Below are 72,089 nucleotides of genomic sequence, written 5' to 3'. Positions count from 1 at the left end.
TGAAAAGTGGACCACTCGTTGCTAGTGCAAAAAGTTATGCTCAGGCTTTATTAATCTAAAGATGGCGGTAATACCTTACATGGGCCACCATATTATATCCAGGTTAATATTGAGAAACCATTTGATTGCAATGTTAAACGAATACGAGGTGTTTTGATGAGCAAGCGATTGCTATGTCATTGCTTGTAATAAAAAACGCTGATGCTAGATGATTTTACGTTGTCCAAATTCATGCTGATTCGGTACCTATATGGTCATTAATCACTATAAATAAAACACATAGTTGTACATGTATTGTACAGTAGCTCATATAAAAGTAAATACCTGTTTTGGCTTACACTTCGAATACGAGCAACTTGGTTGAGGATCTTCATAATTGATTGGGGGCGATGTATCTTCAGAAAACTCTTTCTTGGTGTCAACTTGTTGAGAATCGGTCTCCAATTTTATATAATATGACTTGTTTATTGTTTGAAGATTCTAAAAAAACAATGTATCAATAAATTATGTTATAATGTCAAGCATATTTTAAGGAACATTTTGAAAAATAGAGTTCTCTTTTGGTATATCGATCGCGAATCAATCATCATCATCAGCCGGGGTCAATCCACTGCTGGATGAAAGCCTCTCCAAGTTTCCTCCTGCTCTCTCGGTCCTGTGTCGTTCGCTGCCACGTATTTCTGCCGAACTTTATCAGTTTGTCAATCCAGCGGCTTTTAGGGCGACCCTGTGACCGCTTGAGTACCATTGGATGACGGCATTTGTCCAACGGCAATGTGCCCCGCCCATCTCTATTTCAGCTGTTTGGCAACGTCTATTACATCGCGTACTCCTGTCTCTTTCCTAACCCATTCGTTTCTCTTACGGCCCTTTCGCGTGATGCCCAACATACACCTCTCCGGGCATCGCTGTGCGACTCTTAGCCGTTGGACATCTCTCGTGTTGAGGGTCTACGTCTCGCAGCCATGACGATTACCAAATAGTTGGAAACTGTGAAATATATATTCTTGACTACTGCCTTATTGGTATAGAGCAGGGGTATCGATAAGGGATCGATCGCGAAGTCGATCGCGAAAAGACTTTTGGGCGATCGTCAAAAATACCTTATATTCTAAAATTGACCAATTGTTAAAATTTGTCGCAATTAGTATGTCACCTCGTAGCATAGTGGTAATGCACGGTTCAGGGCGTAAGCCTGGGAGATACGGAGTTCGATTCCCCGTCGGGTTGGCTAACTTTTTTTCAAAAAAGATTTTTTCTATTGGTTACAATATATTCTCTCAGAAAGTGTTTTTCTAAATTATATATGTTCAATAATCAGAATGAAATATTCTTAAATCTTGTGAATTATTCGTTGAATAAAAGAAATAGTTAATTACGAAAGAATATTGTTTTGATAGTATAAATAGCGAATAATAATTCATCGGAAATGTCACTCGAATATACGTTTCCCGTTACTATCGCAATCTCCGTATCGTCTCGCGCAATATCTTATTGTAACGAGATGCGGACCTCGGATCCGTACCTACCACAAGTTTAGTAACGTAACATAACTACTGTAACATAATATTGTACCGACCGTTACGCGGAAAATAGAACTTGCTCCTGCATCCAGCTTCGACTTCTTCATCATCCTCAACAACATGACCTACGACACCTCGACGACTCCCACAATGGTAACTCACGTCGACTACCACACCCACATATTTATATTATCCAATTCTAACACCATAAAACGATGGCAGTGTTGCTATCAAAAATAATATATTTGGTAGCACTACTACCATCTATTTTAGTAGTTTAATATTATTTTTATAATGAGGGCAGTCACTCATTTCATATGAGTGGTTTCTAAGAGTACATAACTACAATCTGTCAAACAAAATTGACATGTTTGTTATGTCGTTAGCCATTATTTGTCTGAATAATTGTAAAAAATAAAATAACTACTGTACGACAACATTATTTAGGCAACAACAGGAAGTCGCTCTTATCGCGTATAGAATATTTCACAGTGTTGTCATTTTTTGAGAAAACATATCCCGCGAAATTAGGTTTTAAGTTTATATCAATTCGATTCTCAGTAAGTTTATAAGTACATTAATTTATAAGTCTAATTATTGTTCAATAAATATCAATAGAATTTTTTTTTCAAATAATTTCACCTCTTAATTATTACTATTATATTAGGTTAATTAATACAGCGTAATTATTGAATTTGGAAGGAAATGTATCATTGAACCCACATTAACTGATAATATTGGTGCAGGTATTTATTAATTAAATAACTAGAACACAAATTATGACTAAAAAACTAGAAGTAGAAAGATATAACATATTCAATATTATATTGATGACCCAATCACATGTTTTATAATTTACAAATGATGTCTTTATATCGTATTTTTAGTAAAATTGTTGTAGAAACACATACTGTGAAAATAATTTTCTATAAATTAAATTATATCCACCTTACATAAATTTTAAAACAATATGTACCTACTTATCGGTTTAAAAATTAGGAAAATAATTAGGAAAAAATAGGACAATTCATTATCTAACTAATGATCATTTATACTTAATTATTATACGTCTAAAAATATTAATAAAATAGATTACAATACACATAACTTTATAATATACAAACATAATTTCCAGTATTTGGGGAAATATTTCTAGTATTACAACACTGAATTTTGACATACCTGACATGACAGAAACCCGTCAAATGGGCTTGTTGAAAGTATTGTATAGGCTCGCCTTTTAAATACGACTCTGTTTCTTCTTCGCAATAAATCAAAAGTTTACTGATAATAATTCGAACATCATTTCGTATTGTTTTAGACATCTTTTGAATATAAAAAGCTTCAAATTACGTAAATTGATAGATGCGTCCAATACGAAGTGTCAAAAATGTAATGAAAAATTTGGGGGCGTTCCTAATTTGAAACCGGAAGTTCGATTAGCTGTACGTAGTTCACAGATTTGCCACGTAGCCAAGATGAAGTTGCCGGACAATAGTTACATACATATTTTTTTTCTATATACAACGCTTTATTTAGATTTCGTAGTAAGATTTTATTTTGGTTTAAAAATATATCTATTAAATACTTTACTTATTAGAATTTTCATATCCAAAGTAGATCGTATGTAACCAATGACAGTATTAATGGACAACGCACCCAATACAGCAGCTGGCAAGTAAATTCGCGCATAGCGACATTCGCACATGAATAGGTAGACGTCACGCAATTTCCATTATGCGATATCACGCATTGGGAATTTATAGCAATATCACCATTATTGTAATGGCGTTAGAACAGTGTTTCTAGTGCCAATGTTCATTTGAGCGAACCCATTCGAACCGAACCATTCGGCAGACCAACAAAAAGCATCAGGAATTTATAGCAATGTCTCCTTTATTGTAATGGCGTTAGAACAGATTATGCCATTCGGCAGACCCGACAAAAAAGTGAGTGTCATTTTTTTCCAGATGCTTCGTCCATATTACTGTCATTGTATTTTACAATAATTATTGATACCCCTCTGGTATAGAGGAAGGTACGTATTCCGCAAAAACAGGCTGATTCCAAATGGATTAAAATGATTAAGGTATACTCAGCGCTCGAAATGGAAAATTTTACGAACCGGAGCGCTTGATAATTTTACGAAAATATTAACACTGTTACTTATCTAATTCTATACATATTATATGTATTTAAAAAAACGATTGTGTTAGATTATTTTATAATATGACATATCTCGCATAGACGGTCAAATTAATATTTACACGAGACGGAGCGATAATTTTTGGGATTGTATGAACCGGAACGGCGTTCCGGTGCGTTCCGGTCCATTTCGAGCCCTGGGTATACTTCAGCTGGGGCACGGTCTGAAACGATCGTGACTACGCGACTCGAAGATTGTGCAAATGATGCATGCAGAACAAAACATAATTTGTCATAAAAAGTCAACATGCGTCCATTTAATGTTATGTTTATTTTCTTTACTAATAATAATAGTATATTCATTGACATGTTTTCTTTTTCAAGTAAATGGTTAACGTTTTTTAGTCATCTTTACACGATTTAAGAATTTATTAATCAAAACAAATTTACGTGTTCACAGCACGACTTTCGCTCTCCGATTGCCAGCCAGTCCAAAATTTCGTCGCACCTATAGTTGAAAATTATTTGCCGTTTCACTGAAGTACCGTCTTAAATGTATCTCTAGTCTCGTTGCCTGATACAGTGGCTGACGTGGCCGGCAATGGCTGACACCAATCAAAAATTTAAAAAAACTAACCTCGAAAGCACGACTGGAATCTTCGGCGTTCTCTTGCTTTATATAAGACGTATTGGTAGTCTCCGGGTTATATCGATAGCGTAAGGGCATATGCCCTTCAGCATCAGATTTTAATTCTTCTATTTCGCGTTTCACGTCCATTTTTTCGAATTAAAAGCGTACGTCCGTGAAAGATTATCCATGCAACAGTACCGTAGTTTAGGAGTAGTGTTGCCAATGCCACCCTTTTGTCAATTAATTATTACCATAGACAAACGATTTTTCATACCATTTCTAATAAAATGGAGGATACTGCGTCGATCGTATAATTTATTCATACATAATGAACAGAGTTGAAACCAGTGACGTCCCGTGGGAGTAGGCAGTTTGATCGTCGCTTGGGGGCGGCAGTTACCCAAAGGGCGGCAAATCTAGGACAATCGTTAGGTATATAGAAATAGCTACCTACCTGAACTTAGTAATAACGGAAATATCTTTCCATTAAAAAATCAGCTTACTGCTTAGAAACAAAATGTAAGTAGTGTTACCAGACAAAAAAAGAGAAGGCCCCGGCGCGACAGTTTCAAATTCTAGATCAGCAATTTAACAAAAAAATATATCCGGCTTCCCTGTAGAATGTTTAGAATCTCTGACTTACACGAAAATATTACAAATAACATTTCGTAAACGGTCATTCAGAAAAGATGCATTTTTTTTACCTGGTCCGAAGATAGAAGCGGCCCGTCCCAAAATTTCTGTCCCGTTACTCAGTGACCTGTCCCTTTCTCTTTCCCTCCGTAGAATAGACCCGCGAAAATTAAAAGATGCTTTTGCAAAGTAAAACCAGTTCGAAGCTACCTACGATCGTGGTGACACACAAGTTTTTTTACCGGCGTGAGGCCGCGTGCCCCCAGGCGATGTCCCTTGACACAAACATACCGCGCTTTTCTCGATGTTGCGAATCAGTGAATCTCTTTTCCCATCATTGTGTTAATAATAATTAGTGTAACCACCCTTAAAACGAATCCCGTACCCGATAAAGTATTTCGGTGTTAATCCCGGCAAAAATGCCCAAATTATACTGACCCGCCTCAGTGTTTGTTTCGAATAAATTGAAAGTGTTGCGGCAATGGCTGGTAATAATAACGTGTCTTCTCTGTTGTAATCTACGATGTAACCTATTATGTAATATTCGTCGATGTCTGTATAATTCAGTGTAAATAAATCTCGCCCGCGCAGGGCTGTTAAATAAAAAAATTAAGATGTGTTTTATATAAATTAAACCCCGCGATGTCACGCATCTCCCAATTAAAAAATAATACTGAAGAAGATTCCACCATCGACATACACGTGAGTTCCATCATTTTTCTTCTTCCTGGGTATTAGTAGGTACAATAAAAGTTTTAACAGTACTTCATTTTTTTGTTGGGTTCGCGTGCATTCCTAATTTAACAAATATGTCACTCGCAAGTTTTGGAAGTTGTCAGGAGTATTTTTAAATGTACCGATCTCAAACTTCAGATTCGCAATATTGTTTATTGAAGCAAATATGGCATTGAATTTAGATTTAGTGGTATATTATAATATTATCTTGTTGGTAATGTATCCATACAACATATTTCTTAGATGTTGGAGTCATGAAAGGATGATAAAAAGTACTGTATAAAAAAAAACGTGGCGGCATTTTGTCTAGGGACGTCACTGGTTGAAACTAAGCTGTATAAAGACTGGTTCTTTGCTATATTTATATTAGGGGTAGGTATAGGGTTATATATGACTAAACGTCTTTTATAAAATATAGCTTTAGCATTTTTGGAAGGACAATACATTACCGTTTCCCTATCATTGTATTCTTCTAATAAACTTGCCATTTCAGAATCAGAGGCTTTATCAAACTAGCACAAGTGTAACTTTAGTTTAAATTGACTACGTAAAGACATGCCTATAATAAGATAATTTTTTCAGGCAACAGACTCTTTTCTAGGCAATTCTTCTTATTAGATCGCTGAGCAGGTATTCGAAATAAGTTTTTTACGAAAATAATGCGATGGCACTTTCGCAAATGAATAATTGATATGCTCGATAATATTATATCTATGCACTTCTGCATTTTCTTAATTGCTGGAGAGTGTTTTCCTTGTTTGTCGTCTTGGCCATAATTTAAATTATTTCTCCTTTTTGAAACGATTCACGCAAAAACTTCAGAAATGTTAAATGTTCCCAGGAAAATTTTCTGGCAAACACGCAAGCGTTCATTGTCTTTGTAAAGAAAATATTGTCTTGACTTGTTTCTTCTTGAAATACTTTCTACACGACAACTTACATTGTTTGATTCCTCAACCAAAGAACTGACATTATGTGAGCCCTCAAGAAGTAAAGTAGGTCAAGTAGTGACAAAATGGTGAAACTTTCTTATTGAAGGTTTTAGTTTAATGAACTTTTTACATAGGTAATTTTTTGTATGGCGCTGTATTCATTTTTTATGTTAAATGGAAGTTTATTACATAAACAAATTAAAAAAAAAGTATTTATGGATAATATTGATTGTAATAAGATAATAAAAGGGGTGAGTTTACTTCACCTTTACTTATTAATGTCACTTGGCTCACTTTAGCCTAATATGTCAATCGTGTTCACCTCTACATACTAATAGTACTTGGCTCACTTTTAGATAAGTTAGTCATGATCACCATTACAGTAACCTTATCTAATATTGTCACCTGGCTCAGTTTATCTTATTATTTATATTATAATATTATTATTATTGTATGTCATAATAATTAGGATTTTTCCCCAGTATATAGAGTAAGTATACACTATAATAATGGTTTTATTTGACTATGTTACCTCTGTGAGTTTTCAAAGTAGGTAGGTACCTAATACATTATAAAATCTATTAGTTTGTTGACATTTCCGAAAAAAGGTAAATACAAACTGTTTTTAGAAAAGTACTTATATATTAAAAATAATAATTGTTTAATAAAAAAATTAAGTTTTATGAATACTTTTCATCCATAGTGTTATTATTAATTACCTATGTAGGTAGGTGTTAGTTTCATCCATTTTTTCTTCTATAATCTAGGTATGTCATCGTAATGGTCTGGATAAATTTCAGCATTTTTGTTGATTGATTTTGGAATAATTTATATTTATAGCCTTGGTTTTTTCGTATCACCAATGGCCCAATAATTTGAAAATATGGAATGCCTTTCTGTTTCCTCAAACTTTTCATTGCACTTATGTAGACACACCGCACATATGACTTTTTTTAAATACTTTACTGTCCATTTGTTTCCCCTCTCATAGATATGTATGATTTTCAAAGCTGTTTATTTCTATTTCTTCTATTTTGCTTGATCAGAGTGACGATTGTTTTTAAATGGTATCTGTGGATCAACATAATATTATTGATTATTATTCATTGAGACAACATTCTCAGCGACACCACAGTTCTGAGAAGTATATCAACCAATAAATTATAAGATAGAAGTAGATAGTCGTTAACAAATTTAATGTAAATACTTCACAATATAGTTAATTATTTTTCAAATAGAGTATAGGTTATTTAAATTCTTTTAATCTTATTTTTTGTGTATGTGTGTATATTATGTATATGTGATATTCATTAAAGATTGGATTGCAAGATAAAATTCTAGAAAAATTGTGAAAGTAGTATAGTATAAATTTATTATTATATACTTACCGTTATTTTAACCACCTATACTATTATAAACCATTTCCAGAGCCTATGAGCTCCCGAGCAGATTAGTTCTAATGCAATGTATATTTTATTGTACAGGTGAGAAAACTGGTCGATTTTGAAGACTAAAAGTATACTTACACTAGTATAAAAAATACCTAGTATCGAAACTTGTTCCAAAATACTTACTATTATTTGGAATACTATATACCTAGAGCGTTTGGCGTGCATATGCGACAAAAGTGTCATACTAAACTGGAACTAAAACCAACTCCATATTAGTATTTGAAATACGTATCGGCTTAGGGAACTCAGAATGTGTATCGGCTGCAATAGAATCGCTAAAAATACGCTGAGCTCCGCGTTTTGAAATGTCCCATTTATTATAAAATATTTTATTTACATTTATTATATAACACATTTTAAATTTATGAGTTGTTTTTCTGTTAGGTTATAATATTCTTGTTAACAAAAATGATTAACAGTGTTTTTTTTTTTTTAATTTTAAACATGTTTTGAGCGGTCATATAACAAGCCTAAGCCTGTGTGTCATCTCACCACTGTGCTGCGACACAAAATTTATGACCAATTGTTCATACATTCGAATGCAATAGACTAATAAATTTAATTATACCTATATTCAAGTGCTATCTCGTTCGCGCGCGCTTAATGCCAATAGTGTTAAGTCTACCAACTGGCGAGCGCACAGAACAGCGACTCGCGATGATATCATCACAAGTTTTTTAGAATAAGTTTATTGGGCCACACATACTGAGTATGGGTAGTTTCATCTGAGACTTGAATACACAAACTGGTGACAGTATTTCCAACTCACCTCTATTGTATTGGTCTTTCCGCGCCGGACTTCGAATATATTCTTAAAATATTTTCTCTCTCCATTACTACCCACCGACCTACTCTTTATCTCAATATGGTTTATTCATATGGAATGTACTATTATAGATAGTTCAAATTACCAAATGCCCGGCTATTACCTAATAATTGAGCATAGTTATGCACAAAGCAGCCAAGCCACAATTTTGACAAAAATGAGTTATTGTGATTTCCATAATCTCACACGTTTGTTTTACGTTCTGCACAAATCAGCCAAGCTGCTGTCATACAAACATCTCATATAAATGCGTTTTAAAGATTGTGCAAATCGCAGAATATGACATTTTCGATTTGCATAAAGCAACCAAGCTGCTGTCATACAAAAATGTCATATAAATGCGTTTTAAAAATATGCAATATTCGTTCTGCAAAAAGCAGCCAAATGATAATATTATGTACTTACGTGAATTTTTTAAATCGTGACTGTAAGGTGTGTTTTTCTACATTCAGTTAATAAACATTATTTTCTGAATTACATTATATGTTTTTCACTTTATTATATATAATATAATATACATATTTTTCATATAAAAAATAGTGCCAGGCAGCTAAATATTGATGTATAATTTACAAGTTTTTCGAATTATTTTCAGAATTTTGAAATTTCCATTATAATTTAGTAACTTAGAAGGCTATTTTCAAAGAAAGAAATAAAAAAAAAGACTTTTCTTACAAAAATAAGAGATGGCTGCATTCTGCAGAATGCACATTCTAAAAAAATCATTTTACTCAAAACACCTGGACTGCTAAAACACCAAAATTTCATAGATTATATGCTTTTATCTCTTCAAAAGTTATACAAAATCATATATATATATATATATATATATATTATAATATATATCATTCAAAAAGTATACACAGTATACAGAGGCTTTGCTGATTTAAAAAAAACACAATTTACATAAAAGTGCTACTATCTCTGTTTGAAGTTTGTGTGGCTCGGCTGCTTTGTGCACAACTACGCTCAATTAACGGCCTATATAAAAGTACATAATTTAACCATACAATGCATTACTTTTTTATTTTGACGAATTAAATGTATTGCTATAGAAGAGGTCGTGGAAAATACAGGAAAATTATTTAAAAAAAATAAAAAAGATATTTTAGTATTTTTTTAATTAAAGAATAGAAGTGATGCAAATTTGCATTATCATGCATTCGGGACAAAATAATAAAAACATAAAAATGTGATGAGTATGATAATGAGAATCTACACATTTTCTTTAACAATATCAGTTATCTTTTTTAGAATTTAGATTTAGTTTTAGATTTATTTTGTGTGATTTCAGGTCTGTAAATGTTATACACGAGTCACTGCATTCTTTGCATTTAAAGGGTTTTTCATCACAGTGAATCTTTTTATGTTTATTCATGTTAGTAGAATGATGTTGAACTTGAGTAATTACTCTGAATTCATTTAAATGGTTTCTCACCAGAATAAATCATTTTGTGTGGAATTTCAATGGAATGAATGATTTCGTGTAATTTAAGGTAACGTGAAGTTGTGCAAGTGTAACTACATATATTACATTTGAATGGCTTTTCACCTGAATGAGCCTGAGTCAATTCGTGTGATTTCATTTGGCGAGGTGACATGCAAGAGTAATTACAGTCTCTGCATTTTAATGGATTTTCACCAGAATGTGTCATTTTGTGTACTTTCAGATAACGGGAAAATGTACAAGAGTAATCACACTGATGACATTTGAATGGCTTTATACAAGTATGCGTCATTTTGTGTAATTTGATCTGAGTAGATGTTTTACACGAGTAGGAACATTGTTCACATTTAAATGGCTTTTCACCAGAATGTGTCATTTTGTGTGATTTCATGTTACCAGATATTATACATGAGTAATCACATTGTTCACATTTAAATGGCTTTTCACCAGAATGCGTCATTTTGTGTAATTTGATCTGAGTAGATGTTTTACACGAGTAGGAACATTGTTCACATTTAAATGGCTTTTCACCAGAATGTGTCATTTTGTGCAATTTCATCTGACCAGATGTTATACATGAGAAATCACATTGATCACATTTAAATGGCTTTTCACCAGAATGTGTCATTTTGTGTGATTTCATGTTACCAGATTTTATACATGAGTAGTCACATTGTTCACATTTAAATGGCTTTTCACCAGAATGTGTCATTTTGTGTGATTTCATGTGACCAGATGTTTTACAAGAATGATCACATTGATCACATTTAAATGGCTTTACTGCAACATGTGCAATTTTATGTTTTTTCAAGTAATTAGATTTTATATATTCACAAGATAAATTGCTTTCACCACGTTTACATTGTTCTACACCCATATAAGTAACACGTATTTTTGTAAAGGTTTTGTTGTATTCCTCGACTTCTTTTTTAATATCTTGTTCTTCAATATGTATGATGTCGTCAGTTTCCTTTATATCTGACATGGAGCAGGTCGATTTAAGATTTGCTGCGTCAGCCATTACGGTGGTAGCAGCGATCACCTAAAAATACACCCATTATTAGCAATTTTCCGGGTTTTCTAGGAAAGCAATAAGTTGAAATCCATCGATCATCTTCTTTTTAACCCTCCTACATGCAATGCGGTTCAATGAAAGTAGTATAGTAGTAGAATCATATAATTTGGAAAAACAGGATTTGAGAAAACCATATAAATAAGTTGTGACCTCCCCGGGCAGCATAACCGAACCCTACGGATAAGAGCCCAGTGCCTTACTCATTGGGCTGAGAGGCGCCCAGTCTATATAGCAGAATAATTGATAAAATATGCAGGCGGATTTGCTTTTGTATTACGAATACCCCTCTACTAAACCAGATATGCAGAATTATTAGTTTATTTTATTGATACGTACATATTTAAAAACAAATATAATATGTCTAATGCGTCAATTACATTGAGCTACTTTACGAGCTGTTTGTTGGCGAATTTAATAGCGGGCGATTCAGCTACTGCGATTGTGATGATGATACACAACACTTTCCATTCGCTGAGAAGCCACAAGCCAGCGACTATTTTGACAGAACGTAGTTCGTTTTTTTACCGGGAGGTTGCTACTGCGATCTACTGCGCAGACGCAGTAGGCCCACTCGTTGGCGTGTAGCATGTAAAGTTGACCGGCTTTAAACTTTTCTCGGTAGATTATTTACAATCTGCTTGTTAGCTTGTTCCATGATGACACTGAGCGTCTTTACAGGCAGAATGTAAATTCGCCAACAAGCAGCTCGTAAAGTAGCTCAATGTAATTGACGCATAAGAGAAATAATTCTAAGTATTTTTGCAATGGGTTTCGCCATTATGATATTGTTGAAATTAATTTTCTTCTCCATCGTATGGCGCTGAAAATTCACGATAGGTTAATTTTTCGTAATATGAAATAGATTCTGATGGTCAGTTAACAGTTAACAGTCAGGTAAGTGGAGTTTAAGTACACTGGAGTATATCTGTGGATTTGTTTCACTATATATGTAGAGTCGACGTGTTTAGCACACTGCTTACCCCCGTGTCATCGACGAAATATAAGTACCTATTATGATACGATTTGATGTCAGTTATTATACTATAATATTATATGACTCGTGATATACCTAGTACATAAGTAACGAGAGAAAACGTCAAAGTCCATAACTCAATTCAATTCAAAGAAAGCCAAAAAACCATCCAAAGTCCTTCAGTGTTTGCAGAAACCTCAAGTTTAATGTTTATTAATAAATGTTTACGAGAAAAGCACGTGAAACATCGATAACTGTATTTTTATAGACAGTGACGTCCCGTGAGGGTAGGTAGATTGAGCGTTGCTTGGGGGCAACAGTTACCTAAAAGGCGGCAAATCGAGAAGAATCATTAGGTATACATAGAAAGCTATCTAAACTTAGTAATAAAGGAAATAACATCTTTCCATTAACAAATACAGCTCACTGGTTGGAAACAAAATATATTAATTAGGTACCTCTATATAAGTTTTAAAAGGACTTTTTTTTCGGGTTTGCGATGTCTAGTTTACTTCCGTTGTCTTTGGACGTCACGTTTTTGGTGAACAGCAGTAACATTTACCTAATTTAAAATTTATCGAAAAATGTTTGCCTGTCCCTCGCGAGTTTTGGAAGTTGTCAGGTGTGTTTTTAAATGTTACCTATCTGAAACCGTAAACTCGCAATATTGTCTGGTTGGGCCATTTATGTTCCCATTCCACTCCTTATCTCCTCACTCACCCCCTAATCCCCAGTGTTATTGTTACCAGACATTCGATAAGCAATTAGGGGTCATGAGAGACGGTGTTACAAAAAACATTCAGTTGCATCTCGATAGCGGATGCGTGCGGGCTTCTAATAGCTTTCCGTTGCTTAAGTGATTGACTCAATAGATACAGACTTATTTATAATCTATCATCATCATTCATACACCCTCACATATAATCCATAAAACTGTGTCAAAAAGTGCGTGAGTGTACGAACCGGGTGACCCAAAACAACGATACTGCCCGAGTGACAGTTGAAACCAGACGGATGTAATGATGAGGTTGTCAATATTATTGAACTGACTGAATCGAGAGACGGAACAAGTGAGTGACCGTGGTTGAGTGTGAAGTGAGAGTTGATAATTATCAATCGGCCTTCGCTATTTATACAAAAGCAATCAATACCTAACACAAGCTACCATTTATCTAGGTTAATATTGAAAAACCAGTTGACCGCAATGTTAAACGACTACGAGGCGTTTTGTAACATGTAATAAAAACGCTGATGCTAGATGAAGCAATTGATGAATAAATGACTAGTTGATTTTTTTTTTCGACCATGTCCGATCCTAATAGGATCATATGGGCCTTCATTTTTCACAGATTTTGTTTTTTACGAGAAATGGATGTCAGCCACTTGCTCAACCTATTAGGTCCATACACTAACTCACTCACAAATTGAAAAACAATATGTGTACTTGCCAGACCCAGGATTCGAATCTGAGACCCACGGCGTGATAGTCCAACGCTTAACCCGCGCGGCCACCGTGGGTGTAAAATTGATTTTATGTTGTCTAAATTCATGCTGACTCGATATAAGGTCATTAATTGCTATAAATATAAGACATAGTTGTCCTGTATTGTACAGTAGCTTAAATGAAAATAAGTACTTACCTGAATTACTGGTCTATACTCTGAATATGAGCAACTTGGTTGATGATTTTCATAATTTAATGGGGGCGCTGTATCTACAGTTAACTCTTTCTTGATGTTAACTTGGTTAGAACCCGATTCCGAGCAACTGGGTTGAGGATCTTTATAATTGAATGGTAATGTGTCTTCACTATATTCTTTCTTGATGTCAACTTGGTGAGAATCGGGCTCCAATTTTATATATGGCATGTCTATTGTTTGAAGATTCTGAAAAAAACAATGTACCTATTATGTTGTAAAGTAAAGCGTGTGTGAAAAAATAGAGTTGTCTTTTGGTATATTCATCGCGGAAGCGTTCTTTTCCAGCACCAATAATGCTAACCAAATAGTTGGAAACTGAAAATATCTATTCTTTTCGACTAGGTATCTTATTGGTGTCAGATGTGTCAATAAGATCGATCCGAAAAGAATTTTGGGCGATCGTCAAAAACAATTAATTTATATATTCATAATACCTACATATTTCTAATTCTAACACCAAACTACAGATGGCAGTAATGCTACCAAATATTTTTATATTTAATATACCATTACTTAGGGCAGGGACTCATTTCGTAAGAAAGTGGTTTCCTAGAGGACATCTCTTCAATCTGTCAGACAAAATTGGCATGTTTGTTAAGCCATTATTGTCTAAATAATTATGGGAAATAAATCACCGACAGTTATGTAAATAAAAAAAATCTATGTACAACGCTTTATATAAGTTTTCTTAATGAGATTCTATTTGGGTTCAAACATACATTTATGAAATACTTTACTTATAATATATATATAATATGTCCAGTAGCGGCTCGTGGATAAGATATTTGGGGGTGCTGCGGTTGATTAAAAATAAAAATAAATATTTATTTGGATTATATTTTACTATTAACATCAAAATATAAATAATTAATTTTATTAGGTAATATTTAAAATAAAAAACTTTGCATAATATGCTTGCAAAAATAAATTTGAACAATGTTAATAAATTATTATAGCTATATTTCTTTCCGCGCTGTAGCGCGCCTGCTCACGCGCGACGCCGAAACGCAGAAATACTGAAATCGTCTAACCGGCAGTACCGATTAGGCTCCATTTGCGAGCACCGCTGCCCGCGCCCTTCCTTCGCCCACTCGAGAATATTCTATTGAAATCGGTACTGTGCAAAATAAAGTACCTACCGCGGTGTATGACAATATGTGTACGCGGTATATGATAATAATTGGACATTGGATGTATCGATGCGCGGGCGAGCTGATTACACGCTTAATAATATTGATATTTTGATATAATATACATAAATTTATGGATATTACAGTAATTGTCTAAAGATATCCAAAAGCTAAGAGTCGCACAGCGAAGCATTGAGAGGTGTATGTTGGGCATCACGCGAAAGGACCGTAAGAAAAACGAATGGGTTAAGAAGCAGACATGAGTACGCGATGTAATAGACGTTGCCAAACAGCTGAAATGGAGATGGGCGGGGCATATTGCTCGCCGAAAAGACGGCCGCTGGACAAATGCCGTCAACCAGTGGTACCCAAGGGGCATAAAACGGCCACAGGGTCGCCCTAAAAGCCGCTGGATTGACGAACTGGTAAAGTTCGGCGGAAATACGTGGCAGCGAAAGACACAGGACCGAGAGAGTTGGAAGAAGCATTCGGCATTCATCCAGCAGTGTATTGATCCAAGCTGATGATGACATTAATTTTCTCAATTTGCTTGGGGGTGCTGCAGTACCGCAGTGCATATGGACGAAACGCCACTGTATATGTCCTTAATTTCAGAAAAAGTAGACTTCGGAGGATTTTTTTCTCCAAAGTAGATCTTATGTAAAAAAAGTTGACAATTCTGGTATAGAGAAAGGTGCGTATTATTATATCACTACCTACATGGCTTAAGTTTCCAACAAAAGAAATTGTTGAAAGGTTTGAGGTAATTTAATATACGTGTGTTTTAGAAACACGGTCGCGTATTTGTTTGTAAACCTCACCTTGCATTCCTTGGGTTCCTTTTTAATGCCTTGTTTACCTATGTGTATGTCTGAGTAAAATTCTTCTGCTTCTGACATATACAATTTCGATTTAGCCATAACGGCGGTGGCAGCGTTTACCTAAAGAAAACGAACGAAAAAAAAATCCTATTTATGACAAAAATTAATATATTCATTTAGACTAAAATTTCAGAATAAAACGTTAAAACTATATAAGAATGCCATGGAGGCCTTAGTGAGAATTCAATCATCTACAGCTTCAGAACGGAATTATAGGGGATGAAACAGAAAGGTTTCATCTGCGTGTCCACAATTTGTTTAGTGAAGGCAAATCGTTGTATGCTTAGGTGGTAAAAATATAAAATATATGTAATACATTAGCAACATTACTCTCAAGCATGGCCTCCATAAAGGTGTCTCCCAGCATCCTGAAGCGATTCCCAAGACCAGGATATTTGGCTGCCCCCTACCTATCACCAGTTCCCAAAAATGATAATACGGAACCCCATGCTTCTGTGAGACATAATAATTATGGGTGTTCCGTGTACTTTTCTATTTTTCAATAGATCCATTTGAATTATGGAGTTGTCGGCATCCACATCATATCGTCAATGTTTTGGCAGAAGAGACTAATTCGAAAAAATGACATATTGAGTTAGTTATCCCAAAATGTTTCTTATTTCAAACTTTACTATCTGGAAACCTTCTTTAAATAAAGTCTTTATTTTAAAATCATCCTTTTTACGATTACTTAATAAACTCGCATGGTAGACCATTTCAAACATTTTAACAACTTCAAAGTAAAATTACTCAAAACTAGTATTCTCCAGTTAGTGTGTTCTGCCAGAACAGAGACGATATTATACCCCACTTGTATGGTAAGCAAGTAACATGCGAACATTCGCTTTATTGGATAGACATTTTTATTAGTCATGAGACACACGTTATTATAAAATAATATTCTACACGTGAATTATCATTCAATTATATCAACCATATCTCATCAAATTGCATCGCAAAGCCACACATTTTCAAGAAAATAGCGCAGCATGCGACTTGTTTTACTATTTGAGCAAATTTTTGATGCCTATGGTCGATCCCCCGCACCGGATTAAACCCTACCAGCCCCCTTGTGGGGGCCATGCTAACAGGTATTCTTAAAAAAAACCTTTCAGAATCCAGCTCGATTGTAATTTGTTTGAGCTGTCCCTCCAAATTTTTCACCTGAAAGGCATTTTTCATTCAAAATCCAGGTAGGTAAAGCTTGTTTTATACCTACATATATTCTGCTATGAATACATGTTATTTTTTTTAATGTTAAACGTCATTTCGTATGGATATTGGCCCACAGCTACCTATCTAAACAGTTAATCACGGAAGGATTATTTCCCAGCTGCAAGAATGCTGACAAAATGGTTGAAAACTTTACTGTCATATACTGCATTGAAATTAATCGGAACCTAGAATGTCCTTACGTAGGTTTGATATATAAATACCTCAAAAGTTGCGGCATATGAATGCTCGACACGGATTTGCTTGATATAATATAGATCAGTTTGTTCTTCAGGGCTTTGCGAACGTTTAATCGGTAAATAAATAGCACTGAACGACGTTCCAGGATCAGTTTCAAAGTCTACAGGTTCACTTTTAATTTCCATGTTTACAAGTGTTAAGTAAATTGGACGAACAAAGGCAGCGCAACAATTAATAATTGACATCGGCGAGTGACAGCTAGCGATAACAAACTGGCAGTGTTGCTATTAGCTATAAAACTTTTAGATATTTAGGTCCGTAGCAGTGTTGCCGTCTTTACAGAGTGGAATTATTCTACATAACCTCAAAATAATATAGTATTTGGGGGAAATATAGTAGGTACGCGTTGTCATCTCTTGGAAATGTATTGGTTGAAGAATTTGAGACATTTCAGTATAATTATTAAAGTACCTACCTACCTCTTCCGACCATATTATTATGTTTAGCTGCGAATTCAAAAATTCCATTTTAAATCAAAGCCGTACTTTCTTTACCTCTTTTTACTCGGAACGCCTAATGAAATTATATGACTGCATCAATTTATAATACGGAAATTACGAAAATTTAGTAGGTACCTACCTACCTACTTTTGGCGTATTTTTTAATGTTGAACTTTTAAATCTATAAGATAATAACAGGTGCATTTTTTTCTGATATTCAAAATAATAGTTTATTGAGCGTACCTTCTATGCCTACCTTTTTTATTTCGTACATAGTTTTCTTCTTCTTCCAACCTGTCACGTCCCAATATTGGGGCAATGGGCAAGCACAAGTTGCATTGTAGTGCATCTTGTAGCACCGCTGCAGGGTGAGGGAGGGCCGGCCACGGCGACGGAACCCTTGAAGCTACAAGCCACAAGGGTACGAAGTGCCGCACTCTCTGGCGGCATCCGGAATACTTGTCCCAGCCACGTAAGGCGTCTCTTCGTGTTAGGTTAGGTTAGATTCGATCGATGTCTCCGCCGAATCTTAGTGGTACATTGGTACGACCGCGTTACAAGCACCCGAGTTCGTATATAGTACGCGGACCAAAATTGTATAGTACAAATAATACTATAATAATTATAGTACGGTTGCCAGTACTGGACCGTAGTAACGTATAGGTAGGTACCTACTTATTTTGGACAATACTTTTCGTCCAATTCGATCGATACTTCTGTCAATAGCCAACCGGAATGGTATGCTGGTATGACCTGGTGTGACAGGATGCAAGAAGACTGGCGACTGACAGGAATTCTTGAAGGCACCGTGTTGTGTCCATTTGCTCCAACTAAGGGGTGGACATGGATGAAGAAGAAGAAGAAAGAATACCTATTATCTGTCACAGGTATAACTAATAATATTATGAGTTATAGACATTCTAAAATAATTTATTAGAACATTGCTGATAACTTTTTAGAATACCAGTCAATGTTTGAAAGGTTTCTTAGAGGCCATCCATGGATTGAAACCGTATGCGGTTTAGAACCGTGTGCCTAAGTTTGTACGTGTAAGTGTATGGTATAAACTAGGGGTGGCCACACTTTTTTTTTCAAGGATCGACTAGTTGAAGAAAATATTTATGGCGATCGACTGATATAACTTGTAATTATATCATGCGAGAACAATAAAAACCCATTTTTTATGATTCTTAAAATAATTATTTTGAAAACAGATATTTTATATATATTAAAAATAATGATACAGAAACATCGAATTAACGACAATAATATACTTACGTAATTTATTATGTCTTTCCCTTCTAAAAAAAATAAGTAGGTACACATTAACTGTAATTTCGACATGTGTAACTATGTCTACGTACCTATATCGAATATTAGAAATTTTGTAATAGCCAAGTAACAAGCAACCCATCGCCAGGAAGCACACTTAAAATAAATATATAAAATACGAATTATCATTTAATTACATCTATAATCATATCACAACAAATTGCATCGCACAGCCATATATTTTAAAAGTTAAATATTTTTTGAGGAAAATAGCAACTTATTTACTATTCGAGCAAATTTGTGGCTTGTGTTTTTCTTACTTCCCTGGCAGACCCGCTACGCCGGGCTCCCCTCAGGCTATAGCCCTGTCAGACCCCCCCCATGTAGGAGCGATGCCTGCTGGTGTATTTATAATGCAATGCTAACTGATAAAAGTAGGTACTGTTTCCTCATTTTTACATAAAGTAATAAACCCAACATGATTCCCAACCATAGCAGGAGCTCCATCTGTCGTTACAGATACTAGTTTATAAATATAAAATCGAGTACGATTAAAATACGATTTAAATGCATTAAATATTATTCTCTTTTGGATCATTCCTCCACTGGTATAACTGTTAATAATTCCTCTGAAGCAAACATGTCTTTAAAACCAATAGTAACTAATAAAACGCATAGTTGTGCAATATCCGTGTAATCTACCGACTCGTCTAATTGCAAGGATAAGAATTTACATTATTTATTATTGTATTAATGTTTTCCTGTTGAATTTCTTCCAAGTTCTCATCACTTGTGTACTTCCTATGAGTGTATTTCTTGATAATGATATGTAAGAGAAGAGATAAGAACTAGCGGATTTTAAGAGCTGGAACATCGAGTAGTTTTAACTCGTTTGAACAAGAAAGAGTACAATATTATTACTATGTCCGCGATCGACGCACTACAAGATCAAATGATCACGACAAGATCAAATGCTTATAATATACTTTGTGAAAATATATTTCCATGAACGGAAAGACCGCACTAAGGTAACTGGGCGTATCTACAATTCTTTAATATCAGTTATCTTTTTTAGGATAAGAATAAACGATTAAATGTGACGAAGATAATGAGGAATATTATTTAGGAGAGGATTTCTTCATGATAATAAAATAATATAGTATTATCTTAATATTATATTGAAAGATAATTGGTTACACACATAAAATATAACTAACAGACAGCAGTCAAATAAGTTGAAAGTAGTTGGGAGTAATTTAAACGTACGTTAATATTATTAACATAAGTAAAACTTGAAAAAAGAAAATTGAAACAATATAATAAGAGTTAAATGATTTGAAAATTATAATATAAATCAGTCCATTGTCTAGGAGTTAGGTGTTCTTTCCATAACTTCATACGGTTTCCTGGAATAATATTTTTTCCAAACTTGATTATTTTAAATAATATGTAATCCTTCTTTTCTTTAATTATATTTTTATTTGGAGTTTTTATAATATCAGGGAAATAATTATAATATTTTTGAAAATAGGAAGTTTTAGTCAAATGTTTTTTTGTATGCTTAATTTGTTTTTTATTTGTGATAGCTTGTACAATGTCATATTAATGACAATAAATCAAAAAACTGGCTCTAACCTCTATAGATTACATAAAAATAGGCCTAGTCATGATATGTAAAATCAAATATTCTGCAAAATTCCGATTGAGCAAAGCTTATGAGTACCTAGATAGGAAGAAAGTATAATATGACAAACCTATGACACTATCAGTTTTCGAGCCGAAGTACTGCAACATTGTGCAAACTGGGGACATGATACATTTACCCACCTACCACAAAAGGAAGATTGTAGTACAAGTAGCAAATTATATTACCTTTAAAGATGTGAGGACTGATAGAAATGGCCATTGGCCAAATTTGCATAGAAATCAAAACCGTTGTCAAATGACCGATTGCAAGGGTTAATGTGATATAATGTGGAGTCGTATTGTGTTTTAATCAATCAAAAAAATGTTAAAAATTATTCCGTAATGTGTTATAAATAATAATTTTGTTAGTAATATAAGAAATTCATTCATGGTTATAAGGTTTTAATTTCGTCTTTCAATTTTCCTATTTCATATTACCATTCACTATTATGAGCTATATGCATGGTGTATTCATTTGAATCCAAACTGTTTTTGAATTAAATTAGTCTTAAAATATAATAATAAATATTATGTATTTATTACATTATATTATTTTTCGCATATTATAGACAATCAACAGTATATGAATATATTTTTTAAATCTAAATCGGAAATATCATGAATTTAAGGGAATTTGACAGGTCGTCGCTATAGGATTGGTTTGTCAAATATTCGGTTTTGTCGAAATCGACTTTTAATGCTGTATCTAAATGAATCAGAACCATCTTTTTCTTTGAATTGCTTTTTAATGAATACAGCATTCATATGCTGTAAAAACAACAATTTAAATACCTCCATGTATTTAAATATAGGATAATGAAATTTGTTTTTCGTCTCCTGAACATTTGACATTTGGTCTATTCGACAAACCAATCCTACAGCGACGAGGTGTGTTATACACGAGTAATCGAACTCGTTTCATTTAAATTTCTTTTTTTTTCAATAATATAAGTAACAGTATGTATATTAAATATACTGCATTATACACATAGGTAATTACACCATTGCTTTAATTTCATGAGACCATTCATAAAAATTATATAAATTCATATAAATGGTTTTTCACCAGAATGAATCATTTTGTGTTTTTTCATGTGACCAGAACTTATACACGAGAAAGCACATTGATCACATTTAAATGGCTTTTCACCAGAATGAATCATTTTGTGTGACTTCATTGTACCAGATTTTTTGCATGAGAAATTACACTCAATGCATACAAATGGTTTGTCATCGGAATGAATCAATTCATGCGATTTCAGAGAAGCTAATGCTATACAAGAGTAATTACATTTATCGCATTTAAATGGTTTCTCACCAGAATGAGTCATTTTGTGTTTTTTCATATGACCAGAACTTATACAAGAGAATGCGCATTGATCACATTTAAATGGCTTTTCCCCAGTATGAATCATTTTGTGCGATTTCATTGTACCAGATGTTTTGCATGTGAAATTACATTCACTGCATACAAATGGTTTTTCATCGGAATGTGTCACTTTGTGTGATTTCAAATCTTTAAATGCTATACACGAGTAACTGCATTCTTTGCATTTATATGGTTTTTCACCAGAGTGAATCTTTTTATGTTTATTCATGTTAGTAGATGTTGAGCACGCGTAATCACATTGAGTACATTTAAATGGTTTTTCACCAGAATGAATCATTTTGTGTGATTTTAGATAACCGGATGTATTACAAGAGAAATCACAAATATTACATTTAAACGACTTTTCACCGGAATGAGTCATTTTGTGTGATTTTAAATTACCAAATATTTTACATGAGTAATTGCATTCATCGCATTTAAATGGTTTTTCAACGGAATGAGTCGATTTGTGTGATTTCAGATCACAGGTTGATGTACAAGAGTAGTTACAAATAGTACATTTAAATGATTTTCCACGGGAATGAGTCATTTTGTGTGATTTTAAGTTACCAGATATTTTACATGAGTAATTGCATTCATCGCATTTAAATGGTTTTTCAACGGAATGAGTCAATTTGTGTGATTTCAAGTGACTAGATGTTTTACATGTAAAATTACATTCATTGCATTTTAATGGCTTTTCACTGGAATGAGTGATTTTGTGTAATTTTAAATAACGTGTAGTTATACAAGTGTAGTTGCACATATTACATTTAAATGGCTTCTCACCAGAATGAGTCAATTCGTGTGATTTCAGAGACGCTGATGTTATAGAAGAGTAATTACATTTATTACATTTAAATGGTTTTTCACCAGAATGAGTCATTTGGTGTTTTTTCAGATCACGGGGTGTTATACAAGAGTAATTACACTCAGCACATTTAAATGGTTTTTCACCTGAGTGAGTCATATTATGTAATTTCAGGCTATTAGATTTTATACATGTGAAATTGCATTCACCGCATTTAAATGGTTTTTCACCAAAATGCGTCAGTCTGTGAGCTTTCATATGACCAAATGATTTACAAGAATAATTACATTGATCACATTTAAATGGCTTAACTCCAATATTTGCCATTTTCTGTTTTGTCACGTTACTAGATTTTAAACATGCGTTATTAGATTCATCGCCTTTAAATAGCGTTAGACCACAAGATGAATTGATTTTACCACGTTCACATTGTTTTACATCCATATTAATAACCCGTACTTTTGTAAAGGTTTCGTTGTAATCCTCAAGTTCTTTTTTAATATCTTGTTCTTCAATGTGTATAATGTCTTCAGTTTCCTTTATTTCTGACTTACAGTAGGTCGATTTGAGATTTTCTACGGCAGGCATTACGGTGGTAGCAGCGGTCACCTAAAAATACACAAATTAAGTCATCGGACGCTAAAGACGCACCTGTTGCGTAACGATCAGGCGGCCGATCGATGAAATTAGCATGCTTTTTAAATGTGATAATTAAAGAGTAATTATCTACCCAGCAGTCAATGTATTTAGCAAATATTTTCCAGGTAATGTACATGTGATGAAGTCTAGGATTCAAATTAGTTGAAATCCATTACTTTCTTTTTATATATACATATATAAAATATAAATATAAGTATCGTTGCTACCAAAAGTTGGTAAGTCGATAATTGAGGTATTTAAGTCAACAATGGATTATGTCTATATATAAATATATGTGCTAGAAAAAAATGAAGGCCATCCGATATAAATTAGAACATGCTTTATCGTTGCATACGCATTACTAATAGCCCTCCACTGAACCAGGTATTAAGAATTTTTAATTAAGCTTATCAAAACGAAAAAACAAAAGAGAAAGACGTTTAGCTGTTTAAACAATATCGTCACTGTTCTGGCAGAAGACACTAATTCGAATAAATGACATATTGAGTTAGTTATACCAAAATGTTCCTTATTTCAAACTTTACCGTCTGGAAACCTTCTTAATAAATAAACAGTCTTTATTTTAAAGTCATCCTTTTAACGATTACTTAATAAACTCACATGCTAGACCATTCAAACATTTTAACTTCAAAATCAAATTACTCATAACTAGTATTCTCCAGTTAGTGTGTTCTGCCAGAACAGAGACGTTATACAACTCGAGTATCACTATTATGATTGCTTTTCACTACAGTTTCAATAAATCTTCTTTGTCCATCGTATGGCTCCGAAAATTCAAGTTGGGTTCGTTAATTTATCATAGTACGAAATATAATATTATGATGGGCGGTTGACTGAAGTGGAGTTTAAGTAAACTGGAGTAGCTCTTTCGGTCCACTCTATATGTAGAGAGGATGTGCTGTCACATTGCCGACTCAAAAGGAAAGCCGATACATTTCACGACTGGTCCTACCTTTCCACCCCTCCCGTTCTCTATGGATGACCAGTTATTGTCTATAAAGTTCTCAAACTGACGCGTCTGTCGTGTTCACTTGTCGGAGTATTCTTAGTTTTAGATTATTTTAACGTATCTTGGAGACCTTGGAGTTCATCTGATTTAGTGGTTCTGTGTTATTAATAATTGGAAGTGACGATCAACGTAAGAAAATTTCTTCTATGTATAATAATATCATAATACACTAGGAAGTTTGTCAATGTGACAGTCGATTCTAAAAGACAATAATTAATAACTTATGTATATTCTTCAGTCATTATAGAATACCAAACTCTGCTTGCAAGTTTTTTTATCAATAAATAGTATGGCAGTGGACCACTCGTTGCCTGTGCAAAAACTTATGCTCAGGCTTTACTAATCTAAAGATGGCGGTGGCTGTCACCAAGGCACTGACGGCATATAATACGTATTATGATACTATTTGATGCCGGTTGTTATATTATAATATATCGTCACCTCAATACTACGACTAGATAACTTCATTTTTACAGTTTTTTTGATAGCTATTAAATATGATTCTACATTTCTATCTCTACAAAACACTAGATAAGTCAGAAGTAAATAGGAACTAAATTCATTTTATGTTTGAAAATATTGCTAACTTTAAAACCATAAATGAATTGAATATATAAAATAATATATCTACAAATTGAACATTATTTATATTTTCCACATTTGACAAGCACAATTTTCTATTTCTATTTTTAATTTACTTAACGCTTTCGCTGCTGAATAGATAATGAGATTTTAATTGCCTCTTTTAAAATGCACGTTAATTACATCGATTGGCCGCCTGGTCATTACGCACCGTGTGCGTCTTCCGCGTCCAAAGTATTAAATAATAATTATATCCTAGATTTATGTTAATTAAGTAAGTGATTTTTAAATTATCTAGTTGTAGTATTGAGGTGACAATATGAATCGTTTATAGTGGTTTCATGAATAAACAGAGCATGTTTTGAAAGAACACGAATAAACAGAATATAAAGAAACAGAACGGTGACAAATCGTCTCTCTATTATGTTGTATACCTACACTTTTAATACAGAACACAGGTTTCCAATACGTCGTAAAAATCAAATTATATAATTTCTGCATTCCTAATCGCTGGAAAGTCTCAATTAAACGTAGCAAGCTATGTCTATCTTGTTTTAATAAATCTATTATTATCTATACAATGTAATAAAGACACGGCAATTTCAATGTGTTATATTTATCGCTGTTCTATTTTGTCAGTATTCTGTTATATAATATTTTGTTTTGTCCGGTTACCGTTTATAGCTACTCGGAATATAGGTAATACAAAATTAACGTCACAAATCAATAACCCAATTCAATACAAAGAAAGCCATAAACAACAATCATAAATCCTTCAATGTTTGCAAAGACCTCATGTTTAATTTTCATGAATACCTAATCCTTTGTGAGATAGGTATGTAATCCATAGTTGTTCCTACTTTATGAAGTACCTACTTAGCAGTGGCGAAGACTCTATTATAGGCGATTATTTAAAGCCTACCTTCTTAAGATTTTTTTTTAATTGCATATTGACATATTTATATACTCAATCACTTCATTATTTTATGTTAAATAAAAATAATTTATTTTTCCAACGAGAGATGTCGTATATGTAGGAATGTATTACAGTATTACACAGTTTACAAAACAACTGCAAAGGTATTAAAAGATATAACACAGCGCGCCGTAAATAAATAATAAACGCCGCGACGTCTCGACGTAAGTAAATCTCCGATTATGTGTGAAATAATTCTGATTTTTTTTCGTATGGACGTTACGTCTCGTAACCTCAGCAAGTCTGCTGATTTGTACGAAATAAGGTAAGCTCCTATCCAGGGCCTAAAACATTCGCGCATAATAATGTTGTCACGACTGCGCACTTGTCCAAAATCATTAATAAGTAGATAATTAAAAAAATAATTTTAACGGCGTTTAATCGAATAATAATAAATAAGTAAGTATAGATAGTTTTTATAAATAAAAATAAATTTTATCTAATGATTTTTGATGGGTTTTGATGTTTTGAAAAATACGTAATTTAAACACATCCCTCATTTTTATGTCGTCAATGAGTTTTTGAAGTTTCATTGAATTAGTGTGTCGTTGTCATTTACTAGCGTGTACCTATTCATTAGTTATTCTCGTAAGTATACCTGACAATTGTGCTCTTTTTATCAGATCTCCACAGCCTACCTCTTTCCAAAAGTCACCCTTCGCCACTGCTACTTAGGTGGTTCAAATATAAGTAATTACCTACCTCTTTTACTGGTTTATATTCCGAAAACGAGCAACTCGGAAGAGGATCTTCATAATTGAATGGTATTATATCTTCACTATACTCTTTCTTGACGTCAACTTGGTGAGAATCGGGCTCCAATTTTATATTTGGTACGTCTATTGTTTGAAGATTCTGAAAAAAACAATGTACCTATTATGTTGTAAAGTCAAGAATATTTTAAGAAATATTGTTTATTTTTTATGATTCAGACTTGAAAAATACAGTTAACTTTTGGTATATTTATCGGGTCAGCATTCTTTCCAGCTGCAATAATGCTGACCGAATAATAGTTCGAACCTGTGAAATTTCTTCCAAATTGTTCTTGTCAACTGCCTTATAGGTATAGACCAGACATGGGCAAATGCGGCTGTTCGTTGGGTTAAGTGCGGCTCCCAATATCTCTATATAAAAATATAGGTAAGTATTTTCTTTCCCCATTATACTTATATTTTCGCAAGTTTACTTATATAATGTATTTTTACAACGTTTTTATTAGCTCGTATTCTTATTTGTCCGGTACAAATCTTGCAATCGATTTTTAACTAACTTCCCGACTAGCTGGACAATTGAAACTTTTAGAATATACCAGAACACGATGCCAATGCATTCTTTTAATACTTTTAGCCATCTTTAAGTAGAATTGAATTCATTTTCAATTAATTCTCTTTTATTGAAAAGTTATTTTGGAAGAAATCCGTAATCCAATCCACTATTATTGGTTACTAACTGGGTCGCCTAGCAACTAAATTATAAATATATACGTGCGTTACTATGGAAATCAAAATGACATTCCAGTATTCAGTATTACTATTATATTTGTTTGTTTTTTTTTTTTATTTATTTCCGATCAAGTACAAGTTTGAGCATATTGAGCATAATAATTCAACAGAAAATTTAAAAACGTTGTATATAAAAAGTTCTTTTTATCTTGTAATTATTATACGTTATAAAGCAATCAATATGTGTGTATAAATGTTATTGAATTCGAATTTGTGTATTTAATACCTACTACGTGAGATCGTCACTATGGTGTGGCTCTTTAAATATCGTCGGTGTTTTGTAAAAAGGAAGAATTAACAAAAATGCTATTTTACAGGAGGCTTTTTAACTTTTGACATTATTTACTTGCTAATTACCTGAGGATGATTATAAATGTCTAACAAGTTTATAATCATCATAATCAGCCGGGATCAACCCACTGCTGGATGAAGGCTTCCCCAAGCTTCTTCCAAATCTCACGGTCCTGTGTCTTTTACTGGCACGTATTTCCGCCGAACTTTACCAGTTCGTCAATCCAGCGGCTTTTAGGACGACTTTGTGGACGGCATTTGTCTAGCGGCCGTACTTTCGGCGAGCAATGTGCCCAACCCATCTCCATTTCCGCTGTTTGGCAACGTCTATTAGATCGCGTACTCCTTTCTGCTTCCTATCCCATTCGTTTCTCTTACGGTGCTTTCGCGTGATGCCCAACATACACCACTGCATGCTTCGCTGTGCGACTCTTAACTTTTGGACATTTCTCGTATTGAGGGTCCACGTCTCGCACGGGTAGCACACATTGGTTGAACACCTTAATAATAAAGCTTAGAAATAATACTTATAAATATATAATATAAATTTTAAAAGGCCTAATATGTCACATTCGCCCTTACGATTATCGTTTATAAGTACTTACTTAATTGCAGATAAAATTCGTCGATTTTACACAACTAAGCTAATGAGGTACTATCACCAAATGTACCCTTCCGCATAAAAATGACTCTAATACCGCATCATAAATTTAAAAACAACATAAACATATCCCCGATAATTATTATAAAATAAATAACATCTTGCAAACGATCTTGCGAGGGGCGAATTTCGAAGACCGACGGTCACAAATAAAATTACCTAAACCCGAGGGTATTTATTGCCCTTGGGCCCAAGCAAAATATTACCGTTATATTTCTAAAAAGTTGTAATGTCTACCCCTCTTCCCGCATCTTACGAGGGGGTAGACATGTTGAAAATAATTTAGTAGTACGATTTCGCCCTTCAAGCCACGAGATACGTCTCCCGCGATCTTTTCATCTTCGCGGAGGGGGCCGCCTAGAAAAAAATAAACTCCACCCGTCTCGATTTTTCAAATCAGTATATCCCTTGTAGTGTTACCGTGTTAATAAATAATCGTATAACCCCTACCACGCAAGAGCGAAATAAATAACAAGTGATGCGTGTAACCTAATATATAGTGAATACCACAAGGTACCTAATTAAATCAGCCCAAAAATTACGTCAGTGTAGTGCCTAATCTAAGACCTCTTAAATGTAATTGTAATGAGACCCATGCTTGTCCATGCTTTAGTGTAATAAAACATAATTCTACGCGGAATTATAAAATAAACATAAATGTGTTATCAATCCTATACTTGTGCCCGTTATAATATTGTTTCTCACTCACCAATACAGTACCTAACACACCACGTGAGTTTCAAAAGGTATTAGTACTTACATATTGTTTTTCCATTAACATCTCAATTTCGCCAAAATGGTTGATTCGCTCTTTTTACAAAACGCCAACGATATACCTATGGAAATCCAGTATGTGGCTCTCGTTGACCTCATGTATGCCCATCTCTGGAGATGAGGGATGCATATTATAAGAAATTTAATATACGTACGCGTGTTTTCGAGACGCTTACAAATAGATAGTTCGGTCCGGTATTTATTTGTAAACCTTACCTTATATTCTTCGAGTTCCTCTTTAATGTATTGTTCCCCGATGTGGGTGTCGGAGTAAATTTCATCTGCTTCTGACTTACACATGTTGGATTTAACCATAACGGTTGTAACAACGTTTACCTAAGGAAAACGAACAGAAAAACAAATTGTAGGTATTTATAACCGAAATAAATTTGTTTATTTTGACGAAAATTTCTAGCTAAAATGAATGCAAGAATCTCATGGGGGTTTGAGTGAGAATTCAATCTTCCACAGCAATAGCGAAGCGTGGAGATAGGCTGATAAGATTCGAAAAAAAATCCTTCTTCTTTCGACAATGTCCGATCCTAATAAGATCATACGGGCCTCCACAGAGTGGACGTTTGTATTAACAGATTCTGTTTTTTACGAGAAATGGATGTCAGCCACTTGTTCAACCTAATAGGTCCATACCCTGACTCACACACAAATTGAAAAACAATATGTGTGCTTGCCAGACCCAGGATTCAAAACTGGGACTCACGGCACTACAGACCAACACTTAAGCCGCGGGGCCACCGTGGGTCCGCTTATTACGATATGAAATAGGTATAGTACGCCTAAAATACTATAATTCTGAATATCGGAACAAAGTGTATTTTAATATTAAAGATTTAATCTCAACATTACAAAATACACTAAATGTACTCAAATTTCGATATTTCTGTAAGTACCTACTATAAATTCGTGCAAAATACTATAATTTCGTGATAGAAGAAAATTTGGCATCCTAAGAAAAAAGTTGCTCGAAAGAGGTAAAAAAGCCGTTGACATTGATCTAAAATGAAATTTCTTGGATTCATTTTGGTCGGAGGAGTACATAGGTAGGTACCTATAAATAAATAGCATCAGAATTTTATAAACTCTTAAGTTTTTATGTGAAAAAACAAAAACCTATACTTAAGTACATTTTTAACAGATAACATCACGTTTATTTTTCTATAATCTAAGATCACGTTATATCATATTGTTTTGTTGTTTTAATTTAATAAAACGCATTTTTTTTGTAGTACTTATTCCACTTTTAATAAATAAAAAAATTTCGTTTTATTAAATTAAAACAACAATACGATGCAGTTCCACCATGAATTGAATAAAATAAAAGATATCATATTGTTTGCCAAAACACCGCTGAATACTATAATTAGTTGGACCGCGTACTATAATTCAATGACAAAAAGATGGCAACAATATTTGACGTTTAACCTCATTTCGCATGGATATTGCCCCACAGGGTAGATACCAGGGAACTCAGAAATAATGGGAACTGAAATACATAACGGGTAAGGCGAAAGCAGGTAACCGAATCGAGTAAGGAAGAATCCGGGTTAAGCTTACACACGTGTCAAGAATACGTTTTACGTCGAAAACTGCTGTCGGTTTATGCATTTACGCTCATTTAATGTTGGTGTATTGCACGTGCATAATGAGTGCTTCAAACAGATCAGATAATAAATAGAATACCGATAGGCCATAATATTCAATACGCCGCATATTGAATGTGTGAGTGTCATACGAAAATGAAACACGCATTACTATTTTACTATTTCCTGATTTATCCTCTGTTGTGTTTTTGCCTAATGGAATAAATTTGGATGGCGCCCTTAAATCACAAATATTGAGATCTCGAGTTGCACGAATTGTACCAAGATTCTTCCTTACTCGAGTCGGTTACCTGATATCGCTTTACCCGTTAGATATTTCAGTTCCCATTATTTATGAGTTCCCTGGTGCTTCATTTTCGTAGGACACTCACACATACAAAACCCTTCATCATTATGCGGCGTATTGAATATAGCCTATCGGTATTCTATTTATTATCTGTTCTGTGCTAAGGTACACATTAATTCGTCCAAAAGCATTATTTTCTAGATGCAATAATGCTTACCAAATAGTTGGAAACTGTCAAAATATCGGTTCGCCCTCTACTTAACTACATTCAAATAATTGATACGAAGAATGATGAACATGAATAAAAAATCTTTTCTAAGCATGCATCTGTATCTAAATCACATACACATAGCCTGACATAGAGTATACATAATATAATATGTATCATTATAATCATACCACTATAAAATACCCACCTACATTAGTAAAATTTGAAAAGAAGTAAATTGTAGGTACGGGTACAATTATTATTGAAACGCTTACACACAGATAAGTTCAGAGTTCGTATTCAATGACAGTTTCTACAAAAATAAGCTGATTACAATTAATAGATTGCAGGCATTTACCAATCTCGTTGACTGACACCATTTAAAATATATTTGCCTTAAAAAACTAACCTCAAAAGCACAACTGGATTCGTCGGCGATCTCTTGCTTTATATAAGTATTAGGCTCCGGTTTATATCGATGGTGTAAGGTTATCTGCCCTTCTGCATCATATTCCAATTTTTTTGATTCGCGTTTCACGTCCATTTTTCGAATGATGGCGTACGTTCGTGAAAGATTAATTTTGCAGCCGACTGGCATAAGTATATGGGGAGAACAGCGCCATGTTTAGATTAATGAAGCCTGAGCATATGTTTTTGCACAATTAACGAGTGGTCCATTTTTCAGTTGTCAAAATCAGATCCCAGATTGCTTGACATATTGATTCGCCCTTTCTCGTTTCAAATTGAATTATAAAAAAATCTTAAATTAAATAAATTAATATATTATTAACCATCAGTGATATTTATAAATAATATACATTCCTGTTATTCATTAGCTCTCAAAGTCAGACTAGTCCTTCACACAAAAACCGGTTGTAATATCGATTTCCAAAAAATATGTAGCATTGATTTATATGCATTACATTTGTAGAAGGTGTGTTAATGCTAGTGTATTATTTACCATGTAACTCATCTATCCAAATTCTAAATGAAACCATTCGCTGTGTGAACACGACATAAATGCGTCGGTATGAGCACTCTTTAGAACAATGACAAACAATGACAGGCAATGACATTAATATGGACGAATCATCAGAGAAAAAAATTGACATTTTTTTGTCGGGTCTGCCGAATGGCATAATCTGTTCTAACGCCATTACAATAAAGGTGATATTGCTATAAATTCCCGATGCTTTTTGTCGGGTTTTCCAAATGGTTCGGTTCAAACGGGTTCGCTCAAATGAACATTGACACTAGAAACACTGTTCTAAGGCCATTACAATAAATGTCATATTGCTATAAATTCCCGATGCGTGATATCGCATAATGGGAATTGCGTGACATGTGCGAATGTCCTTATGCGCGAATTTACTTGCTAGATACTGTATTGATTGCGTTGTCCATTAATAATGTCATTTTTGACTGGTCGTCCATAGACAACAACGGGAGGAGCGGTCAAGGTAGGACTAGTCGTTGTGAATGTATTGGCTTTCTACTTGAGTCAGCAATGGGGGAATAATCGATTTACCATAGACAAAGAATTTTTACAATAAGTGCTGCCAACATAAGATATTGCAAAGGTGTCATGATCCCATGAGACGTGAAATGAAGGTCCATTTACCTGGAACACCCAATGTTAAAACTCCAACTTTTTTTGCGTGCATTTGTTTGTGCATCGTTAGTGCACGTTTGTGCACGATTTTTTTTCGTTTGTGCACCTATAATAACCGAAAAATTCCAATTTCAAATTGGGTGTTCCAGCTAAACGTTGGGTCACCCAATGTTGAAATTTCAACTTTTTTCGAGTGCATTCGTTTGTGCATCGTTAGTGCACGTTTGTGCACGCGTTTTTTTCGTTTGTGCACGCACATTAAGGGGGTTATTCGCATTTCAATTTGGGTGACCCAGCTAAATGCTGGATACTTGTGTCACTAAACATGTGTTTTTCCTAAAATTTAAATTGTAAACACTTGTGCGTTGGTAGTGAACGTTAGTGCACGATTTTGTTTTGCTTTTTCACCTATATTCAGCGCGCTTTTTAATTTTAAAGTTTGTATGCAAAACCTGACTGGCTGGGTTTAAAAAAATATTTTGTAGTGAAATCTCTTGTTGCATAGGTATTGCGCAATTCTGCATACTTTTTTATTTTTTTTCTCATATAGTGCGTGAGTTATTCGATATGAAATATTTGATGAACGTTAAGTAGAACCACCCAAAAACTTTTTAAAACTTTTTATTAAGTGATCAATTTGTCTATTATTGGCTTACGTTTGTGCACGTGCGTTTTTTGTTTTATCGATTATATCGTGAGAGTTATTATTTTTTAAAATTTAGTGACTTGATACTTGAACCATTAAATTTGCCCTAAAATTTTTTTGTTTAGTGCATCCGATTAAGTTTATTTATGTAAACTTTTAGCCCGATTTTTAAAATTTTTATCTCTTATATTAAGCTAGTAATTAGATTTTGAGTGGTCGTCAAGTTTAAAAACCAAACATTTTTTTCCACATTTTTTAAATGCACACCTTTGAGTAATTTAATTACATGATTTTTCATGAAGTTTTTCTTGTTTTTCCATTTAAATTACGCGAAAAATTCGCATTTTTCCATTTTCACTAAGTGACCCGTCAAAATATCCCAAACAAAAACAACCGAATCCGTTTGGAACATCAGTCAAAAGAGTCTCCTCAAAATAGCCAAAACGGTGTAAGGCTCACTAAATATATCGGTTTATAATAGACTACCTCAAAATTGACAATTTGATTACACAAAAGTGTCAAAATTACAAAATCATTCAACTTTCTTAACATTTATCAATTTATTTATGATTTTGAATGGATCAATGTCAGTTTCATAAGGAAAAATGCAGTAAATTATATAATTATACTTACCTTCTGTCTTTTAAAATGATCTGTAATAAAAATAAATACTGTTAAGTTATTAGAATACAATTAGGTATGCATACTTTTGAAAAATGCAATATGTTTTTATGCAACGATATTTTCTTCAAAAGATAATATTGGAATGACATTTATATTTTTTTTATATAAAGGAGTTAACTTGCAGGCACTTAACTCTTCCTAATAATATTTGCATCTTCTTTATCTCTGTTTCTCCAGGTGGTGCAACGTATGCTTGTAGTTCTGGTAGGTGTTATGTTAGGAGAGAAGTGTTAGTCACTTCATATTATGCTATTCAGAATCGATATCAAATAAAGTTTTGTAGGTTCTTTAAAAAAATATTGCCTCTGACGGTTTCGACAATTGTTTCACGCAAATGGTTTTCTTTTGAATGTGTGTGTTTATCAGTTCTTAAACAACGTACCTACTTACATATCTGTTTACATTTATATTTAAACTCATCACGATTATCAGTTTTTAAATGACATATTTGTTTAGGTACTACTTTCAAAATGAAATTCATCACACGCAAATGGTTTTTCTCCTGTTTCGTTTTATGAGCGTTAAGATAATTTTGTGCCGAGCCTCCGTATAAGTAGTCAATTTATTTAAAAGGTTATTCACCATTTTGTATCTTAACATATGTTTGAAGATTACTCCGTCGCGAGCATCCAAATGAACATACATTGCATTTATAAGATTTTTCACGAGTATGTTCTATATAATATGTACATATTCATTTAAGACAACAAAGTCGTACGCATTTATATGAATATACATCGAATTTTAAAGGTTTTTCACCAGAATTTGTCATTTGTTAGTTTTTAAGATGATTAAGTTGCGAGCATCTATATGAACATACATTGCATTTATAAGGTTTTTCACCATCTACCAAAAATGGCCGCGCGGCTTAAGCGTTGGCATATTGCATGATCGTTCAATTTACCAACATCAGAAGACTGTAAAGATGTTTACAGTTTTAATTTAGATAAGAATCTAACTAATGAAACGCAGTGGTAAAATCTTTGTCATACTATTACCTAACAGTTTACCTAATACTATTACCTAATATTTTGCTCGCGAATTAATATTTTAGAAGACAAACAAAGGCAGATTCTAATGAAAAACGTTATAAGTGCGATGAATGTTCATATAGATGCTCGCAAATTAGTTGTTTTCTCCTCTCTTCTTGGTTGTATACTCATGGCTGAGGATCTTGACCAATGTTCAATTTTGTCATCCTTTGAGCGACCAAGACTTTTAAGCCGTCTCGACCTTCCGCTTCTCGCAGAGTGCTAGTGTATTTTTAAACTAGCGAGCATCTATATGTACACTGATCACATTAAGGTTCTTCGTCACAATGTGTCATTTCATGTTTTTTACGATTACTGCGGCACACTGCGGGCACACATAATGAATAGCTGCTAAAGAAACTATGTTTTAAAAATCGGATGAACTTGATATTTTTATATGGCAAACGTATATAAGTATAGACATCTTATCCGTGGTAAACTCAAAATACCTAAACTATCAACTTACCAACTTTTGGCAGCATCGTATCGAATACGTTGTTTAAGAACTCATAAACTTACACATTCAGGAGAAAAACCAGTTGCGTGTAATGAGTGATGACTTTGAAATGTAATCAAATATGTCATTTAAAAAACCTAGTAGTCTTAAAACATGTGGAATGACAATACTGGTGCACACACTAACGAATGCGATTTATGTTCATATAGATGCTCGCAAATTAAAGTTTTAAAAGACACAAAATGACACATTCCGATGAAAAATCTAATAAATGCAATGTATGTTCATATAGATTTTCGCGAATAATATGCGTACTTGCCGGACCGAGGATTGGAACTAGGGACCCTTGACGCAATATGCCAACGCTTAAGCCGCGCGGCCATTTTTGGTAGATGGTGAAAAACCTTATAAATGCAATGTATGTTCATATAGATGCTCGCAACTTAATCATCTTAAAAACTAACAAATGACAAATTCTGGTGAAAAACCTTTAAAATTCGATGTATATTCATATAAATGCGTACGACTTTGTTGTCTTAAATGAATATGTACATATTATATAGAACATACTCGTGAAAAATCTTATAAATGCAATGTATGTTCATTTGGATGCTCGCGACGGAGTAATCTTCAAACATATGTTAAGATACAAAATGGTGAATAACCTTTTAAATAAATTGACTACTTATACGGAGGCTCGGCACAAAATTATCTTAACGCTCATAAAACGAAACAGGAGAAAAACCATTTGCGTGTGATGAATTTCATTTTGAATGTAGTACCTAAACAAATATGTCATTTAAAAACTGATAATCGTGATGAGTTTAAATATAAATGTAAACAGATATGTAAGTAGGTACGTTGTTTAAGAACTGATAAACACACACATTCAAAAGAAAACCTTTTGCGTGAAAGAATTGTCGAAACCGTCAGAGGCAATAATTTTTTAAAGAACCTACAAAACTTTATTTGATATCGATTCTGAATAGCATAATATGAAGTGACTAACACTTCACTCCTAACATAACACCTACCAGAACTACAAGCATACGTTGCACCACCTGGAGAAACAGAGATAAAGAAGATGCAAATATTATTAGGAAGAGTTAAGTGCCTGCAAGTTAACTCTTTTATATAAAAAAAATATAAATGTCATTCCAATATTATCTTTTGAAGAAAATATCGTTGCATAAAAACATATTGCATTTTTAAAAAGTATGCATACCTAATTGTATTCTAATAACTTAACGGTATTTATTTTTATTACAGATCATTTTAAAAAACAGTAGGTAAGTATAATTATATAATTTACTGCATTTTTCCTTATGAAACTGACATTGATCCATTCAAAATCATAAATAAATTGATAAATGTTAAGAAAGTTGAATGATTTTGTAATTTTGACACTTTTGTGTAATCAAATTGTCAATTTTGAGGTAGTCTATTATAAACCGATATATTTAGTGAGCCTTACACCGTTTTGGCTATTTTGAGGAGACTCTTTTGACTGATGTTCCAACCGGATTCGGTTGTTTTTGTTCGGGACATTTTGACGGGTCACTTAGTGAAAATGGAAAAATGCGAATTTTTCGCGTAATTTAAATGAAAAAACAAGAAAAACTTCATGAAAAATCATGTAATTAAATTACTCAAAGGTGTGCATTTAAAAAATGTGGAAAAAAAATGTTTGGTTTTTTAACTTGACGGCCACTCAAAATCTAATTACTAGCTTAATATAAGAGATAAAAATTTTAAAAATCGTGCTAAAAGTTAACATAAATAAACTTAATCGGATGCACTAAACAAAAAAATTTTAAGGCAAATTTAATGGTTCAAGTATCAAGTCACTAAATTTTAAAAAATAATATCTCTCACGATATAATCGATAAAACAAAAAAAGCACGTGCACAAACGTAAGCCACTAATAGACAAATTGATGACTTAATAAAAAGTTTAAAAAAGTTGTTGGGTGGTTCTACTTAACGTTCATCAAATATTTCATATCGAATAACTCACGCACTATATGAGAAAAAAAATAAAAAAGTATGCAGAATTGCGCAATACCTATGCAACAAGATATTTCACTACAAAATATTTTTTTAAACCCAGCCAGTCAGGTTTTGCATACAAACTTTAAAATTAAAAAGCGCGCTGAATATAGGTGAAAAAGCAAAACAAAATCGTGCACTAACGTTCACTACCGACGCACAAGTGTTTACAATTTATATTTTAGGAAAAACACATGTTTAGTGACACAAGTATCCAGCATTTAGCTGGGTCACCCAAATTGAAATGCGAATAACCCCCTTAATGTGCGTGCACAAACGAAAAAAACGCGTGCACAAACGTGCACTAACGATGCACAAACGAATGCACTCGAAAAAAGTTGAAATTTCAACATTGGGTGACCCAACGTTTAGCTGGAACACCCAATTTGAAATTGGAATTTTTCGGTTATTATAGGTGCACAAACGAAAAAAAATCGTGCACAAACGTGCACTAACGATGCACAAACAAATGCACGCAAAAAAAGTTGGAGTTTTAACATTGGGTGTTCCAGGTAAATGGACCTGTGAAATGAATCAACTGACAAAATAGTGAAACTACCTCCTACTTGTTTATTGAAAGTTTTAGTTAAAATGAGGTTCTTATATTGTATATTAACGTATATTTTTTATGAAACTTTATTAAAAAGGTTAGCTACAATAATGTGGAAGTTTGACAGTACAAATTTTGTAAATTCATGAATCTAAAAAGAACATACCTAGGTACTTATATTATTATGAATAATTTTGATTGTAATAGAATATTATGCAAGGGCTGAGTTTATTTCTCCATTTCTTCTTGTTGTCACTCACTTAAGCGTAGGTGGGTATTATAGTATTGTTCACCTTTCAACAATAGGTGATTATATTATCAGTTGTCTGACTTTTAGATAGGTAGGTTCCTACAAGTAATAGGTAGGTAATATGATAAGGTACCCACCTTAGTCATTTTCATGATTACACACAATAGGTACCTACCTACCTAACCAAAACTAGTATCTTATTATTTTACACTTTGTATTGGTACATAAAAGCATGAAGTCTGATGAAATTACATTTAATTAATAATTACTTAATTAAAACCCCAACCCAAACTACTACAACACCATGAAATCTGGAACGCCCACTAGTGGGTGGTAGGTTGACTACCCCTGGTTTATAGTGACTTTTCGTCGCCGTAGGATTGGTTTGTCGAATAGACCAAATGTCAAATGTTCAGGAGATGAAAAACAAATTTTATTATCCTATATTTAAATACGTCATGTAGGTATTTAAATTGTTGTTTTTACAGCATATGCATGCTGTATTCATTAAAAATTATTTTAAGAAAAGGATGGTTCTGGTCCATTTAGATACAAAAACGATTCTGCATTAAAAGGTCGATTTTAACAAAAACGAATATTCGAGAAACCAATTTATAGCGACGTTTTGAGAACCAACTATTTTCTTTATATAGGTACATAATTAGGTTAATGCATTTAGAAACACATGGCATAATAAGTAAGTACTTAACTCAAAATGCAAATTTTGAGTTATGACTCTTGGCGACTCAAATTTAATGTATAAAATTAAACCTATACAATTATAAGGGGACAATAATTATTGCTCCGCATAATGAGATTAACCTTGCCATTGCAAGTCTTGAATGACATTATTATTTCCAGATTTGCATGGAGTATAAAAAGACAATCCGTCTCAAAGAGTAGAGAAGCAGACATTAATGACACACTTGGCATTAGTATTTAGTTAAAAAATCCTATAAAATGTGTAAAACTAAAAACTGACCTCGAGTAATTTAATAAAATGAACATAAAAAATCGATATGTGAAAAATGAATAAGTAAGATAATCGAAATGGCAACTGTGCTATGTTCATATATTTGAGAAGTTACCATCTCATGCTTCTCGCACCTACAAAATAATTTCAAAAGACAACAGGATTAATGTATTAAGGTCCTTCTAGTTATACATAGTCAAAATTCATTGACGATATCTCTTGTTTTTTTTTATTTATTAATAACCATGTCCTTGCTTTTTTGTACAAGGTGGTTCTTAGTAATTTTGGACAATCACAAACATCCAGGCTTTGAGAAAAACGCATAAATATTGTGTCCTCACCGGATCGAACCCAGAATTCTCGGGCGGAAGGCCAAAGCTTTACCCACTGCACCACGAGAGCTGCCCTGATGGTATCTCTTATGTTGTCAATAATTTAAGTTATGTTTAGGTACTTAGTGTTAATCATACTTTTCAAAGTACGCAGGTAATACATCATAAAATAAATTCATTTGTTGGAATTTTATAAAGCTTTATTTTATACAAAAATACACATAGGTATTTTAAAAAACATACATAAATTAAGATACAAAATTAATCAAAACACATTACCAACATAATAGTCAAATAATTAGTTGAAATAATTTCACTGTACATTGTCATTTTTATTTCTTCAATGAAAAATTCTTCCATACTTGTCTTAATATCGTCAAGATCCATAATTCGCACATCGAGTTCTGGTATGATTTGTCTCACATACTAATTATTGTGATTGACGTCACAATTCGGTATAAAAACTATTTATAGGCGAGAGGCCTTATTATTATAGGTAATAATATAAGGTAGTGGTATCCAAACTTTATGTTACTACGCCTCCCTTTACAAAAAATCCAATCATTGCACCTCCCGCGCTTCCCTTCCTTTATTTCATTAAACAATACACATGTTTACATAGTAAAAAATGTACTATGTAATACAAAAAAATGAAAAAAAACTTAATTAAAAAAATAAAAAAGGTTTTAATATTCATTTAAAATTAATTTGTTTTTCATGCGATGGATGTACTTGTTTATTATTACAAAGTGCTCTTTTTCTACTAAACGGGATCGATATTTGGATTTATTGCAGCTAATGCAGAAAATCCCGTTTAACATAAATATGATCCCACGAATAATAGCAGATCTGTAATTTACTTACAACTTGCATTTCTTTTTTTGACAAAGGATTTTATATTATTCTTCACTTCCATTCAACCAAAATTGAACTAGGATTTATGTTTCAATGAATTATCGCACGATGATTTTCTATAATTTTTTCCTATTCAATAGTAATCAATCAAAATTCAATATAAATAAATATATATATTATTTTGAAAAAAACACTTTCTGATATAGTATATAATAACCAATTATATTGGACCAATTATTGGAAGGAACGCTGATGGGTAGGTATAGTAATTGACCAATAGTTAAAATTTGTTCGCTATTAGTATGTCACGCCGTAGCATAATGGTAATGCGACGGATGAGGCGTATACTCGGGAGATACAGGGTTCGATTCCCCGTTGGGGTGATTTACTTTTTTCAAAAAAGATTTTTTCTATTGGTTATTATATACTATATCAGAAAGTGTTTTTTTCAAAATAATTTATGTTCAATAATCAGAGTGATATATTCTTAAATCTTGTGAATTATTCGTTGAATAAAAGAAATAGTTAATTATAAATTATTAGCAAGTGCAAGTAGCTACATCTATAAAAATATTGGAGAAATTCCACGACGTCGGTTAGTAATCAAAAGTAATAGTAATATATACCTACTTTGATTTAAGAAACAAAAATAGATTGCCAAAGTAGCTGATTTGGAAGGAACGCTGATGGGTAGGTATAGTAATTGACCAATAGTTAAAATTTGTTCGCTATTAATATGTCACGCCGTAGCATAATGGTAATGCGACGGATGAGGCGTATACTCGGGAGATACAGGGTTCGATTCCCCGTCGGGGTGACTTACTTTTTTCAAAAAAGATTTTTTCTATTGGTTATTATATACTATATCAGAAAGTGTTTTTTTCAAAATAATATATGTTCAATAATCAGAATGATATATTCTTAAATCTTGTGAATTATTCGTTGAATAAAAGAAATAGTTAATTATAAATAAATATATAACGTAAAAAGTGCATTGGCAAACTATGCAAGTGTTCAGTAAATATATTTTTGTTTGCTCCAAAGCTCCAATTCTTATGAATGCTTTCACTTTATCTTTTTAAATCAATAAATGCATAAGCGTCCTTGCATTGATTTATTTACTCATTTTTTTTAATTCAACCGAATAGACAAGTTTAACAATAAAGTTATCAATTGAGTTAGCATTTACTTGAAAGAATTCCATTGTACAAGAAATGAAAATATAATTAATATTAAATTCTACAGGTTTTTAAAAGGTTTGTCGATAGCTATTTCGGTTGTAACACCATTATCAAGACTATTCAGATAGGCTGTTTGCCTTTGCTTAAATATAGGCGCGGACTGTTGCAAAGAGAGGCGCGAAAAGTTTAACACAAATGTAGCCACAGGTTTGCAGTTTGCAGGTGGATAGTTCATACTACGGCCGCTAGTTATAAACTACATAAAAAACAGCCACAAACAAAACTATCGTGAAGTGCGTTGGCTATCTCGTAAAAAAATGATATTAAAGGGTTAAAACATATTGAAGAAGCCAATTTGTTTAGGAACGATAACTTTGTTCAAGAAATGAAATTATAATTAATATTAAATTCTACAGATTTGTCGATAGCTATTTCGGTTGTAACACCATTATCAAGACTATTCAGATAGGCCTTTTGGCTTTGCTTAAATACTATACGTGTATAGATAGAGACAGAATATATTTTCCTATTCGTTCCAACAATATTATGAATTTGTATACTTATTATTAATTGTAATATTATCAATACTTTGAAAACCCTAAGTGGGTTTTTTAAATGGAAATTAAAATTTACAAAATTTATCAAAATTACAGCGTTTGAGTACTTTAGTTATTTATTGACATTATTAATCAATTCAAATCTTAATAGTATAATTGTCTTAATCATGTGTTTAAATTATATTTAACAGTGGCGACGAATGCATTACCAAATTTTCATTAATTATGTGATTAATTTTGGATAATTCGCGATTAATTTCCAACTGTTCGAGTAAATTTAATTTTAGACCTTTATTACATTTATGCAAACATTCCGGCGTTATATTATTACTGATGCTATGCGAATTTGATATCAAATATTTAGAAACTATAAACTATATCTAGAAAATTCAGTTGACTTAATTAATAAAATAAATACCATAGATTTACCTAGCAACTGTAAGCTGGTATCATTAGACGTAACCAGTTTATTTACTAATATTCCAGTTAAAGAATGTTTAGAAATAGTGTACGAAACACTAGAAAAAACTAAAGTACACCCATTCGAGTTAGAAAAAATTTATTCTTTAATGAAATTATGTGTAGAAAATAACTATTTCTCATTTAATTCAGAGTATTATAATCAACTTGACGGAGCCCCTATGGAGTCTCCTTTAAGTCCTTTGCTCGCAGAACTTTTTATGGACAAATTCGAATCGGAATCACTTAAAATAGACTCAGTAGCTGATATATTATATTACCATAGATACGTAGATGATATTTTTATTTGCTGGAAAGGAACTGACCGTCAACTTAACTCGTTCGTCAAAAGGGCTAACGCATTGCACTGTAATATTAAATTCACGGTCGAAGTAGAGATAGAAAACAGAATTAATTTTCTAGACCTCACTATTAACGGGTTATTAATTAATTAATTAGAGGGTTAATAATAAACATAACTTTAAAATATATAGAAAACCCACCTACACTGAAACTACTATACATAAAGGATCGCAACATCCATGGATTCATAAGTTGGCGGCATACCATGCCATGATCCACAGGCTAGTTAGCGTGCCCATGAACAAATTAGATTTTGAGGATGAACTACATACCATTAAACAAATAGCCTTAAGTAATGGATATGCAACATCGATGGTAGATAAAATATTATATAAAAAAACAACTTAAATTAGCTAGATCTACAATATACCGTAACGTTAAAGATTCAAATCGTTATTACAAGTCCATTGCTTATCACGGCATTATTTCAGACAAAATTTATCAAGAAATTAAACATAGCGTTAACGTAGCATTCAAAGCTAATAATAATCTAGGATTAAACTTAAAAAATAGTGAAGATAAAATGAACAAATTGGAGAAAAGCGGAGTTTATAAAATAACATGTGGCACATTGTAGTCTATGCTACATTGGTCAATCTGGGAGATCAATAAAAACTCGTTTTGAAGAACACCTCCGGTCTTTCAGGAATGGTAAAACAGATTCTCAGTTTGCTAAACATTTGATATCAAATTCGCATAGCATCAGTAATAATATAACGCCGGAATGTTTGCATATATGTAATAAAGGTCTAAAATTAAATTTACTCGAACAGTTGGAAATTAATCGCGAATTATCCAAAACTAATCACATAATTAATAAAAATTTGGTAATGCATTCGTCGCCACTGTTAAATATAATTTAAACACATGATTAAGACAATTATACTAATAAGATTTTAATTGATAAATAATGTCAATAAATAACCAAAGTACTCAAACACTGTAATTTTGATAAATTTTAATATCCATTTAAAAAAACCCACTTAGGGTTTTCAAAGTATTAATAATATTACAATTAATAATAAGTATACAAATTCATAATATTGTTGGAACGAATAGGAAAATATATTCTGTCTCTATCTATACACGTATAGTATTTAAGCAAAGGCAAACGCCTATCTGAATAGTCTTGATAATGGTGTTACAACCGAAATAGCTATCGACAAATCTGTAGAATTTAATATTAATTATATTTTCATTTCTTGAATAAAGTTATCGTTCCTAAACAAATTGGCTTCTTCAATATGTTTTAACCCTTTAATATCATTTTTTTACGAGATAGCCAACGCACTTCACGATAGTTTTGTTTGTGGCTGTTTTGTATGTAGTTTATAACTAGCGGCCGGAGTATGAACTATCCACTTGCAAACTGCAAACCTGTGGCTACATTTGTGTTAAACTTTTCGCGCCTCCCTTTGCAACAGTCCGCGCCTCCCCATGGAGGCGCTCCTCCTAGTTTGGAAATCGCTGATATAAGGCAAGGCAAGAGCTCCTGAAGATCTTTATTGCTAAATTTTGCTAAAATTTTTAAATAATTGAGCAAAATTGCTTGAACTATTTAAATTTGTTGAGTGTAAACACGATAAAATATACCAACATTTGTAATAATTATTAGTCTCCCTATAACTCGCTTATATTATATAAATTAATAAAACTATAAGTCGACTGTTCCCGTGCGATAGGGAATGGTACAACTGGGCGCCGTATTGTCGAATGAAATAAATATACGTTTGTCACGATTTTATACAGAGAGTAGTAGAGGAATTTTAATCAGTTTTTATCTACTACTTATTACACATTGTTTATTATTGCAGATTGAGAATTATCATACCTAAGGCTTTAACACATGCACAATTAAATCATTATTTACGTGTGCATCAATTTGTAAATTCTCACCAAGTATTAAATAATAATATAATAATAATATTAAATACACATTTTAAAAATACATATAATTTACGAACGTGTCTTTATTTTCGAATGCGTGGCGCCTAGTTATCACGGCGCCGAATCGTCATAGACCCATGCGATAATATTACATTAATATTATACTTTTGTGCTAATACGATAAAACTATTCAAAGTGCTATCTGCCTATTCAAAAGTTCCCGTAGAAGAATAATATTTTGAAAGGTCAATCATATATTCATATCCGATTGAACCATTTAAACGATCTATTTAATTAATAAAAGTTTTTACCTATGGCAAAAATAAATGTCTTTTATCACATTTGCTAGTATTCGGACTTAGTACAGTTGTAAATTTTAAAATTCTCGTAAATAATCTTGACATAAAAATTAAATTACGTAATTAAAAATTTATGTACCTACATTTATATTATAATTCCAGAATTACATCGACTGCAATAAAGCTAACATTCAACAATTAAATGAATAGGCCTTAAGTAAGAGGTTACCATCTACTTTAAAATAAAGAAAACAAGTACAAGTTATTGACCAGGAGTCCACAAGCCTCTCCATCAAAAGATTAGTGCTGGAAAACATTTCCTTACCCACTTTATTCCATCCAAACTCATCATATCCAAATACTTCTAATAAATCTTTCTTTTGACGATGTTCGATCCCAATAAGATCATAATAAGGGCTTCCACAGAGTGAAGGTTTGTTTTTACGAGAAATGGATGTTAGTCATTTGCTTAACTTATTAGGACTATACTCTAATTCCATACACAAATTGAAAAACAATAAGTGTAGTTAATAGCCAGAACTAGAATTCGAACCTGGGAGCCACGACGTTATAAGCGAACGTTTAAGCTAGTTGGCTATCGTGGGCTATATCCTAATACAGTCCACTTAACTTTTTATCAATAACTCATTATTTTTCCACAATTCTCGTTCTTGAATTTTGAAACTAAAATCCCATTTAAAGAAAATAATAAATTTCATATAAAAGCAATGCTGATATAAGTACACTTTTGGATCAGCATAGCACAATTTTGTTTGGACAAAAAAATATAGTTTTATTTTTTAAATTTGAAATCAATATTTCAAGTTCGTTATTCTATGCAATGGTATTCAAACTTTGTCGACTCACAGAACCCTTAGAATTATAAGTTTTTCCGGGGAACCCCATCGCATCTTTAGAAAAATATATCTTAAAATAATTACATTTTTTTACGCGATTTGTCGAATTTTTTTGACTCGCTGAACCCCGGAGTTTCACGGAACACAGTTTAAAGACCAATTTTATAAAATAGTATATAAGATAAGGTGAAAATTTCGAAGCCACTATACCACATTTGATATGTGAAAAAATAATATCACAATGTACAAATAGATTTCACTTGTAAGGTTCTTACCTAAGGTTAATGTCATTTTATTCAATTTCAATCTCAACCATAACGTTTGACAATTGAGATTCTTCTGTGTGTGATTTTTTCTGACCTGATTTAAGTGGCTTCACACGACGATGAGTCTTTTTATGTAGTTTCATTTGACTAGATGTTATACATGCGTATTTACATTCATCGCACTTAAATGGTTTTTCCCCAGAATGAGTAATTTTGTGTAATTTCAAGTAATCAGATCTTATACAAGTGTAATCACACTGATCACATTTAAATGGCTTTTCATTAGAATGAGTCATTTTATGTTTTCTCATTTGATCAGATGTTATACATGAGTGATAACAAACATTACATTTTAATGGCTTTTCTCCAGTATGAGTCATTTTATGAAATTTCATATTACTAGAGTTTATACACGAGTAATTGCATTCATTGCATTTATATGGTTTTTCACCAGAATGTGTCAATTTGTGTGCTTTCAAATGACCAGATGTTATGCATGAAAAATTACATACATCACATTTAAATGGCTTTTCACCGGTATGAGTCATTTTGTGTGATTTCAAGTTAGCGGCTTTTATACTCGAGTAATTGCATTCATCACATTTAAAAGGCTTTTCATTAGAATGGGTCATTTTGTGTCTTTTCATTTGACTAGATGTTATACATGAGTGATTACACTCACTACATTTAAATGGCTTTTCACCGGAATGAGTCATTTTGTGTGTTTTCAAGCCACCCAATGTAATACAAGAGTATTCACAACTGTCACATTTAAATGGTTTTTCACCAGAATGTGTCATTTTATGTCTTCTCAAGGTAAAAGAATTTGTACATGAGATATTACATTCATCGCATTGAATTGACTTTTTAATTGAAGTCGTTTTGTGTGATTTTATTTGACCAGATGTTATGCAAGAGCCAATAAATTCAGGGTTTTTAAATGGCGCTAGACCTACTGAGAAATTGCTATCACCAGATTTAGACCATCCAACACCAATATTAATGACTTCGTCGTTTGTTTTTTTGTGTAATGCTTTATGAAACTCGAGCAAGTCTAACGATGCAAAAAAACTAAAGCATATACTACACGCAAAATTACTATCATGAAAATATTTTTTTTCCAACTTTATAACAGCTACTAATTCGGGGTTCGATTCAATAATATTGCGTTTAATGTTCTGCATTCTGACTTCTGCATCAGAACGTATGTCTTCGTCAGTTTCTTTTACTTCTGACATACGCCAAGTCGATTTGAGATTTGCTACGTCAGCCATTACGTTGGTAGCAGCGATCACCTAAAAAAAACAATATTAATATCAATTTTCCGCGAAAAATAAATGTGAGAAAGTTTATAGCAGAAATACAATTTATTGCAATTTTATTTATTTCAATTTTTTTTTTAACATATTGTGGACATTACAAATTATAAGTTTAAGACGTTCACCACATGACATTTAGAAACAAAGATATATAAATATAACAGTATTACATAAAAAAGAGATAGATCAGCAGATAAATTAGATAGGAATGTATGATAAAGTATGCAAAGAGCATGAATATTCTATAAACTTACATTTATATTACAACTAAGTAACCTTATTCTGAACCAGGTATGCAAAATTCATATCTTAGCTGATACGAAAATAATTTTAAAATCTATATCCAAAAATAAAGACGTGTAATTGTTTTCAAATTATAGAAAATAAGCATCGCTGTTCTGTTAACTGTAGCCCAGAATTCAATTGAACATAGTTATGCAGAATATAGCCACTCCACATTAATGTCGAGCTGAGATAATGGCACTTTAGCAACAACATTATAATAAAAATGTAAATAAAATTGTAAATAGTATTTTATTTCAAGAATATTTTTTTTGCGGCTTGGCTCTTTTTAACAGAACGTAGAGAAAACCTTCTCGCATCTGATCTATATCATATCTCATTTTTAGTTTTTTGTTGTGGACTGGCTACTTTCTGCGTAACTATGTCCAATTGGCCTTTTTGTTCATCGAATGAGGCTGAAAAATTACGTATGATAAATAGTACAAAATAGATTCTGATGGCCGATTGATTAAGGTGATATTTAAAAACACTAGGGTATCTCTTTTATTTCACTCTAATTGTATAATTCAAGTATGACATCCAGCTAACCGCCAAATCACTGACGACATTGATGTATGGCTTCTGAATGTTGATATTGTCGAAGACTATAATAATATTCAATAATAATTGTTGTTGAATATTACATTAATCCTTTATAACGACTCAGATTTCGAAATAGATCGGAGTGCAGCTCGATGGCACGTATTCTATATATAGAACCTACACAATAGAGATGGGAAAACTGGTCGATTTTGAAAACTAAGTATACTTACTACCAGTATAAAAAAATACTTAGTATTTAAACTTGTTCCAAAATACTTACTAGTATTTGGTATACTATATAGATATTGGCGTGCGTATGCGAAAAAAGTTTCATACTCAACTGAAACTAAAACCAACTCGGTTTACCTGTGTTGTAAAAACGACATTACACACTTTTTTCCCGTAGCGGCAGCTTACTGTGACGTCACGTGATAGTATACGACATGCTCCATAATATATTTCGCGCTTTATTGTATTTGTTTCTCGTTGTCTCTAAAAAATGCTGCTTGTTGAATTTTTTCGCGTTTGACAACATTGATAGATTTACGATTGTTGTTCGGTTGTTATGGGGTTCGTTGTATTGTATTAATTTATGTATATCCCCAGTTTGATCCTGAAGGATCCTATAAAATAACACCGGATTGTATTGTGTAGAAAAAAATCAATTTTCCGAGTCTGTGATCAACATTATTTGAACCACAATAAATTTATATAGAGTAATTTAGAAACAAAAATCTTCTACTTGATATAGTTATCAATCGACGTCCCATAGGGGTAGGCAGATTGAGCGTCGCTTGGGGACAGCAGTTACCCAAAGTGCGGCAAATCGAGGAGAATCATTAGGTATATAATATAAAGAGCTACATAAACTTGGTAATAACGGAAATATCTTTCCATTAAAAAAATCAGCTCACTGGTTGGAAACAAAATGAATTAATTGAGTACTATAAAAGTTTTAACATGATTTTATTTTACTTCCGATGTCTCTGGACGCCACGTTTTTGGTGAACAGCAATGACACGTGCATGCCCAATTTAAAATTTATCCAAATATGTTTGCCAGTCACTCGCGAGCTTAGGAAGTTGTCAGGTTTTTTATCTGTACCTTTCTGAAACCGTAGCCTCGTAATATTGTCTATTGAAGCAGAGATATATTATCTTGTTAGTAATGTATCCATATAATTTATTGCTTAGATATTGCAGTCATTAAAGAATGTTAAAAAGTACCGTATACAAAAAATGTGGCGGCATTTTCGGACTGCACTGAACTCTTACCAGTTGTCCCAATCAATACTGACATTAGATATTTAATAAAATTAGTAGATGGCAGTCATCATTGACGTCCCTAGACGAAATGCCTCCCCTAGGCAGTACCAATGCAGGCAAAATCCCGTTTTTAGCGGTTGGCACTATGTATTTTCTATAAGAATATTGTCTATTATCAATGGTCTGCAGGTTGGGTTCTGTTCAAAATATTATTTATGGATATAATATCGCAAGTAATTCTAACTTAAGCACACGTAGTAACTTTTACAATTAATTGAAATAAGCATGATTAATGAATAATACTTCAAAATACTAATAGGTACATTAGAGTTGGCACTCTCATCATTGAATTTACATAGGTGGTGATCGTTCAAAATATTCTGCAAAATGACGAAACCATAGCCTAAATTTATCGAGGTGACAGTATGCGACGTGTATCCAATGACATTAATATGGACGAAGCATCTGGGGGAAAAAATGACACACTTTTTTGTCGGGTCTGCCGAATGGCATAATCTGTTCTAACACCATTACAATAAAGGTGATATTGCTATAAATTCCCGATGCTTTTTGTAGGGTCTACCGAATGGTTCGATCCGAACGGGGTCACTCAAATGAACATAGACACTAGAAACACTGTTCTAACGCCGTTACAATAATAGGTGATATTGCTATACATTCCCGATGCGTGATATGGCATAATGGAAATTGCGTGATGTCTACCTGAACATGTGCGAATGTCGCTATGCGCGAATTTACTTGCTAGCTGCTGTACTGAGTGCGTTGTCCATTAATAATGTCATTGCGTGTATCCCAATAATATAATCACAACTTAATGGACTATTAATAACTATATTGGACAGTAGTTCAAATAAGAGTTAAGTACCTGTTTTACTGGCCTATACTCCGAATACGAGCAACTTGGTTTATGATCTTCATAATTGAATGAGTTGATTATTGAATCTTTGGTAAACTCTTTCTTGATGACAACTTCCTGAGAATCGCTCTCTGATTTTATAATTGCCATTTCTGTTGATGGAAAATTCTGAAAAAAAAACAATACAATATCATATAAGCAAATGAAGTTGTATTCTTATTTGTCCGGTGGTTGCTTATCCGGTACAAATCTTGCAATCGATTTTTAACCAACTTCCCGACCAGCTAGACGTTTGAAACTTTTAGAATATATCAGAACACGGTGCCAATGCATTTTTTTAAATACTTTTAGCCATCTTTAAGTAGAATTGAATTCATTTTCAGGTAATTCTGTTTTGTATGAAAAGTTATTTCAACACCATTATTAGTTTTTAGGGGTTTGGGGTCCTAGCAATTAAATTATTAATGTATACGTGCGTTACTATGAAAATCAATATTAATGTCAAAATGACATTTCAGTTTCATTTTTATCGAGTACATTTTTTTTGATCGTTTAAGCGAGTCAAGTCAAGTTTATATGATTCAACAGAAAATTTAAAAACGTTGTATATAAAAAGTTCTTTTTACCTTGTAATTATTTTTAAAAGTATATTGCTTTTTTGTGTCGCACAAAGAGTAAGTTGTTTTTTGTATATTAATCCCAGAAGCTTTATTTCCCAACTGCAATAATGCTGACCATATGGTTGGAAACTGACATATTATATCAGTTCTTGTCAACTGCCTTCAGTGGCGAAGGGTGGACGTAGGCTGTTAAGATTCGACATACATAGTGCACACTAAACTTTATCAGTTATACTTATTTGTTTTCATTGAATTAGACAATTTGCAGATGGTGCTGGTTTGTTTGTAGAATTCAATTAAGCCCTGCCTAATCCAAATCATAATAGTGTAGTTGTAAAATGGGCAATACTACAAAAGTAGTGCACACTTTTTCAGTCATACTTATTTGTTTTTGTTGAATAAGTATATATTTTAGAGGTGGTGTTACTTTTTTTAAATTCACTATGCCCTGCCTAACCAAATCATAATCGATAAATCTATAATATATCTAAAATTATCTATGGTTTAATGGCTTAATTTTAGATAGTTTATAAACGAATATTTTTTGACTCTGGCTTGGATTACGCAAGGTTTAATTGAATTTTAAAAAAGTTACAAACACAAACACACTATGAACTATCGATGTCAAATCGTAACAGCCTACCTTCACCATTCGCCACTGACAGGTATAGAGGAAAACACGTTTTATAATATTAGTAGAAACAGTCTTCTTCTTCTTCCACCCTGTCACGTCCCAACATTGGGGCATAGGGCAAGCACAAGTTGGCGTTACTTCCCTCGGTAAATCGCCAACTTTTGCGCCTCCCGTCATGTCAGACCTGCAGCACGTGGGTCGCTATTGTAGCACCGCAGGGTGAGGGAGGGCCGGCCACGGCGACGGAACCCTTGAAGCTGTGCCACAAGATTACAAAATGCCGCACTTTTTGGCGGCATCCGGAATACGTGTCACAGCCACGTAACGTAACGTAGCCAAAAACATTACTAGCTAGTAAAGCCTATACTATTAGCAGAGACCTCATGTTTATTTTGTATGAATAACCCTTTTTGAGATAGTTGGGTAAATGAAATACTAGGTAAGTAAGTTAAAATAAAAGTAAGTAAATATCTACCTGTTTTAATGGTCTATATTCTGAATACGAACAACTTGGTTGGTGATCTCCATAATTGAATGGGGGAATTGCATCTTCAGTAAACTCTTTCTTGATATCAACTCGCTGAAAATCGGTCTCAGATTTTATATTTAACATGTTTATTGTTTGAAGGTTCTAAAAAAAAACAATTTCATATAATGAAATAAAATCAAGCATATTTTAATGAATATCATATAAACAGTTGTTGTATTTGGTATATTCATTTAAACCACAGAACAGATAATAAATATAATACCGATAGGCTATATTCAATACGCCGCATATTGATGCAGGGTTTTGAATGTATGAGTATCCTACAAAAATGAAGCACGCATTACGCACGTGCAATAGTGTTAATTGATATACCAATATTAAATGAGCGTGAATGCATAAACCGAGAGCAGTTTTCAGTATTCGACGTAAAACGTATTCTTGACACGTGTGTAAGTTTAACCCGGATTCTTCCTTACTCGATTCGGTTACCTGCTATCGCTTTACCCGTTATGTATTTCAGTTCCCTGATTGAAACATGCTTTTCCAGCTGCAATAATGATTATAATGATAATGATTGGAGACTGACAAATAATATCGGTTCTTGCCGACTACCTTTTAGGTATAAATTATCAAAGAAGATCGAGTAAGATGTATAACTAAAATGTGCAGTAAAAGTAATATGCATAACAGTGACATCCCATGGGGGTAGGCAGATTGAGCGTCGCTTGGGGCGGTAGTCACTTGAAGGGCGGCAAATCGAGGAGAATCATTAGGTATATTATATAGAAATAGGTACCTAAACTGAGTATGTACCTAATAATGAAAATATCCTTCGATTAAAAGAAACAGCTCACTGGTTAAAAACAAAATGTATTAAGAATTAAAATAAAAGGTTTAACAGGACTGTATTTTTTTATCGGTTTCGCGATGTCTAGTTTACTTCTGTTGTCCTTGGACGCCACGTTCTTGATGACCAGCAATGACACGTGTAGATTTGCGAATTATATTTTGAATTATAGGTACTTACCTAGCTCGCGTGTTTTGAAAGTTGTCAGGTGTATTTTTTAATGTATCTGAAACCGTGGACTCGCAATATTGTGTATTGAAGTAAAGATAGCATTTAAATTGGATTTAGTGGTATATATTTTGTTAGTAATGTATGAATACAACACATTTCTTATAGGTATATTGGGGTCATTTAAGGATGATAAATACTGTATAAAAATGGGGCGGTATTTTAGCGGTGCCTAGGGGCGGCATTTTGTCTAGGGACGTTACTGATGCATAATATTGAAGACGTTAAATATACGCGTGATTTTGAAATACAATGAAAGCCATAAACAATCGTAAATCATTCAATGTTGGCGTGACTTCATGTTATTTTTTTATGAATAAGCCTTTAGGAGATAGGTAAGTGGAAACACCAAAATTACCCTTCCCAATATTATGTCTTAATATACCAAATATTATCTAAAATCCTAATATTCGACCCCGCCAATCTACAACCCTTGCTCACGAACAAATAATATTTTTAATTAAAGAGTAATTCACAAGATTTAAGAATGTAACATTCTTTTTACTTAACATACAAGATATATACAAGAGATACTTCTGAGAATATAATATATAACCAATTTAATTAACTACTTATTTAAAATTATAAATGCCAAATTATTAGCAAGATCAAGTTTCACCAAAAAATCTTGGAGTGATCCATGACATCGGTTCGTAATTAAAGTTTAAAATTTAAAATACAAAAGCCGATCGCCAATAGTAACTCGATTTGGAAAGCGCTTCAGAGAGTACTGTAAGAACCATTAGTTTAAATTTGTCGAAATTAAATACGATACCTATAGCGTTGTGATCAATGTGCGTGGGCGCGAAACCCAGGTGATGCAAGTTCGATTCCTGCCGGGTGTTTGGTTATATATTATTTTCTCAGAATTATTTTTAATATTATGTTAAAGAATGCTTTGCGAAAGTCAATTTATCAACTTGCGATATCCATTAAAAAAACGATATACCCACGATGGCGCGCGGTTTAAGCGTCGGCTTAAAGCGTCGTGGGTCCCAGGTTCGTATCCTGGGTTTGACAAGTACCTACAAATTTTGTTTTTTAATTTGTGTATGAGTTAGAAGAGTATGGACCTAATAGGTTGAGCAAGAAGTGGCTGACATCCATATCTCGTAACAATAAAAATCTGTTAATACAAATCTCCACTCTGTGTAGGCCCATATGATCTTTCAAGGATCGGACATGGTGGGGAAAAAAAATATACCTGGGTGAGGTATAGCGTCAAATCGCGCCAGAATTTTGAAAAAAAATAAGAGTAAACGAGACCTCTTCTCTTGCTCTCTGCGCATTACCATCGCTTTAGGTTTGTTTTTAAAAATAAGCAATTAGTCGGAAATTCTTCCTTGAAAATGCGGACCATCAGATGATGGTCTCACGAGACATCAAGGCTTCACGCGCGGAATCTGCACCACGTATATTACATCCTAAATTATTAATAGTCAAGTCAAGGAGTGAGTGACCCCTGTGGACTCCTTAGTGTTTGTGTGCCAATAGTGAATCGATAAACCACCCGATTAATAGGGATGATTCTACCTACCAGAGGCACCGAGCGGAAAAATACAAAGCATGCAATTTGAGACATATTTCTGTTAATTTACAGTATCAACTATATTAATTAATAAATAATATGTATCTGAAAATATTTAAAAGACAAATATTTTTAATTTTAAGTCAAAGATAAACTTACAATTGAAAAAAATGTGATTTTTTTTACATATGTACGTACACAGTTCCGTTATTATTACGTTACTTATTTTATAAATAAAAAATATTTTTCTTTTTAATGTTTTCAGATACGTATTTATTAATTCAGTTGAAGTTTGTCAATTTATGGCTACGGCCGTACGATGTAGCTTAACAACTGGGGAATGCCAAAAGAAATGGCGTATTTAAAAAAAAACACTACCTTATTTATAGGTCAATAATTATTATAAAGCAAACATTATTCGTGGGATGTTTATCACCCTTGAATGGTCAAAGACATAGCTTATAATTAGTATCTTTAGAATTATCTTCAAATGTGTCAATCTTGCCCATTTTTTAAAAAATAAAATGCCTAATTCTTGTCAAATTTGGGATCACAGAGATTATCAATATATTTTTTTTATCGTAAATATTTCGCTATAATAATGTCGACATAAATTATACTAATGGTTTTATAAATGCGTTTAAAATTTAATAAATGTAAAAATCTTAACATTACTGCACATGCATGTACTGAAATATGACTATATTCTAAAACTTTAGAGCGAGAGGTTTAAAAGAATTATGTAATAAAAATACTTTATGCAGTCATCAAATAAGGCTAAAAAAAAGGATAATAAGGCTTCAAAATTATATAAATAGATTATCTACAACGTTTAAGGAATGTCCAGGACCATGCTTTTAAAATGCAATAAAAGCTCCATTTTGACCTACGCTGAGCATGTCCCCCTTTAAACAAGTAACTGTGTACCATTTTTAACCCTAATCAATGTGTTTTCAATATTCCTCACTGTTTAAAAATACCGTTGTCAATTCATCTGTGTCTTGCTCTTGTGCAAATAACAAAATGAAGAGTCCAGACCAGGGAACAAAGAATTAATAGGAACTAAAATACTTAACGGGATAAACTTAAACACGTGTCAAGAATACGTTTGTCCTTCGTTCTGACAACTGCTATTGATGTATACACTGACGCTCGATCAATATTGGTGTATTTAAAGGATGCAACACACACGTTATTGCAAGTCTATAATGTGTGGTTCATTTTCGTTTGACACTGACACATTCACATCCTGGTTCAAAATGTGGTGTATTGGTGTATAGCAGTGATCGCCAAATGGTGGCTCGCGGCGGCATTTTCGGTAGTTCGCATAGGGTATTTTATCTTATTTATAAATTTGAATGTGATTTGTCGAGTGTTACCTCAACTGTATAATCTGTATGAACGGCCTTACGTTCCAATAGAAAAATATCAAATTTTAGTTCGAATTGCGCTCAAAATGAAGGCAATATTTTGTTCTAACTACTTATGTGAATCGATGTTTGCCTCTATAAAGTTTGTTAAAACTAAATATAGAAACAGACTCACTAATTTACATTTTGTTAATTACATTCCGGTTACATATTATTACTGAAAATTGAAAAAAAATGTGAAGGAAGTTGAAAGTCATTCATTTTACTACCTAATTAATTTTACTTTTACTCACACTTATTTCTGGATATGTTTCTATTATTATTTTGTTATAAATAAATAATTCGCATTTTATGTTTTATTGGAAGTCTAAAGTCTTGTCAGTCCTGTCTTCGAGGCCTACCAGAGTATCAAATCCTCGTCATCCACCTTCCTCAGTGTATTAGGAGGTGCGCGAAAACATCGATTATAATATAAAAGTATTTTTACAGACGAGACAGAAATACAATATATATGTATATATTTATAACTGTATTGTACAGTCGGTACTTAGTTCAAATAAATGTATTACCTGTTTTACTGGGCTATATTCCAAATACGAGTGCCTAGGTTGAGGATCTTCATAATTGAATGGGGGCATTGTATCTTCAATAAACTCTTTCTTGATGTCCACTCGCTGAAATTCGGGATCCGATTTTATATTTACCATGTCTCTTGTTTGAATGTTCTGAAAAAAAAACAATATTTATCATGTTTCTAATCTTCCTTTATGGAATATTAATCACCTTTAGGGATTCCAATCCCAGGATCCCCAGCTAATTTCGATACCTATCAATCCCGGGATTGATAAACATAATCCCAAAACTTTCGGGATTATTTTTATTATAAATTTTTATGGAAAATAAAATAAAAACGAAAATATAACAAAAAAATACTTTTAATAACAAATAACTACATTAGAAATAAACAGAGTTTGAATGAAGTTGGATTTATACCCATGTGTAAGTTGCGGATTCATTTTATATTTTCACATAAATTAATAAAAATGAGAACAATTGGAAAAAAATAAAGCTTCGCACTATTAACAAAGTAATTCCACCATGATCTCATACGTTTTACGGCAGATTCATATTTGGCTGACTAATTAGATTTATGAAGCGGAAAGGCCATAAGTACACAGTGATTTGCTTTACTATTTTAAATCTCGCTAACCCATTCATAAAGTCTTTACTATCAGAGACAGCAATCTCATATTAAATTCACATTATTATTTATATTACAATATTATTTACTCCATTAAACTTATGTATTTCCAAGATTGAACGTATATAATATTAACAATAATCGTCCCAACTAGTATAAATTATACCAGATTTATTTTTGACCGGTTTTATCATGTTATTTGTAAATATAAAAATTTTATACTAATAATGGAAAAAAAATGCCAATCCCGGGATTGTCAAGTTGTAATCCTGAACTCCCGGGATCAGAATTTTGGCTCAGGATTGGATTCCCTAATCACCTTTGTATGATTCACAATAATTAATATATTCATCGCGAAAGCATTATTTCCCAATGGAATACGGTTTCTTAGGATCACAGGGCCCTAACTACAAAAATGCATGTTTTGATTTAATCCCAGTATCGATAATGCTGTAATTATAAACAATCCTTGATGCTATACATATATATTATATCCATTTATAAAATATACTTAGTTGAAAAAGTGTGCTTTATTTAATGAATAGCAAAATCTTTATTTGCGCTTATCTCAAAACTATGTTATTGTAGAAAGGACCCTGTGATCTTAAATCCCGAATAATGCTGACCAAATGGTTTTTTTTTGTAATTATTAATAACCATGTTCTTGCTTTTTCGTACAAGGTAGTTGATAGTAATTTTGAACAATCACAAACATTTAGGCTTTGAGAAAATCACATAAATATATTGTGTCCTCACCGGGTAGGAATCGAACCCAGAGCTCCCGGATAGAAGACCAGTGCCTTACACATTGCACCACGAGAGCAGCCTTGACGATATTCTTGGAAACTGTCTAATAATATCGCGGCCTCGACTGCATTCAAATAAATCGGATCAGTGCAGTATGTCTGTCTTCGCTTAACAGATAGATACGTCATATGCATATTATTATTTACATATACCTAACCTAACTTAAATAACCTAGTATATCGGCTATTATCAAAATGAATTTGCCGCTGGCTTCCCGTAAAAAGACTCATAACAAAAATAATTCAAGAGCCAATAATGTGTAATCCCATGAGGTACCCAATCGATTTATTGAAGGGTTTCAATACAATTAATAAAGGTAACCTTCACGTATTTATACAACGCTTACAAACAAATAAATACGTTTAGGTACGAGGTTAATAACAATGTCCGCAAAAATAAGCAAACACCAATATTTTTTTTCGACCATATCCGATCCTCAAAGGATCATATGGGCCTCCACAGAGTAGAGGCTTGTATTGACAGATTTTGTTTTTTTTTTACGAGAAATGGATGTCAGCCACTTGCTCAACCTATAAGGTCCACACTCTGACTCATACACAAATTGAAAAACATTATGTGTACTTGTCAGACCTAGGATTCGAACGTGGGACCCACGACGCAATCGGCCAACGCTGAAGCCACGCGAACATCGTGGGTTAAATTAATATACTTGTAAACATGTTGTACTATCCCGCAGTTGCAAGATTGCATGCATGAATCAAAAAAGTTCGGAGGATTTTGTATTTTCACGCGATAGTTGGATTTGTTCGATATCTGCGTCTGCGCAGTAGAACGATAGTTGCGAACCTGCCGCAAAAAAAACGAACTGCTCTGCGCAGTGACTCATTTTAAGGAGAACTTATTTTTACGACTGTCAAACAGTAGGTACCTACCATAAAATGACAACATAGCCTCTTGCTTACTCTTGAAGAATGAGATTGGAGATACATAAGCTTTATAAAACTAACCTCAAAAGCAATGCTGGAACCGTCGGCAATCTCTTGCTTTATATAATTATTGGTCACAGGGTTAATTTGAAGGTTTAATGGCACCTGCCGTTCTGCATCAAAATCGAAATCATCCGGCTCGCGTTTCACGTCCATCTTTCGAATCGAAAGCGTACCTACGTTGGATTATCGTAGCAGATCAAAAACGTGCAGGTGTCAGATGATATTCTTTTGACAGTTCTGACAATGGGACACTTTATAGACGCGCTTAACCATAAACAAAATATGCTGATAGTATTGCCATATTATATATTATAATCATTACGCAATAGAGAAATTCAATGTGTATAAAATTAAATAATATGTCAGGCAACTGTGCAGGTGACGCCACGTGGGGCTAGGTATATCATGAGTTGCATAGGGTCGGCATATTATTGTAAAGTGTGTAGAATGAAGGAGCGAATATAATTAACATTACATCTTTTGGCAGCATTCGCGGTTTATAGCTTAACAGACGATGCAGTCGCTTCATTAAAAAGCGTAACTTAACATTTTAGTTTAAAAAAAAAATCAAAGCATGAACATCCTGACATCTTAAATATTGTAGGTATTGTAATACACAATATTCCCATTGTAATTCATATTGTAATGACGGTATATCAGATCAACAGATACCAGGATTCCCAGGGGCCTCTTATCCAGACAAGTCGTCTGTTTTTAGGTCAATGTCCGTGTCCGGTATAATTTTTTTTATTTTTATCGAAAAATGCATACCTAATAATATGTCCTCGTTTCGGGTTACATGTAAATTGTACGTGAAACATTAATTCACCGTAGCATACTAGTTCGCCGTGAGCTTTCTATCGTAAATGACCCTATAGGTACTGTACAATATGAACATTAATTCATTTTATATAGGTAGCCGATTGTGGAGAAATGTAAGAATGAAAACCTAACCTGACCTAACAAATAATCCAGTACCTACCTATTATCGGCTACATGAACACCGGCAGCGTGGTGCAAGGTGGTGCAAGAGCACATTATTTATTGAAGCAAGTTCTACTCATAAAACATCATTTTAAGAGTAGAAAAAACCAATTAAATTAAAACCTTTGCAAACGGTGACCTGCGCAATGGAAGAACATAGCTTTTGGGTATAAATCCCATACTTTTTTTTGAACCCCACCAATAATAATATGATCAGACATGTTGGCACAGCCATTGTACCAACCCTTGTTTAACCAAAATAGCATGCAGATCCAATCCAGTATCCTGTTCCGTCTATAATATGATCGTGGATAAAGGTTGCACAGCTAAATCCGATACAGCAGAATAGACTATATTACATTCTTCATGTTTTTTGAAAATGTTATTATAATCTTTGTGCAGGTATCGAATTGAAACTGTTTGTAGTTTTGAAAAGTACACTTTTAGATGGACGCTACCTATTGAACCCCGCCGCCTGCGTGGTGCGTTCAATCATTCGCTTTCTCAACCAGGAGTCCACCCTGTTGAAATCCATCATCGTCTCATATCCTTTTATGGTAATGTTAGATGAACCAGCAGAATGTCAGAAAAAGGTGTGACTCATTGTGTAAATAATTAGGAAAATCCCTTTTATGTACATATTATAATACATAGTGAGTCGCCCATTTCCAAAATTGAAGCGCCTAGTTTCAAAAGCCCCTAAAACGGTTTTAGGTAGTTCTGAGAAAAATGAGAAAAACGATTTTAGGTAGTTTTGAGAAAAATGAGAAAAAATCATAACTATTAATACTGTGAACTTTATGTATTTTTTTTGTAATTCGTTACATTCTCAAGAGTATTTTAGCTTTGCATTTTAGGGGTATTTGAAAAGCACACCCATCCATTTTAGTGGGGTTTGAAATTTACCCTAATTTTTGATCATACGTATTAACGGTTTTTGGCGTTATGTTAAGTTCAATCTTTGGCCATAATATAGGTAAAAATATCCATCTAAATACATATTTAACTCAAAAAATTTTAAAACCCGTTTTAGGGGCTTTTGAAACTAGGCGCTTCAATTCATTTTGTCCAGTTTTGATCAAAAATGAACTGAATATGCAGTTATGTTGCTTATTAAAATGAGTACATACATACCTATTCTATAAAAATTATTCCTATAGTAGTCTTTTGCAGCCCATATAACGGTGGAAAAACAGCGTCCAATTTCAAAATGCGTTTTGTCGATGTATCCAAGGCCTGAACAAAAAGGATGCATGAGTGCGAGTGAGAAAGTATTCGGCACCCGTACAATCTCTGCGACACGGGCTAGAGTAAGATAAAAGTTCTACATATGCGTGAGCTAGTTTCCAAAAGTATCGCCATCAAATCGGCGCGAAACGCTTCAATGACTTTATTTTGACACAGTTTTATGGACTTATGCATTTTGGAATTTTTTTTTATGGACAAAGTGAGTTATGGTAAAACGTGTATGGAACATCTACATGAAAAGAAACATTTATGTTTTGTTAATTATATTGAAATTTAATATACGCTTGCGAAAAACATATCCTTTTCTAAAATATCATACACAGTTTTTGAAATATTTAAATATAAATATTTATTTTTAATATAATATATAATATTTAAATAAGTAAGACAACCAAACCGTTTCTTCCTAGACAATCATTATGTGTAGCCTTAGTAATCATTTATAAAATGTTTTAATAACATATATTTATTCGCCCTTAACAACTGCACTTCTAATTTTACTGTGTTACTAATAAAAAACAGTAGAGTATAATGTGAAAAAGAAAAATAATGACAAAATGGGTTTGAAGATTAAGCTTTTATTTATTAGATCAAAGATCAAGTCATAGTTCAGTGAACAGATGACTGATTTTTAAAAGCATACATTCAAAATAAGTACATAACAAAAATATTAAAACACAGAACTTATCTAAAAACAAAAATGCAAGACATTGCATTCATTTTATTGGTTTCTGACCAGAATGAGTGATATTGTGTATTTTAAAATCAGAAAATGTTAAAGAAGACAAATTAAATTAAACAGATATATTTTGAAAAGATCGCATGCTTATACACACTAATAAAAATCATTTAGTGAAAAAAGTACGATATCCGATAGTATGCTTTTCCAATTCAGCGACGGGCATCTTAGTTAAATACGCTGATTTTAACAAGTAGTTGTGATATCAAATGATTATCCAATTGCGTAATGTTGGCTATCGGTTTTAGTACAAAATGATTATTTCTAGTGTGTATTAAATATATAGAATGTGACATTCTCAAATACTATTAGTCTTATTCGTTGAATAAAAATGGTTAAACAAATTAAATTGTCACATTTAAATGAGACAGTATGTCATGTTATGTAAGTTTGTATATCTAGATCTTATACATGAGTAATGGCATGCTCCGTAGTTAAATTGTTTTTCACAAGAATACATCATTTAGTGTGATTTCATAGGACTAGATGTGATTAAATGAAAAATTACATTCACCGCGATGAGTAATTTTATCGATACATTTTCGGTAAATTTAGTGACGGGATGTTATACAAGAGTAGTTATTTACAATTTTCGACCATGTCAGATCCTGATAGGATCATATGGGCCTCCACAGAGTGGAGGTTTATATTAACATGTTTAATTATTTTTCATTAGAATGAGTCATTTTGTGTGATTTCATATTAAAAGATTTTCTACAAGAATAAACACAAATATCACATTTCAGTGGATTTTCATCAGAATGTGTTATTTAGTGTAATATCATATTAACAGATGTTATACATATCATCAAATTAATGACATTCAAACAGCATTATACCGCTATGCATCAATAAATGTAATTTTATCCGAAGAGATGTTAAACATGAGTAATCAGATTGATCACATCTCAATTACTTTTCACCAGAATGTGTCATTTTGTGTATATTCAGATCACGGGATAATGTACAAGAGTAGTCACATTGATCACATTTAACTGGCTTTATACCGGTATGTACCATTAAATGTTTTTTAAGGGCACTAGATGTTATACATGAGTAATCACATTGTACACATTTAAATGGCTTTTTATCAGAATGTGTCATTTTGTGTAATTTCATCTGACTAGATCTTTTACAATTATAATTACATTGCTCACATTTAAACGGGTTATCTCGAGAATGAGTAATTTTGTGTGATTTCATATTAGCAGATGTTCTACATGCGTAATCACATTGATCACACTGAAATGGCTTTATACCGATATGTATCATTAAATGTGATTTCAGATGAAGAGATGTTCTACATGAGTAATCACATTGATCACATTTAAATGGCTTTATACCAGAATGTGTCATTTTGTGTTGTTTCATGCTACCAGATGTTTTACAAGAGTAATTACACTGATCACATTTAAAAGGCTTATTAGCAGAATGTATCATTTTGTGTAATTTCAAGTTAGTAGATGTTATACATGCGTATTCACATTGATCACATTTAAATTGCTTTATGCCGGTATGTATCATTAAATGTAATTTCAGGTAACGAGATGTTTTACATGAGTAATCACATTGTTCACATTTAAATGGCTTATCACCAGAATGTGTCATCTTGTGTACTTTCAGATCACGGGATGTTGTACAAGAGTAATCACATTGATCACATTTAAATGGCTTTATACCGGTATGTACCATTAAATGTTTTTTGAGGGCACTAGATGTTATACATGAGTAATCACATTGTATACATTTAAATGGCTTTTTATCAGAATGTGTCATTTTGTGTAATTTCATGCTACTAGAATTTATGCATGCATGTTCACATTGATCACATTTAAATGGCTTTATACCGGTATGTATCATTAAATGTAATTTCAGCTGAAAAGATGTTTTACACGAGTAATCACATTGTTCACATTTAAATGGCTTTATACCAGAATGTATCATTTTGTGTAGTTTCATGTAATCAGATGTTTTACAAGAGTAATCACATTGATTACATTTAAATGGTTTTATACCAGAATGTGTCATTTTGTGTCGTTTCATGTCACTAGATCTTTTACAAAAATAATCACATTTGTCACATTTAAATGGCTTTATACCAGTATGTCTCATTATATGTAATTTCAGTAGACCAGATCTTTTACAAGAAAAATTACATTGCAAACATTTAAATAGCTTTTCTCCGGTATGTGTAAGTTTAAGTTTTTTCGTGTCATTAGAATAATTGGATTCATCGCTTTTAAATGGCGTTTGACAAGAGAAATTGCTTTTACTAGTGATTTCGTGGAATATATTTTTTTCGGGTGTTGATTTAGTAACATTGCGTTTAATAGCGCCTCGTGTTTTTTTAAAGCCTTTGTTGTATTCCTCGAGTTCTTCTTTAATATATTGTTCGTCGATTTGTATGATGTCATCAATTTTCTCTTCTTCCGACATAAAGCAGGACGATTTGAGATTTGCTGCGTTATCCTAAAAAAGCATTTATAATATGATTATTAGCACCACACGATCTAGACAGCGTAACCATCTTTTAAACTTTCATCCGCATTAAATGTGTGGAGTTTATTATCTGCTGAAGTTACGCAGATTACCTAGTTGAGCTAAACGGTGCGAAAATAATTTAAAAAAAAAACTTTGTTTTAAGATACATGTCGTTTTCATAATAGAGAACGTGGATGTCGTCATTCTGTTAGTTGTTCGCTCTAATCCAGATTTCAATTTGATCTCGATTGGTGCTGTACCTATGGTTCAATTTTCATTGTACAAAATAGTTTCTGATCTGGATGTTCAAAGTGAAGTAGCCTTTTGTTTCACCCTGCATGTACCTAAGTGTGTGTGGCATCCTTCAGAATATCGATTTGAGTTGGCTGTAGTGTACTTTAGGTGAATAAACTATTGTTTTAACTCAACCATTGTCCTATCTTTTAAGTGAGTAGAGTAAATGAAGGTATACTACAGATGAAGATTGCACAATGGGATAGTAGGTACATTTGCTTGCGGCATTCTCCTTCTATTGAATTATATGACCCATTGGTACTGTTTATGATTACGCCATGTGTACGGCTATTTTATAATCGCGATTTTAAAGATGGACGTGGTGAGCGAAACAATGTCACTTAATCAACCGAGGAGAAATTTGACAGTTGATTACTTGATTCGAATATAATATGCATGTGTATGTAATCAACCAACTCTGGTATAATAGAGTAGTTTGATTAATAACCTTTTCTAAATTATCGATTTTCCAACTTTATGTTCTTACAAATTTTTTTATCGTTTTTAACGATATCCGATTATCTCCATCGCAACTCTACCTAGGTACCTAATGTTTGATCTAATTTAATTTCATTAGTCACGCTATTTGTGTCCACAGTTATTAGGATAATCACATATAATATAACCTATTCTAAATTATAATTATTCTACTTATTCTCTGTGATTGATTTTACTGGTTAACCTTAATCAATTAAAAAATATATATACTTATCCCACTCATTATTACGAATACTACTATGCACGTATGCATAAAAAGGGTTGCCATCGCGCTATAGATTATAGGAAGATGCATATGCTGTACTATAATTTCGAAATTATATTTGTTTGTAACGTGGTCGGTTTTTCTTTATACAAATCCACACGCGTAGCCAGAATTCGACAAAATTTGGAGGGTAGACAGAGAGAGATGAGCCGGAGTGCATGGTGGGAGTTTCAAATTTCAGATTTAACCCGTTGCACCCTGGGGACAGTTTTACGGTTTTTGCAGAAAATGCCGCCACGTCCAGGCCTTTGAAATGCGGAATTTAATGCTGCAACCCCCCTTTTTTATTGAATATATTGCTAGAATACGGACATTTAAAAAATATTGGCGTTTATTTCAGCTCGATCGAAGGTCAAATGGCAAAGTTAGATGCAAATAATTGTGTCATTAGAATTGCTAATACGCATGGAGCCAACCGAGCCGTCGCGGCGCGGGCGACGCAGTGCTGCCATATTAGATTGGAATGCTTCACTCACGGACAATTGTATGTAGCGGCATCAAGATTAGAGAGTAGTAAAAATCTATAGATTTTGGCACCAAATAAAGCCACAAATATTGTATATCAAAAAGCCCTGGCATGATTGAAATTTATATTATGGATGAATATTTTTATTATATAGAAAAGCCCTAAAATAATAAATTGAATATGTACCTACTACTTTTCCAGATATTTAAATGCAATACATATACAAAAATATAATATATTATGTCAAAATCTCTAATATTATATTTTTTTACTTTTTTAAAATTCAATCCTTTGCACTCTAAGTATCAAAATTAGAATTTTTATTTTCTAATATTAAACCATTCCACTCCTGGGCAGCGCCTAGTGATACTGCTAGTATTATCATATCAGAACTTACAATACTAAAATTTTGCAATAAAAGTATTTATTTGTAAACCTTACGTCGTATTCTTCGAGTTCGTTTTTAATTTCATGTTCATCAATATATATGTCGGAGTAAATTTCATCTGCTTCTGACATACACAAGTTCGATTTAGCCATAATAGTGCTAGTGGTGTTAACCTAAAGAAAACAAACAGAAGACAAATCGTATTAATAACAGAAAAATAAATATATTCATTTAGACGAATTTCCGGGTAAAACACTTGTGAGAATGTCACGGAGGCAGTGGTCGGTATAGAAAAGTCAATGAACCGAAGCGCACGGTAATTTTTAGAAAATGCTTATGACGAGCGAGTTTTTTATATGTACTTAGAAACATTCCTAATTACCTTAATTTGCAAAAAGTCCCCCCAGATATGGGACCAGCCGTTGTACTAACTGTGAGGGTCCACATCCTGCGAATTATATAGGCTGTCTGAAAACGCCTCATCCTGCTAGAAACCTTTATAATGAGTCATGACCAACATCTTGGAATAGACAGGTAACCACTAATCGCACACCGCTAATGCAGCGGCTCGTTCCATGTGCATATTAACCCAATCCGCCAATTCACTTTAGGTATAAGGCAACCTCTCCCAATTTCTCCCAAAGTTTTTAACCAGCGAGGCACTCATTGAGAAACTCAGAGCTACCCCTGCCCAAAGCATTGAATTGCTCCACTAAGTCAGAGCATACACAACTCACTATAGTAAGTTGTTAACACCACACTGCCAATAACTTTGCAGATTACTGACTGGAACGCCAACAGCGGACTTATAATCAAAATAAAGTCAAATTATTTCTTCAGCGTCAACACAAACATAAACACTTCGAAACTAACCCGCCCCGCACCACGCACAGTCATAATCGAGCGTATCAAGGGGCTCTACATCTGGATGTGAAGCATTAGTTTTTTTTAGGCCTGGGAATGTCTGAGAATCCTATACATAAAACTGAGGTCACCACAATATGCTCATGGGAGAGGATAGCACGATGGGCTAACAAAAATAATGCGTAAGAGATGAAAGATAGGCCATTTAGTTATCTCTCCGTCTGCATAGATATAAATAATAAAATATGTTGTGGTGCTGATTCCGTCATCTCGTAGGAGAAATCACTGTATAACCCCAAGTTTACAGTTATTTTTCTTTCTTCTTTCAGAACCTTGCCGAAGTCTACAAGCTCTTCTTTAATAAGTATTTACACACGAATATTACAGAAGGCGTCAATAAAATGCCATTTGCCCTTGGTGCCTCATATTATGGGCGCATGGGTCATTGATTGCCACAAATATACTCTTCACCGCGGAAGCATTCCTTCCCAGCTGCAATTATTGACAAAATGGTTTGAAACTGTCAAATAATATCGGTTAACCTCGACTGCACTAAGATGAATAGGAACAGTTAAGTAGATAAGTAGGTAGGTACCTAAACTTGTATCTGTGTATTCATCCAACATGCATATTTTAATACCGCGTAATCATTATTATGTAATTACATAATTTACAATTATTGCTTTATTTATTAGTATAATAATAATACTTATCTCTGTAAAATTGCGACGGGTTAAGATAGATGCAATAATTTTACCAATTCATTTAAACATTTATTTAAATAGGTATATTATGACAATGATAAAAAAATCGGAAGTTTTTTACGCAATCACCACATGATAACGCTGTGAGGATGGTCCCTATGAACCCTTACGGTAGAGCTGCACCCGCATGTATAATATTATCATGTCACATTATGTCACTAGATAATATCATCCACTATTTGTTTGTTTTATTGTCATCATTTTTATAGACTAGATACGAGAAAGAAACACTATATCTTTATGTTTATACCTATATTGTAAAGTACGTACATAGTTTAAATAAATGTATTACCCGTTTTCCTGGGCTATATTCCGAATACGAACAACTTGGTTGCGGATCTTTATAATTAATTGTATCTTCAATAAACTCTTTCTTGATGTCCACCCGCTGAAATTCGGGTTCCGATTTTATATTTACCATGTCTCTTGTTTGAAGGTTCTGAAAAAAACAATATACTTATTATTATTTCATTAAACCAAGCTTATTTTATGGAATATCACTCACTTTCATAAGTTTTAATAATTAGAATATTCATCGCGAAAGCATTATTTTCCATTGCAATACGATTTCTTAGGATCACAGGAACCTAACTAGTAATTAACATGCCGTAATTATAAACAATCCTCGTTGCTGTACATATATATTATATCCGTTTACAAGATATACTTAGTTGAAAAAACTGTGCTTTGTTTAATGAATTATAAATGGTAGCAAAGTTTTTATTTGAGTTTATCCCAAAACTTTTATTGTTATTGTTATTATAGATAGGAACCTGTGATCCTAAAATCCGAATAATGCTGACCAAATGGTTTTTTTTTGTAATTATTAATAAACATGTTCTTGCTTTTTCGTACAAGGTAGTTTCTAGTGATTTTGAACAATCACAACATTTAGGCTTTGAGAAAACCACATAAATATATTGTGTCCTCACCGGGTAGGTATCGAACCCAGAGCTCCCGGATAGAAGACCAGTGTCTTACACATTGCACCACGAGAGCAACCTTCATGAAATGTTTGGAAACTGTCAAATAATATCGGTTCGGCGTCGACTGCAGTCAAATAAATCCGATCAGTGCAGTATGTCTGTCTTCGCGCAACGGATAGCTACGTCATTTACATATACCTATTGACGTTACCCCGGTCCTGGTATTACCACAAAGGCGCCATACCCTCAACCGGCCCTGCCCTCAGACCAGGTTGAGAACCTTTGCTTAAGCTAGCTCAGCCTTTTAAGTCGGAGGGGGTAGTCAACTAAAAGTTCTTATCGACACTTTCGAACACACCACAACAATATTGTTATATTAATCGTTCCACACCCACATGCGCGAAACGTCAGAAAACAGCTGATGGCTTGTCATTCGGTTCATATGCCGAATTGTACTTGCGAAAATAAGATCGCGGATTTATTTAAATAATAAAATCTTCACGAGTATTGTTTTAATAATTTATTAAATTATTTCTTCGTAAATAAATTTATTATAATTATTTTTTATCAAATATCTTAGCACAAGATTTTATTTACTAAGAAATCAACAATATTTATTTATACTTATAAACTTATTTTAGTTACTTAATTTTATTGTATATAACTATTCGTATTTATTTTAATATTTATTTATTTAATTACACACGTCACACAAACTCATGAGGTGAGAGTTAACGTCCTCTAGGTTGAGGGTTATTGAGTTTAGTACTTAAATCCTCGTAAGGGAACTGTAAACCGGTTGCCATACGCGGCTGATGATGAATGATGTCATCGTAAAGTGATGCAATTGTTTACATCAAACACGGAGTAATCGAAATGCGCCACTATTTACGCAGTTAAATCTCGTTTTTTTTCCCGAGCGAATATTTTAAACTTTTTCCCGGCAGAGGAACCAACACGACCTTCCTCTGCGGATTATACTTCCCGACTACTCTATTAAAAATTTAAAATCAACATCCCAGACGCTATCGGGAAAATGACAACATTTCTAGCGAATCATCTTCTTCTTTTTCGACACTACATCCCGTGGCGGGATTTGGCCTCCACACGCTCCTTTCCCTGGCTGCTCCTCTCCAGTCTCCAGCCCTCCCCATCTTTCTCCAATCCTCTTCGATACAGTCAGCCCACCTCTTCTTTGGTCTGCCCCTAGACCGTTTCCACTGTGGGATCCACTTGGTCATGATTTTTGGCGTTCTGTGCTCAGGCATTCTCTCAATGTGTCCAGCCTACCTTAGTCATAGTGATCGACAGAATTTCACCACCGTTTCATGTTTTATTAATTCTTCTAACTCGTGGTTCATTTTTATTCTGTAACTTCCATTTTCAAATGTGGGCCCGAAAATTCTCCTGAGGATCTTTCTTTCGAATATGGCCGGTTTATGTTCTTCCCTTTGAATGAGGCACCATGTCTCACAGCCATAGATAGCTACTGGTCGAATAACTGTTTTGTAGATAAGTAGTTTGCTATTCTTGCTTAGGATTTTCGAACTCAGTAGACCCTTACAAGCGTAGAAGCACTTATTAGCAGCTATGAGTCGTGTGTTCACCTCTTCTGTTGTTTTATTGAGTGTGTTTAGGTTAGAGCCCAGGTACGTGAAGCTCTGAACCTCTTCCCATACCTGCTGCTCCACACAGATATTTCGAGGTGGACCCTGCTCTCGCGTGGATACCATGTATTTTATTTTGCAGGCATTTATTTCTAATCCAAGCTTTTCCGCTTCCTTTTTCAATGTTGTGGCATGGTCGATCAGTCTTTGTTTGTATCGGCTGGTTATGACTATGTCGTCAGCATAGGCGCACATCTGGGATGTGTTAAGAGTTAACACAACCCCTTATGTCAACCTTACGGGCTATGGCCTCGAGAACCAGGTTGAACATCATGGTGGAGAGTGCGTCGCCCTGCCTTACACCAGACGTAATCACAATATGGTTCATTAGCTCATTTTGTATGTTTATGACGACCTTTGACTCAGTTAGGGAGACATATATCAGTCTTCCAAGCTTTGCGGGGATTCTTAGTAATTTTAGTGCATGCAACATTTTTTCTCTGTTGATACTGTCAAAAGCTTGTTTGAAGTCGATGAAGACATGATACAAAATCATATTATACTCATACGCCTTTTCCATAGTTTGCCGCATCAGG

The 72,089-nt window shown here is 33.3% G+C and overlaps 1 protein-coding gene and 1 long non-coding RNA gene across 3 annotated transcripts; both read right to left on the bottom strand.

Moving 5' to 3' along the window:
* Positions 1–9,997: 9,997 nt before the first annotated feature.
* LOC147076555 (uncharacterized) lies at positions 9,998–17,790 on the bottom strand. Its single transcript, XR_015069646.1, has 4 exons — positions 17,519–17,790; positions 16,023–16,142; positions 14,012–14,257; positions 9,998–11,365 (listed from the first exon to the last, which is right to left on the bottom strand). It is a non-coding gene; the product is annotated as an uncharacterized LOC147076555 (long non-coding RNA).
* A 28,897-nt stretch (positions 17,791–46,687) lies between these two features.
* On the bottom strand, positions 46,688–60,232 carry LOC147076554 (uncharacterized). 2 transcript variants are annotated; one of them, XR_015069645.1, is made up of 5 exons: positions 59,988–60,208; positions 57,581–57,736; positions 53,024–53,179; positions 51,304–51,462; positions 46,688–48,303 (listed from the first exon to the last, which is right to left on the bottom strand). XR_015069645.1 is itself a non-coding variant. In XM_085941284.1 (3 exons), exons 1-3 carry the CDS (start codon positions 60,120–60,122, stop codon positions 52,997–52,999), a joined length of 474 nt encoding a protein of 157 aa, XP_085797410.1. In that variant the 5' UTR covers positions 60,123–60,232; the 3' UTR covers positions 51,928–52,996. The 2 variants fall into 2 exon arrangements, 1 of the variants encoding a protein (XP_085797410.1); XM_085941284.1 differs by lacking the exons at positions 46,688–48,303; positions 51,304–51,462 and having other exon boundaries at positions 51,928–53,179; positions 59,988–60,232.
* Between the last annotated feature and the right edge of the window lie 11,857 nt (positions 60,233–72,089).

This window comes from Rhyacophila brunnea, unplaced genomic scaffold (assembly GCF_057557595.1).
Source record: "Rhyacophila brunnea isolate RB1 unplaced genomic scaffold, BYU_Rbru_1.0 scaffold_13, whole genome shotgun sequence".
NCBI classification, from domain to species: Eukaryota; Metazoa; Arthropoda; class Insecta; order Trichoptera; family Rhyacophilidae; genus Rhyacophila; species Rhyacophila brunnea.
This window is presented reverse-complemented; position numbering and strand designations above follow the sequence as displayed.

Excerpts from the sequence above, each read along its gene's own strand:
- LOC147076554 (XM_085941284.1), bottom strand. The coding sequence starts at position 60,122 with ATGGACGTGAAACGCGAGCCGGATGATTTCGATTTTGATGCAGAACGG. Across the intron at positions 57,737-59,987 it reads GTTCCAGCATTGCTTTTGAG|AACATTCAAACAAGAGACAT; the intron begins GTTAGTTTTATA and ends TTTTTTTTTCAG. Across the intron at positions 53,180-57,580 it reads AATATAGCCCAGTAAAACAG|AACCTTCAAACAATAAACAT; the intron begins GTAATACATTTA and ends GTTTTTTTTTAG.